The sequence below is a fragment of the Aegilops tauschii genome, chromosome 7, assembly GCF_002575655.3.
Source record: "Aegilops tauschii subsp. strangulata cultivar AL8/78 chromosome 7, Aet v6.0, whole genome shotgun sequence".
Lineage (NCBI taxonomy): Eukaryota > Viridiplantae > Streptophyta > Magnoliopsida > Poales > Poaceae > Aegilops > Aegilops tauschii.
Genome location: NC_053041.3, coordinates 146264151 through 146336239, shown reverse-complemented (window position 1 = coordinate 146336239; position 72089 = coordinate 146264151). Strand labels below are relative to the sequence as shown.

Sequence of the window (72089 nt, the reverse complement as noted above, 5' to 3'; positions counted from 1 at the left end):
GCAATCCCTCAAGGCGTCCAGGTCCATCTCCCATCTCAGGTCCCCCTCCAACCCCGACGCCGTCCGCGCCTTCCTCTCGGGCCTCGGCCTCTCCAGCTCCGACATCGCCGTCGTCGTCGCCGCCGACCCGAAGTTCCTCTGCTCCAGGGTGGACGAGACCCTCGCCCCCCGCGTCGCCAAGCTACGCAATCTCGGGCTATCCCCTTCCAAGATCGCGCGCCTCGTCTTGATCGGCGCCCCCGCGTTGCGCTCCTGCGACGTCGCCAGCAGGCTTCAGTTCTGGGGAAAATAATTCTATGAGACCAGGTCTCACGGGTTAGCAGGTGAGACCCATCCTGATGGATGACACGTGGCATTCACAAATCACAAAGCATCTACCCCACCCCCACTTGAAATCAGGGGGGGAGAGATTAGATGCTTTGTGATTTGTGAATGCCACGTGTCATCCATCAGGGAGGGTCTCTCCTGCTAATCGTGAGACATGGTCTCATATAATTTTTTTCCCAGTTCTGGATCCCATTGTTCGGCTCCTTCGACGAGTTGGTCAAGGCCGTGTCGAGGGGGGCTCTGGGAGGTGGTGCCCTCCTAAGGTGTGACATTGACACAGTGGTTAAGCCCAATGTCGAGCTACTTCTGCGCTGCGGCTTTAATATCCCTGATCTCGCCAAGACCGGCTTCAATGGGACGCGGGTGATCGTCTGCAGCCCAGAAAAACTCCAGGCATTGGTCGCACGCGCAGATGAGCTCGGGGTACCACGTGGCTCAGGCCTATTCATATATGCGCTCGCAACCGTCTTCTGGGTAACCCAAGAGAAGCTTGTTGCAAGAATGGAGTTACTGAAGAAGACCCTTGGCTGCTCTGACGACATGCTAAAAATTGCAGTCGTCAAGCACCCAAGCCTCCTAAGATCATCTGAGGACAACCTGCGCAGCACGGTAGAGTTCCTGATCAACAAGGTTGGTCTTGAGCCAGAGTACATCGTGCGCAGGCCCGCGCTGATCACTTACAGCCTGAAGGCGAGGCTTGAGCCTTGATATATTGTCATGAAGATACTGCAGGGCAAGGGACTTCTGAGTTCTGACTATTGCTCATTGGTTGTTGCGAGTGAGAGGTACTTCAGGTCAAGATTTATTGAGTATTACAAGGAGAGTGTTCCTGAGCTCCCTGATGTGTATGCCGCGGCTCGCGCAGGGAAAATACCCCCTCACCTCCAACCATGACACTCGCCTGCTTGCGCAAGAACGTTCTCGCCAGGAAAATGCAACTTTTACATAAACTGAGGTTTTGACAGGATGATTTGTTCATGATCACTAAGAAGGTGGCGCTTATCCTGGCTTTATCTGACAAAAAGATTAAGCGAGTTTTGGAGTTCTAGATGAGTGATATCACTTTGCAGGCATTGTACATTGCTCCAAGGCCAGTGTTAATCATGTATAGCCTTGAGAAGCGGTTCAAGCTTCTCAGTCAGAACGGGTTACTGGATGTGGAGTTGGACTACTATACCACAGCATTGCTGGCCAAGAAGAAGTTTCTACATAAGCTTGTGGATTCTTATAAGGATATTGTCCCAGGCCTCGCTGATGATTATGCCTCAGCATGTCTTGGGAAACCACCAAAAGGAGATGATCGCCCATGACACTGAAGCTGTGGTGTGCGAGAATCTGTTCTTTTGAAATTATCCGAGGAGTCTTGTCTCCGCAAGACTGATATTTTGATCTGTGATATCGGTTCAGAGCCAGAGTACACTGTGCATTGATAAAGGGCTTGTGTCTGGTTCCCCTGCGTCATCATGAAAGGTCCTGCGGACAAATGGATTGTTGAACAACTTTAGGTTTTACCTATTAATTGCTCATTCTGAGGAGACTATGAAATCAAAGTTCATTATTGTCAGAAGGACAGTGTCTCTGGGCTCACTGATATGTATGGCACAGCTTGTGCGGTTGTGCCAAGGAGGTGCCCTACCAAGTTCAGCCTTGGCATCTTAAGATATTGAAGATTTGTTGTATCCTTTGGTGTAGTACATGTGCAGATGGTAACACTGAAGCTTTTGCTCATTAGTTACTGTCCATTGTACAAACACTTTTAGTTAGTCTCTTTTTTTTTGCGGGTACTTTTAGTTAGTCTCAGCAATTGAACAACTAGGTTTCTGATTGCTAAAAGCAATTCATGTTTTTTTTTTTGAGAAATCGAGTACAGTCCATGTTCAAATTTTGGATATGTGGTACGATGGAACTAGATTGTCTTATTGCCTTATTGCCCATGCCTGCTAGCCAATACTTATCCCTGCCACACGTCTCAAGGTTATGCTTAAATTCAAATGTTCTTTTACAGATTTATCACTGGGGTATTGACAAATTAGCTGCTTCTTTTCTCTCACGTATCTGCTCATATTGTTTTTGTTTCGACTGATGTTTACATCGCTGACTAGTCACTGCTGCTTCTTTAAGCTTTGTCATTTGTTTTTAGCTTATGGACCACTCCCATTCCAACTGTTGTTGGCTGGTTGTATGCCTAACAGGATTTGGCAGGCCCTTTGAGTCTGCGGCCAGCCCTAGCTACAATTGCCCTTCCACTGCTCTCAAGTAATCCCATGTTGATCCTAATCTAATCCTCCCTTATAGATTATGCTCCCACAAATCAAGTTGTGATAGGATCACTAGCAATCTGAAGTACAAAGCATCAGTTTAATCCAAAGCTGATTGTACCTTGTTTCTAAATAGACCAAAATATTCTTACACGTTGGCTACCCAGCCGTAAAATGATTCCAACTGAGGGCAATCTTGCACTAAAACGTTTTCCGGTGCCTCTCAAGCCCACACAACTCATTTACATAAAATGTTGATCTCCACTCTGAATATATGGACGAGCTTTCTGCATCATCGCTAGAGTAACTGGAACTAAGAGGCTTGAAACGTACTGTACACATGTTTGTTTGTTGGGCGTTGTTGCTGTGAAGATGCTTCGTGCGTTGCATTTATTTACTTGTATGAACAGACCCTTCTTCAGTTTTAGCACATGTAGTACTCTGTTCTAGTCAGTTATGATCTTGGTCTTTATTGTAGAACCATTTCCCCCCATGTCATAGGTTCACTTGCCTTTGATACACTTGCGCGCTCATTGTCGTGTCCTAAACTTGTAGAGACCTGAGGTCGATTACGCACTGACTGTCATGTCCTACACTTGTAGAGATCCGAGGACGGGGATACTTCAGTCCTAATTTGCCAAAACGTGAAATTATGGTCTGTACCATCTCAGTAAATATGCAAAAGAAAAACCTTTTGAAGTTAACTACCGCATCTGCTTTTTTTCGAAAAGGGGGATTTCCCCGGCCTCTGCATCAGAGCGATGCATACGGCCATCTTATTAATGAAATAAAAGGTTCCAACAAGGTTCCAAAGTCTCCGACTGAAAAGAAATAAAAAGACAGCTCACACAGAGCTACAGAGGCTGGACACACAGACTAGCCAAGGTAAGACGCCACAACCGGCTGGCTAAAAATAGATAGGTAAACTAATTGCCTATCCTATTACATGACCGCCATCCAAACCGGTTGAAGATATCCCGAGCTACCATCTCCCAGCGGATAGATCCAGTAACCAAATGCTCCCTGGCCTCCATCGGAGTGAGTAGCGACCATGAACGGATCACAGCCGTGACTCGAAAATAACCTGCAAAAAGTGAATACGTGATGTTCTGTTAAAAACCAAATCATTTCTGCAAGTCCAGATAGTCCACAACAAAGCGCAAACTCCAACACGAATATGTCTCGCTAATTCAGGCTCAATCCCAGTGAGCCATGTCCCAAATAACGAAGTGACAGAATTCGGTGGAGTAATATTAAAAGCAATGTGAACCGTCCGCCAAAGAACTCGGGCAAACGGGCAATCAAAAAAGAGATGCCTGATCGTCTCGTCCCGATCACAGAAGCTACACCTCGTAGGTCCTGTCCAATTATGCTTAATCAAGTTATCCTTGGTTAAAATAACCTGTTTATGGACAAACCACATAAACACTTTTATCTTCAAGGGAACTTTGACAGCCCAAACATGTTTGGAGGTAGGAATGGAGCTCGAATTAATTACATCAATATACATTGATTTAACCGTGAATACTCCAGACCTAGTCAGTTTCCAGCGTAATTTATCGGGTTGTTGAGAAAGATGGACATCCATTAGTCTCCGAACTAGACGGAGCCAATCTTCCCAACGATTGCCCACTAACGACCGTCTGAACTGAATATTAAGGGGGATGGATTGAAACACCGTAGCAACGAAAACCTCACGTCGTTGAACAATGCGATATAAAGATGGATATTGAATGGCCAAGGGTGTCTCGCCGAGCCAAGTATCCTCCCAGAAGCGTGTACTAACGCCGTTGCCAATGACAACCTTTGTCCTATTAAACAAAGATTGTTTGACTTTCATCAAACCTTTCCAGAACGGCGAGTCAGTTGGCCTGACTGTAACCTGGGACAAGGACTTTGTCTGTAGGTACTTGCTGCGTAAGATTTGTGCCCACATGGCATCAGTCTCAAAAGAAAGCTTCCACAGCCACTTGCTGAGAAGACATCTGTTCTTAACTTCAAGATTCTCAATACCAAGACCCCCTTGGTCTTTCGGTCTACAGATGATATCCCATTTTGCAAGTCTGTATTTTCTTTTTAGATCATCACCCTGCCAGAAGAAACGCGATCGATAAAAGTCCAGTCGTTTCCTAACACCTACTGGGACTTGAAAGAACGATAAAAGAAACATAGGCATACTCGTGAGCACCGAATTAATCAGAATTAATCAGCCTCCATATGACATGAGCTTGCCCTTCCAGCAACTCAGTTTCTTCTCAAACCGGTCTTCGATGCACTTCCATTCTCTATTGGACAGCTTTCTATGGTGGATTGGAATACCTAGGTAAGAGAAAGGTAATTCCCCCAAGTCGCACCCAAACAATTGCCTATAAGCCTCCTGTTCGTCTTTGGCTCTACCAAAGCAGAACAGCTCGCTCTTATGAAAGTTAATTTTTAACCCGGTCAATTGTTCGAAGAGGCATAACACCAGCTTCATATTTCTCGCCTTGGCCAGGTCATGCTCCATAAAGATGATTGTATCATCAGCGTACTGAAGGATGGAGACACCTCCATCAACGAGATGAGGTACCAAGCCGCCCACTTGACCATTCTCCTTAGCCCTTCCTATCAAGATGGCTAACATATCAACCACAATGTTAAACAAGAAGGGGACATCGGATCTCCTTGTCTAAGGCCTTTATGTGTCTGAAAGTAATGACCAATATTGTCATTCACTTTAATTCCCACACTCCCTTTTTGCGTAAATGATTCAACCTGGCGTCGCCAAGCTTCATCAAAACCTTTCATACGCAATGCCTGCTGGAGAAATGGCCATTTAACCTTATCATACGCTTTCTCGAAATCCACCTTAAAAATGACACCATCTAACTTCTTGGAGTGGATTTCATGCAGCGTTTCATGAAGGACGACCACCCCTTCAAGGATGTTCCTGTCCGGCATGAAGGCAGTTTGGGAGTGCTGCACCACAGAATGTGCAATCTGTGTGAGCCTATTAGTCCCGACCTTGGTGAATATTTTAAAACTAACATTGAGTAGGCAGATCGGCCTAAACTGCTCAATTCTCACAGCATCCGTCTTCTTAGGAAGCAGTGTGATAGTTCCAAAATTCAAGTGAAATAATTGAAGCTGTCCCGAGAACAGATCCTGAAACATAGGTAGCAAATCCCCCTTAATAATATGCCAGCACTTCTTGTAGAACTCCACCGGAAATCCATCTGGTCCGGGAGCCTTATTATTTTTCAACTGTGCTATAGCATCAAACACCTCCTTCTCCGAAAACGGGGCAACCAGAATATCATTTTCAGCAGCCGAAAGTTGAGGCACATCCTCAGTTCTGGACTCATCGAGAGATACACAACTATCCTCCGGAGGTCCAAATAACTGCCTATAATATTCGGTTATATATGTTTTTAGGTTATCATGTCCTAAAATAGTGCCCTCATCTTGTTCAAGCTGAAATATTCTCTTCTTTATGTGCTTACCATTAGCAATCAGATGAAAGAATTGAGTATTTGCGTCCCCTTGGACAACTTTGCGAACCTTAGCCCGCAAAGCCCACTTCAATTCTTCTTCACGGAGAAGTTCTTTCAACCTCTTCTCTGCTTCAGTTTTAACCTGGAGCTCAGCAGGCATCAAAATCGTGGATTCGGCCTTGACGTCCAGATTCTGTATAAGAGAGAGAAGCCTGTCCTTCTCAATCTTATATACCCCACTAAGATGCTTAGCCCAACCCCGTAAGAAGCTTCTCAAACTCCTAATCTTATTTTGCCAACGCTCGACCGCGGTCCTACCGCCTACACCCTTCGCCCATTCCCGAGCGATCAGGTCTAGGAACCCTTCGCGTTCGAACCTGGCCATCTCAAAAGAGAAGGTGTTTTTATTTCCCACGTGGTTCGGCTCCCCTGAGTCAACGAACAGGGGTGTGTGATCGGAAAAACCCCAGGAAAGAGCTTGAACCGTCACAAGCGGGAACTTCTGTTCCCACTCCACACTCGCAGGAACACGATCAAGCCTTTCGTACGTCGGGTTGGGAAAAGAGTTAGCCCAGGTGAACTTTCGACCAGAAAGCTGTATCTCCCTCAGATCCAGGCTTTCAATAATAGTATTGAACATGAACGACCATCTGCCGTCAAAGTTATCATTATTCTTCTCCTCTCTCCTCCTAATGATGTTGAAATCTCCCCCAACTAAGATAGGAAGCTGCTCGGACCCACAAATCCGAACAAGATCCGCTAAAAACTCCGGTTTAAGCTCTGGCTGTGCGGCCCCATAAACGGCCACCAACGCCCAGTTGAAACCATCAACCTTAGACCAGACTCAAAACTTAACCGCGAAGTCGCCCATGACTACGCTCCGGACTTCAAGCGAATCGCATCTCACTCCTAGCAAGATTCCACCCGATCTTCCTCGTGGAGGGAGGCAATGCCAATCAAAATCGACACCACCCGCAAGAGAGGAAAGGAACTGGGGCGCAAAGTTATCTCTACTAGTCTCCGATAAAGCAATAAAATCTAAACGATGCTCCAGAGATGCCTCAGCAAGAAACCTTCTTTTAGCCAAGTCTTTCAGACCTCTGCTATTCCAAAAGATTCCTTTCATCACTCATCATGAAATTTTTTAGTAATCTGAGTCCTAGCACTCCTACGAACTGCAGAATCGGGGTAAATTTTCCGTTTCCACTTACGCCTGGGTTTGCTAGGTCCTGACTCCCGATCCTCATAACCGGGCTCAGCGGAACAAGCAACTGCATTCTCAATGGGCATATCATCGTCCTCTGACTCATGATTGGATGGTGCTAAATCCACACACATATTGTTGAGCACGCTAACCCCTAATGCATCAATTTCATTGTCATTCATGGGTTTAACTGATGCAAGATTACGAATAGTTTCTAAGGCACGCTCTGCCTCCAAATCTAACAAATCATTCACCGAACTGGAAATCTCACTATCTGTAGCCCCGAGAGAAACTCCCAATTGGTTTGCATTATTTATAATATCCTCATTCGAAAAATGCAATAAAGAGTTAGATATGTTGACAGACGTACCAGTAGAGATTGCAGCATCCTGAAGCTTAGCCACCCTCATGGCACATCGCTGCTGAATGTCGTCCACTGCCGGCTGTGTCTGGAGCCGGGCACTCACCCGTCGTCCCTCAGACATCGGATCCGGTATCCCACCGAACGCAATCACCTCCTCCCGAGAGATCATAGTCGAAGTAAGGCCTCCTGCCCCACCCCAACCGCCAGGCCGGTCCGTCTGGACGGACTAGCTCTCCCCATGGGACTGCACCGGTGGCAAAGAGGGGGACGGGAGTGCCAGGGCCGCCTGCCCTAACACCCCCCCCCCCCCAGGACCGCAGAAGCCACCAGCATGGGCGCCTTAGGAGAAGGAGGCCCCGAGGCCACCTGCCCCGAGCCCCCCCCCCCAAAGGCACCGATAAATCTATATTTGTGTATGCGTATATAAATTTCCAAGGCTTGTGGGCGAAGTCTCGCTAGTTCAATGATTTTTTTCCATGTCTTAGTTTTGTATATGAAGTTTTAGGATCCATGATGATAGCAGATTTTAGTGGAATCTCCGACATGGAAGCACAAGAATACATCCAAGGTTATATTGAGCATATGTATATGCCACTCCATAGAGTGCTCTCCTGGGGTTTACTTTTGTGCCCGTTCGACTTAAGATTATCTTAACATGGACTAGTTGTTGAAGATTCTCTTGTAATTGATGACAAAGGAGAGACATGCTAACAATGATACTCATGCACCTCCTGCTCATCTCCCGTATGCCAACGTTGGTTGATGACATTCAACACCTAGGTAATCATGCATTTACAGCAGGAACAAGGTGGATGGCATGGCACCGCTACCATTCTGGAGTCACAACCCTCAGTTTGGTACACGGTCACTCTGTCTGCCATGGCACGTTTGGATATGCCGCCCGTCTGGATCTAGTTAATAATGTTGAGTGGACAGAACTGGTTGCAGATGCTGGCTGCCTCGCTATAGAATGATTCCCGATGCCTCCCAAGCCCGCACAACACTGTAAGTATGTGGGAGGGTCTGTATTCACCATTGCCAGATTAGCATCACTGGAACCGAGAGACTTCGAATGGCATATGCTTATATGTTGGACATTTGTTGCCGTGAAATGAGTAAGTGCACTGCATTTATTAGCTTGATTGGCAGCACCCTTCTTCAATTTCAGAAAATACAACTACTACTAAAGTCGATTCTAATTTGTTATCTTCGCCTTTATGGAGGAATCATTTGTTTTCATCTATCATCCTTGTGGTTCACATGCCTTTGATACAATTGCACGATGAATGTAATGTGCTAGAATTCGTAAAGAGCTTGCCACCAGAGATCGACACTCATCCTCATCTAGCCGTTGTGAGGCCCTCCCCCTCCTGCGCACTTCCCGCTCGAAACGGTTAGCGCCGCTCCAGAGCGTCAGTACCGCATTCATGGCGGCCGCGACCGCTCACTGGTGCCGGCATTAAAGCGGCACGCAGGCCGAGAGAGCGCCGCCCTTGCCGCTTCCCGGTGCTGGCGACTGCTGGATGTTCAAACGACACGACGGTCGTCCGTCCGTCTGCCGCCCATATTGATGGCACACGGTTTTCGAGGCATCTCCTTCGGCGCCACCCATCCGTCCCTCTGCCATCCGCCATTGCTATATAAACCTCTGCCCCGGCCATAGCCGCAACCATCCGCCTCTGATCCCTCCCTGCACCACTCCCACCATGGATTCCTCCCCGCCAAAGCTCTCTAGGACGGGCTGACGCCAGACCAGAAGAAGGAGATGGCCGCCATTGCTGCCAGCTGGCTGGCCGGCAGGCAGCCGGAGGAGTGAGGACTATGACGTCCCAATGGAGGATGCGGCCGACGATGAGCCAGCGCCACCCTCCTCGTCCTTCGTGCCACCCTCCTCCTCCGCCGCCACGACCATGAAGCCGACACGTTCGCGGGCGCCACCGGCAGCAAGGTAGAGTAGTGCACGGTAGGTCGCCGCCGCCCGGGTCCCAAGAAGGCCACCGCTCCTCCCCTCACGTTGAAGCCAAGCTTGGTGGGCTGAACATCGTCGACCGATTAGCCGTGTGGCGGCGACGTGGAGGAAGACAGCTTCGCTTCCCAGGGCTTCAAAGGCGAAGGTTGTGGAGGCAAAGTTGGAGAGCGCCGAGACGGAGCTGTAGAAGGCGAAGTTTCAGTTCTCGGGGCTCATGACCGGACACGGGGAACGGGAGCCGGCGACTAGGGATGGCAATGGGGACAATCCCCTATGGGGATACCTACAACATCACCATCCCCTTCTATTCCCTATCATCCCATCCCCATCCTGGTTTACATGACTGGGGATGAAATTTCCCCATACCCATGCCCCACTGGGGAACGGGGCCCCATTAGGGTCCCCATCCCCATAAACAAATACTCATATACATAATGTGACACCCTATAATCAACATACATACATGGTATTGTCCTTATCCTGCTAATGCCTATCTAGGTCATATTGACTTCTTGGTCATGGTGGCAGCTGAGGTGAGGATATGAGATAGGTTTAAGGTTTTTTTTTCAGAGCTTTTTTTGTTTTCGCAAGTTTGTTTGTGAATATTTTAAGGTTGACCGCAGTATCACAGTTACTAACCGGGTCCCCGATGGATATTGGGTCTGGGAATAGGATATCGTCCCCATCCCCGTTGTACCCGATGGGGAATAAAATAGTTTGGTAAATATCCCCATGGGGATGTTTCTCCCCCATCCCCACCCCCTAATAGATGAAATCCCCACGGGTTTGGCGGGTATGGGGCCCCGCTGCCATCCCTACCGGCGACCATTTAGATTAGATATTAATTATACCTCCAAAGCCGAACTAGCACCACTTAGTTGATTTACATGTAATGAAATCCGACCGTATTTGAATGAATGTCATCAGATTAGTTCAAATTGTTGGACGGATGTATACATGCAGCGTTGGATGGTGGTGTCCGTCCGTTGATTGGTCCCCACCTGTCCGCGGACGGATGCGGAAGAAAATTTATGGGTCGCCATTGGAGATGCCCTAAATGATCATGAGCTATAAAATCCACAATAGCTTGACCTGTAGCAGAGAAAAAGGTACATCAAGGATCGGTTTGATCCAACGCACATCCGGCAGCCGCCATCCACATACATTCTCCGAACCAACTCCTCCGTGCTCGCTGATAAAATGCAGTGGTAAAATGCCCTCATGCCCTCTCGGTGCCTTCCTTTTATATGTTGTTGGGCTTCACCACAGCAGGTTGGAGGGCGTCAATGTAGTTCAACAAACTATATTTTTTTAGTTTACCTATAAGATGATGACATGTTCGGATTGAGTTCACAAAAATAGAAAATGTGCCAATTGCGTCGACGGAGAAGATTGAGGAAGATGTCAAATGGGCTACCAAAGTAGATGGTTGATTTCAGCTGACTGCGTTAGCAGCCTATATTCAAAAAACTATCTTCTCACTTTAGAGGAAACTTATTAGGAAAAAGTTATCAATGTACATCAAGCTATCCCTGAAATTTTTGTGCAACTTAAACAGTGAATCGTAAGATATTCAAATGTACCGATTTGTTTTCACGAGGATGTGTATGATCATAACTTTTTGCAATTACTTACAACATGAAGTTCATGGAAGCTAGTATTCGAGTACAAATTTTTAGAGAAAAAAATCTCCTTTTGAATTTAGGGTGTTAAGCGGAATTGATGATATCAGTGATTTGTTCCGATCCTGTAATAAAATTGGTGACTATTGTGCATTTTTTTCTTGGTCTAAATTGATAAAACCGACCTCAAACTTTGGAGTTGATTAATTGGTCAGGCTCGACCTTAATGACACCAAAGTGGCTCCCTAGCCATCATTAACCCTAGTCGAAACTCTAGGTGATAGTCGGGGTAAAGGAAAATGAGGTCAGCAGTATGGTATATACGTATATTGGGTGCCTGGTACAGAAATTTAATAAAGAAATTCAATAGGGATGTTCTATGTATTTTTATTTGCACATATCCCTTATGTGTGTACATTAGCATGCATTGAGTTATAGGCCAGGTGCATCATAAGTAGATTCCATGATGGATAATGCGTTCATGTGACATATATTTGATTAGCATCTTGTAGACATGGATAATAGCATCTACTAGTTGGAACTGGTTCTTAAACGCTTTCTATAGTTTTTGTTTTTTTACTACGAGTTGAACTCACACATTTTTAGTTATGTCCATTGAATCAAATGATTCAACTCCACCTCAAAGATTATGCGACATCAGAAAAACATGTCACTAGTGGTGAATGGATTAGTAGATGGCATGGACACCGTTGTCATTCCAGAGTTCAAAGCGTCAGTTTGATAATGCATGGGCATAAGATTTGCGATAAAATAATTTATTGTGGCATTATATTTTTTTATGTTATAAACAGTACACATGATTGCTCTCTTCTCTATGGTTGGCAATATTGCTTGTGGTGAATCGTGTGCTCAGCTACTTTGAAGGAAAATATATCCAAATATCATGCATAGTTCACAACTAAGAGTTTTATGTCTAGAATTACCACAAATAATAGTAAGCATGTTTCATTTTGGTCATTAACAAGGTTGTGTTTTTTTACTATATACATGGGATATGGGATGAAGGCCGACAAAGAGATGGTACTGCTTAAAGTGAAACTTGCGGCTATGGTGCGAGTAAATTTGGTCTCTTGTGGGTTGGGATTCATGTCTTCATCGTGTTTTATCTTTTTGTCCAACCAATTTGTTTATATTTCTTTTGAAGTTGAGCGCATGTATTTTAGATGCAATTATAACCGGGCGCAGTGGAGCACGCTATACCATCTAGTATCATGAATAGCGGTAGTTAAAGGTCCTCTCACAATTTTATAATCAAGAATACAACAACAAAAAAAGATACTCATAAATCAGTTAGGAAACTTTCATATATTAACATGTATTGCATCCACAGGTACATGAGTAATAGCAATTCAGGTCACGAACAACTTAGCTAAATAGTAATGATGATGGACTCTCTCAGAAATGGTTATATATGGAGAGTTGGAACTGGGCAAAAAATTAATATTTGGACAAATGCTTGGATCCCAAATTGTGCGAATAGGATAATTATTACTCCGAGACGAGGATACTTCTAACGGAAGTGTCTGATCTTATTGACCCAATCACGAATGGTTGGGATGAAGATTTGGTGAGACAAACACTATGGCCACCTCTCCCTATGCATAATCATGTTGGAAATATGCCCTAAAGGCAATAATAAAATAGTTATTATTATATTTCCTTGTTCATGATAATTGTCTATTGTTCATGCTATAATTGTATTAATCGGAAACCGTAATACATGTGTGAATACATAGACCACAGCATGTCCCTAGTAAGCCTCTAGTTGACTAGCTCGTTGATCAATAGATGGTTATGGTTTCCTGACCATGGACATTGGATGTCGTTGATAACGGGATCACATCATTAGGAGAATGATGTGATGGACAAGACCCAATCCTAAGCATAACACAAGACCGTGTAGTTCGTTTGCTAGAGCTTTTCTAATGTCAAGTATCATTTCCTTAGACCATGAGATTGTGCAACTCCCGGATACCGTAGGAATGCTTTGGGTGTATCAAACGTCACAACGTAACTGGGTGGCTATAAAGGTGCACTATAGGTATCTCCGAAAGTATCTGTTGGGTTGCCACAAATCGAGACTGGGATTTGTCACTCCGTATGACGAAGAGGTATCTCTGGGCCCACTCGGTAATGCATCATCATACTATGCTCAATATGACTAAGGAGTTAGCCACGGGATCATGTGTTACGGAACGAGTAAAGACACTTGCCGGTAACGAGATTGAACAAGGTATAGGGATACCGACGATCGAATCTCGGGCAAATAGCATACCGATGGACAAAGGGAATTGTATACGGGATTGATTGAATCCCCGACATCCTGGTTCATCTGATGGGATCATCGTGGAACATGTGGTAGCCAATATGGGTATCCAGATCCTGCTATTGGTTATTGGCCGGAGAGGTGTCTCGGTCATGTCTACATGGTTCCCAAACCCGTAGGGTCTACACACTTAAGGTTCGGTGACGCTAGAGTTGTTATGGGAAATTGTATGTGGTTACCAAAAGTTGTTCAGAGTCCGGTATGAGATCCCGGACGTCACGAGGAGTTCCGGAATGGTCCTGAGGTGAAAATTTATATATGGGAAGTCCAGTTTCAGTCGCCGGAATAGTTTCGGGGGTTATCGGTATTGTACCGGGACCACCGAAAGGTGTCGGGGGTCCACCGGGTGGGGCCACCTGCTCCGGACGACTTAGTGGGCTGAATACGGGTGGGGACCAGCCCCTTAGTGGGCTGGTTTCCCCCCCCCCCAAGGGCCCAAGGCACCTAGGGTTGGAAACCCTAGGGGGAGGGGGCGCCTCCCACCTGCTTGGGGGGCAAGTCTCCCACTCCTGGCCGCCCCCCCCCCCCTCTAGATGCATCTAGGGGGGCCGGCCCCCTCTCCCCTTCACCCTATATATAGTGGGGGTGGGAGGGCAGCCGCACCCCCTTCCCTGGCGCAGCCCTCCCCCCTCTCCAACACCTCCTCCTCCTTCGTAGTGCTTGGCGAAGCCCTGTCGGAGAACCATGAGCTCCACCACCACCACGTCGTCGTGCTGCCGGAGTTCTCCCTCAACTTCTCCTCTCCCCTTGCTGGATCAAGAAGGAGGAGACGTCCCCGGGCTATACGTGTGTTGAATGCGGAGGCGCCGTCCGTTCGGCGCTTGGATCGGATATTCCGCGATTTGAATCGCCGCGAGTACGACTCCATCAACCGCATTCTTGTAACGCTTCCGCTTAGCGATCTTCAAGGGTATGAAGATGCACTCCCTCTCTCTCGTTGCTAGTATCTCCTAGATTGATCTTGGTGACACGTTGGAAAATTTTGAATTATTACTACGTTCGACAACAGTGGTATCATGAGCTAGGTCTATGCGTAGATTCTATGCACGAGTAGAACACAAGTAGTTGTGGGCGATGATTCGTTCAATTTGCTTACCGTTACTAGTCTTATCTTGATTTGGCGGCATTGTGGGATGAAGCGGCCCGGACCGACCTTACACGTACGCTTACGTGAGACATGTTCCACCGATTGACATGCACTTGTTGCATAAGGTGGCTAGCGGGTGTCTGTCTCTCCCACTTTAGTCGGATCGGATCGATGAAGAGGGTCCTTATGAAGGGTAAATAGCAATTGGCATATCACCGTTGTGGCTTTTGCATAGGTAAGAAATGTTCTTGCTAGAAACCCATAGCAACCACGTAAAACATGGAACAACAATTAGAGGACGTCTAAATTGTTTTTGCAGGGTATGCTATGTGATGTGATATGGCCAAAAGGATGTGATGAATTATATATGTGATGTATGAGATTGATCATGTTCTTGTAACAGGAATCACGACTTCATGTTGATGAGTATGACAACCGGCAGGAGCCATAGGAGTTGTCTTAATTTATTGTATGACTTGCGTGTCAATGTAAACGCCATGTAATTACTTTACTTTATTGCTAACCGTTAGCCATAGTAGTAGAAGTAATAGTTGGCGAGACAACTTCATGAAGACACGATGATGGAGATCATGGTGTCATGCCGGTGACGAAGGTGATCATGCCACACCTCGAAGATGGAGATCAAAGGCGCAAGATGATATTGGCCATATCATGCCACTTTATGATTTGCATGTGATGTTTGTCATGTTTACATCTTATTTGCTTAGAACAACGGTAGCATAAATAAGATGATCCCTCACTAAAGTTTCAAGAAATGTGTTCCCCCTAACTGTGCACCGTTGCGAAGGTTCGTTGTTTCGAAGCACCACGTGATGATCGGATGTGATAGATTCTAACGTTCGCATACAACGGGTGTAAGCCAGATTTACACATGCGGAACACTTAGATTGACTTGACGAGCCTAGCATGTACAAACATGGCCTCGGAACACGAGAGACCGAAAAGGTCGAACATGAGTCGTATAGTAGATGCGACCAACATGGAGATGTTCACCGTTGATGACTAGTCCGTCTCACGTGATGATCGGACATGGCCTAGTCGATTCGGATCATGTATCACTTAGATGACTAGAGGGATGTCTATCTGAGTGGGAGTTCATTAAATAATTTGATTAGATGAAATTAATTATCATGAACTTAGTCTAAAATTATCTTTACAATCTATCTTGTAGATCTAATGGCCCACGCTAATGTAGCCCTCAACTTCAACGTGTTCCTAGAGAAAACCAAGCTGGAAGACGATGGTAGCAACTATACGGACTGGGTCCGTAACTTGAGGATCATCCTCATAGCTGCCAAGAAAGCATATGTCCTTGAAGCACCGATAGGTGACGCACCCATTTTCTCAGCAACTCAAGACATTATGAACGCCTGGCAGTCGCGTAGTGATGATTACTCCCTGGTTCAGTGCGGCATGCTTTACAGCTTAGAACCGGGGCTCCAAAAGCGTTTTGAGCAACACGGAGCATATGAGATGTTCCAAGAGCTGAAAATGGTTTTCCAAGCTCATACCCGGGTCAAGAGATATGAAGTCTCCGACAAGTTCTACAGTTGTAAGATGGATGAAAACAGTTCTGTCAGCAAGCATATACTCAAAATGTCTGGGTTGCACAACCGCTTGTCTCAGCTGGGAGTTAATCTTCCAGATGACTCAGTCATTGACAGGATCCTCCAGTCGCTTCCACCTAGCTACAAGAGCTTTGTGATGAACTACAATATGCAAGGGATGGAGAAGTCCATTCCTGAGTTATATTCAATGCTAAAATCAGCGGAGGTGGAGATCAAAAAGGAACATCAAGTATTGATGGTGAATAAGACCACTAGTTTCAAGAAAGGCAAGGGTAAGAAGAACTTCAAGAAGGACGGCAAGGGAGTTGATGCGCCCGATAAGTCAGTTGCCGGGAAGAAGCCAAAGAATGGACCAAGCCTGAGACTCAGTGCTTTTATTGCAAGGGAAATGGTCACTGGAAGCGGAACTGCCCCAAGTACTTAGCGGATAAGATGGCCGGCAACACCAAAGGTATATATGATATACATGTTATTGATGTGTACCTTACCAACGTTCGTAGTAGCTCCTGGGTATTTGATACCGGTGCGGTTGCTCACATTTGTAACTCAAAATAGGAGCTGTGGAATAAGCGAAGACTGGCGAAGGACGAGGTGATGATGCGCGTCGGGAATGGTTCCAAGGTCGATGTGATCGCCGTCGGCACGCTACCTCTACATCTACCTTCAGGATTAGTTTTAAACCTCAATAATTGTTATTTAGTGCCAGCTTTGAGCATGAAGATCGTATCTGGATCTCGTTTAATGCGAGATGGCTACTCATTTAAATCTAAGAATAATGGTTGTTCTATTTATATGAGAGATATGTTTTATGGTCATGCCCCGCTGGTCAATGGTTTATATTTATTGAATCTCAAACGTGATGTTACACATATTCATAATGTGAATGCCAAAACATGTAAGGTTGATAATGGTAGTCCCACATACCTGTGGCACTGCCGCCTTGGTCACATTGGTGTCGAACGCATGAAGAAACTCCATGCAGATGGACTTTTGGAGTCTCTTGATTATGAATCATTTGACACGTGCGAACCATGCCTCATGGGCAAAATGACCAAGACTCCATTCTCCGGAACAATGGAGCGAGCAACCAACTTGTTGGAAATAATACATACTAATGTATGCGGTCCAATGAGCGTTGAGGCTCGCGGTGGCTATCGTTATGTTCTCACCCTCACTGATGACTTGAGTAGATATGGGTATGTCTACTTAATGAAACACAAGTCTGAGACCTTTGAAAAGTTCAAGGAATTTCAGAGCGAGGTAGAGAATCAACGTGACAGAAAAATAAAGTTCTTACGATCAGATCGTGGAGGAGAATATTTGAGTCACGAGTTTGGCATGCACCACAACTTACGCCGCCTGGAACACCTCAGCTTAATGGTGTGTCCGAACGTCATAATCACACTCTATTGGATATGGTGCGATCTATGATGTCTCTTACCGATCTACCGCTATCATTTTGGGGTTATGCTTTAGAGACTGCCGCATTCACTTTAAATAGGGCTCCGTCGAAATCTGTTGAGACGACACCGTATGAATTATGGTCTGGGAAGAAACCTAAGTTGTCGTTTCTGAAAGTTTGGGGATGCGATGCTTATGTCAAGAAACTTTAACCTAAAAAGCTCGAACCCAAATTGGAAAAATGTGTCTTCATAGGATACCCTAAGGAAACTATTGGGTATACCTTGAACCTCATCCGAAGGCAAGATCTTTGTTGCCAAGAATGTATCCTTTCTGGAGAAAGAGTTTCTCTCGATAGAAGTAAGTGGGAGGAAAGTAGAACTTGATGAGGTACTCCCTCTTGAACCGGAGAGTAGCGCAGTTCAAGAAGATGTTTCTGTGGTGCCTGCACTGACTAGAGAGGAAGTTAATGATGATGATCATGAAACTTCGGATCAAGTTGCTACTGAACTTCATAGGTCCACAAGGCCGTGTTCCGCACAAGAGTGGTACGACAACCCTTACCTGGAAATCACGTTGTTAGACAACGGTGAACCTTCGAACTATGAAGAAGCGATGACGGGCCCAGATTCCAACAAATGGCTTGAAGCCATGAAATCCGAGATAGGATCCATGTATGAAAACAAAGTATGGACTTTGACGGACTTGCTCGATGATCGGCAAGCCATAGAGAATAAGTGGATCTTTAAGAAGAAGACTGACGCGGATGGTAATGTGACCGTCTATAAGGCTCGGCTTGTCGCTAAGGGTTACCGAAAAGTTCAAGGGGTTGACTACGATGAGACCTTCTCACCCATAGCAAAGTTGAAGTCCGTCCGAATCATGTTAGCAATTGCCGCATTCTATGATTATGAGATATGGCAAATGGATGTCAAAACGGCATTCCTTAACGGTTTCCTTAAGGAAGAATTGTATATGATGCAGCCGGAAGGTTTTGTCGATCCTAAGAATGCTGGCAAGGTATGCAAGCTCCAACGCTCCATCTATGGGTTGGTGCAAGCATCTCGGAATTGGAACATTCGCTTTGCTGAAATGATCAAAGCGTTTGGGTTTATACAGACTTATGGAGAAGCCTGTATTTACAAGAAAGTGAGTGGGAGCTCTGTAGCATTTCTCATATTATATGTGGATGACATACTACTTATTGGAAATGATATAGAACTTTTGGAAAGCATAAAGGCCTACTTGAATAAGTGTTTTTCAATGAAGGACCTTGGAGAAGCTGCTTACATATTAGGCATCAAGATCTATAGAGATAGATCGAGACGCCTCATTGGTCTTTCACAAAGCACGTACCTTGACAAGATATTGAAGAAGTTCAATATGGATCAGTCCAAGAAGGGGTTCTTGCCTATATTGCAAGGTGTGAGATTGAGCACAGCTCAATGCCCGACCTCAGCAGAAGATAGAGAAAAGATGAGTGTCATCCCCTATGCCTCAGCCACAGGCTCTATTATGTATGACGTGCTATGTACCAGACCTGATGTGAACCTTGTTGTAAGTTTGCTAGGGAGGTACCAAAGTGATCCCGGTATGGAACACTGGACAGCGGTCAAGAATATCCTGAAGTACCTAAAAAGGACTAAGGATATGTTTCTCGTTTATGGAGGTGACGAAGAGCTCGTCATAAAGGGTTACGTCGATGCTAGCTTCGACACAGATCTGGATGACTCCAAGTCACAAACCGGATACGTGTATATTTTGAATGGTGCGGCATTCAGTTGGTGCAGTTGCAAGAAAAGCGTCGTGGCGGGATCTACATGTGAAGCGGAGTACATAGCTGCTTTGGAAGCAGCTCAAGAAGGAGTCTGGATGAAGGAGTTTATCACCGACCTAGGAGTGATTCCCAATGCATCGGGCTCGATGACTCTCTTCTGTGACAACACTGGAGCTATTGCCCTTGCCAAGGAGCCTAGGTTTCACAAGAAGACCACGCACATCAAGCGTCGCTTCAACTCCATTCGTGAATATATTCAAGATGGAGACATAGATATTTGTAAAGTACATACGGATCTGAATGTCGCAGATCCGTTGACTAAACCTCTTCCACGGGCAAAACATGATCAACACCAGAACTCTATGGGTGTTTGATTCATCACAATGTAACTAGATTATTGACTCTAGTGCAAGTGGGAGACTGTTGGAAATATGCCCTAGAGGCAATAATAAAATAGTTATTATTATATTTCCTTGTTCATGATAATTGTCTATTGTTCATGCTATAATTGTATTAGTCGGAAACAGTAATACATGTGTGAATACATAGACCACAACATGTCCCTAGTAAGCCTCTAGTTGACTAGCTCGTTGATCAATAGATGATTATGGTTGCCAGACCATGGACATTGGATGTCGTTGATAACGGGATCACATCATTAGGAGAATGATGTGATGGACAAGACCCAATCCTAAGCATAGCACAAGATCGTGTAGTTCGTTTGCTAGAGCTTTTCTAATGTCAAGTATCATTTCCTTAGACCATGAGATTGTGCAACTCCCGGATACCGCAGGCATGCTTTGGGTTTATCAAATGTCACAACGTAACTGGGTGGCTATAAAGGTGCACTACAGGTATCTCCGAAAGTATATGTTGGGTTGGCACGAATCGAGACTGGGATTTGTCACTCCGTATGACGGATATCTCTAGGCCCACTCGGTAAGGCATCATCATAATGAGCTCAATATGACTAAGGAGTTAGCCACTGGATCATGTGTTACGGAACGAGTAAAGAGACTTGCCGGTAATGAGATTGAACAAGGTATAGGGATACCGACGATCGAATCTCGGGCAAGTAACATACCGATGGACAAAGGGAATTGTATACGGATTGATTGAATCCCCAACATCGTGGTTCATCCGATGAGATCATCGTGGAACATGTGGGAGCCAATATGGGTATCCAGATCCCGCTATTGGTTATTGGCCGGAGAGGTGTCTCGGTCATGTCTGCATGGTTCCCGAACCCGTAGGGTCTACACACTTAAGGTTCGGTGATGCTAGAGTTGTTATGAGAAATTGTATGTGCTTACCAAAAGTTGTTCGGAGTCCCGGATGAGATCCCAAACGTCACGAGGAGTTCCGAAATGGTCCGGAGGTGAAGATTTATATATGGGAAGTCCAGTTTCAGTCGCCGAATAGTTTGGGGGGTTATCAATATTGTACCGGGACCACCGAAAAGTGTCGGGGGTCCACCGGGTGGGGCCACCTGCTCCGGAGGACTTAGTGGGCTGAATACAGGTGGGGACCAGCCCCTTAGTGGGCTGGTGCGGCCCCCCAAGGGCCCAGGAGCCTAGGGTTGGAAACCCTAGGGGGAGGGGGCGCCTCCCACCTGCTTGGGGGGGGGGGGCAAGTCTCCCCCTCCTGGCCGCCGCCCCCCTCTAGGTGCATCTATGGGGGCCGCCCCCCTCTCCCCTTCACCATGTAAATAGTGGGGTGGGGGTGGGAGGGCAGCCACACCTCCTTCCCTGGCGCAGCCCTCCCCCCTCTCCAACACCTCCTCCTCCTTCGTAGTGCTTGGCAAAGCCCTGCCGGAGAACCACGAGCTCCACCACCACCACGCCGTCGCGCTGTTGGAAATATGCCCTAGAGGCAATAATAAATGGTTATTATTATATTTCTTTGTTCATGGTAATTGTCTATTGTTCATGCTATAATTGTATTGTTCGGAAATCGTAATACATGTGTGAATACATAGACCACAATGTGTCCCTAGTAAGCCTCTAGTAGACTAGCTCGTTGATCAACAGATAGTCATGGTTTCCTGACTATGGACATTGGATGTCATTGATAACGGGATCACATCATTAGGAGAATGATGTGATGGACAAGACCCAATCCTAAGCATAGCATAAAAGATCGTGTAGTTTCGTTTGCTAGAGCTTTTCCAATGTCAAGTATCTTTTCCTTAGACCATGAGATCGTGCAACTCCTGGATACAGTAGGAGTGCTTTGGGTGTGCCAAACATCACAACGTAACTGGGTGACTATAAAGGTGCACTACGGGTATCTCCGAAAGTGTCTGTTGGGTTGGCACGGATCGAGACTGGGATTTGTCACTCCGTGTGACGGAGAGGTATCTCTGGGCCCACTCGGTAATGCATCATCATAATGAGCTCTATGTGACTAAGGCGTTAGTCACGGGATCATGCATTGCGGTACGAGTAAAGAGACTTGCCGGTAACGAGATTGAACAAAGGTATTGGATACCGACGATCGAATCTCGGGCAAGTAACATACCGATTGACAAAGGGAATTGCATACGGGATTGATTGAATCCTCGACACCGTGGTTCATCCGATGAGATCATCGTGGAACATGTGGGAGCCAACATGGGTATCCAGATCCCGCTGTTGGTTATTGACCGGAGAGGTGTCTCGGTCATGTCTGCATGTCTCCTGAACCCGTAGGGTCTACACACTTAAGGTTCGGTGACGCTAGGGTTGTAGAGATATGTGTATGCGGAAGCCCGAAAGTTGTTCGGAGTCCCGGATGAGATCCCGGACATCACGAGGAGTTCCGGAATGGTCCGGAGGTGAAGAATTATATATAGGAAGTCAAGTTTTGGCCACCGGGAAAGTTTCGGGGGTTACCGGTATTGTACCGGGACCACCGGAAGGGTCCCGGGGGTCCACCGGGTGGGGCCACCTATCCCGGAGGGCCCCGTGGGCTGAAGTGGGAAGGGAACCAGCCCCTAGTGGGCTGGGCGCCCCCCCCATGGGCCTCCCCCCATGCGCCTAGGGTTGGAAACCCTAGGGTGGGGGGCTTCCCACTTGCCTTGGGGGGCAAGGCACCCCCTTGGCCGCCGCCCCCACCCTAGATGGGGTTTGGCCGGCGCCCCCCCTCCCAGGGGGCCTATATAAAGGGGGAGGGCAGCATATCTTAGCCTTGGGCGCCTCCCTCCTCCCCTGCTACACCTCTCTCTCTCGTAGAAGCTCGGCGAAGCCCTGCCGGCATCCCGCTACATCCACCACCACGCCGTCGTGCTGCTGGATCTCCATCAACCTCTCCTTCCCCCTTGCTGGATCAAGAAGGAGGAGACGTCGCTGCACCGTACGTGTGTTGAACGCGGAGGTGCCGTCCGTTCGGCACTCGGTCATCGGTGATTTGGATCACGGCGAGTACGACTCCGTCATCCACGTTCATTGGAACGCTTCCGCTCGCGATCTACAAGGGTATGTAGATGCACTCCTTTCCCCTCGTTGCTAGTATACTCCATAGATGCATCTTGGTGAGCGTAGGAAAATTTTAAAATTATGCAACGATTCCCAACAGTGGCATCATGAGCCAGGCCTATGCGTAGTTACTATGCACGAGTAGAACACAAAGCAGTTGTGGGCGTTGATGTTGCCAATTCTTCTTGCCGCTACTAGTCGTATCTTGTTTCGGCGGCATTGTAGGATGAAGCGGCCCGGACCGACCTTACACGTACGCTTACGTGAGACAGGTTCCACCGATTGACATGCACTAGTTGCATAAGGTGGCTAGCGGGTGTCCGTCTCTCCTACTTTAGTCGGAACGGATTCGATTAAAAGGGTCCTTATGAAGGGTAAATAGAAATTGGCAAATCACGTTGTGGTCATACGTAGGGAAGAACGTTCTTGCTAGAAACCTACAAACCACGTAAAAACTTGCAACAACAATTAGAGGACGTCTAACTTGTTTTTGCAGCATGTGCTATGTGATGTGATATGGCCAGAAGATGTGATGAATGATATATGTGATGTATGAGATTGATCATATTCTTGTAATAGGAATCACGACTTGCATGTCGATGAGTATGACAACCGGCAGGAGCCATAGGAGTTGTCTTTATTATTTTGTATGACCTGCGTGTCATTGAATAACGCCATGTAAATTACTTTACTTTGTTGCTAAACGCGTTAGCCATAGAAGTAGAAGTAATCGTTGGCGTGACGACTTCATGAAGACACAATGATGGAGATCATGATGATGGAGATCATGGTGTCATGCCGGTGACGAAGATGATCATGGTGCCCCGAAGATGGAGATCAAAGGAGCATAATGATATTGGCCATATCATGTCACTATTTGATTGCATGTGATGTTTATCATGTTTTTGCATCTTATTTGCTTAGAACGACGGTAGTAAGTAAGATGATCCCTTATAATAATTTCAAGAAAGTGTTCACCCTAATTGTGCACCGTTGCGAAGGTTCGTTGTTTCGAAGCACCACGTGATGATCGGGTGTGATAGATTCTAACGTTCGAACACAACGGGTGTTGACGAGCCTAGCATGTACAGACATGGCCTCGGAACACACGCAATACACTTTGGTTGACTTGACGAGCCTAGCATGTACAGACATGGCCTCGGAACACGGAGGACCGAAAGGTCGAGCATGAGTCGTATAGAAGATACGATCAACATGGAGATGTTCACCGATCTTGACTAGTCCGTCTCACGTGATGATCGGACACGGCCTAGTTAACTCGGATCATGTTTCACTTAGATGACTAGAGGGATGTCTATCTAAGTGGGAGTTCATTAAATAATTTGATTATATGAACTTAATTATCATGAACTTAGTCTAAAATCTTTACACTATGTCTTGTAGATCAAATGGCCAACGTTGTCCTCAATTTCAACGCGTTCCTAGAGAAAACCAAGCTGAAAGATGATGGCAGCAACTATACGGACTGGGTCCGGAACCTGAGGATCATCCTCATAGTAGCCAAGAAAGATTATGTCCTAGAAGCACCGCTAGGTGAAGCACCAATCCCAGAAAACCAAGACGTTATGAACGCTTGGCAGCAGCGTGCTGATGATTACTCCCTCGTTCAGTGCGGCATGCTTTACAGCTTAGAACAGGGTCTCCAAAAGCGTTTTGAGAAACATGGATCATATGAGATGTTCGAGGAGCTGAAATTGGTTTTCCAAGCTCATGCTCGGGTCGAGAGATATGAAGTCTCCGACAAGTTCTTCAGCTGTAAAATGGAGGAAAATAGTTCTGTAAGTGAGCACATACTCAGAATGTCTGGGTTGCACAACCGCTTGACTCAGCTGGGAGTTAATCTCCCGGATGACGCGGTCATTGACAGAATCCTTCAGTCGCTTCCACCAAGCTACAAGAGCTTTGTGATGAACTTCAATATGCAGGGGATGGAAAAGACCATTCCTGAGATATATTCAATGCTGAAATCAGCGGAGGTGGAAATCAGAAAAGAACATCAAGTGTTGATGGTGAATAAAACCACTAAGTTCAAGAAGGGCAAGGGTAAGAAGAACTTCAAGAAGGACGGCAAGGGAGTTGCCGCGCCCGGTAAGCCAGTTGCCGGGAAGAAGTCGAAGAATGGACCCAAGCCCGAGACTGAGTGCTTTTATTGCAAGGGAAGTGGTCACTGGAAGCGGAACTGCCCCAAATACTTAGCGGACAAGAAGGCCGGCAACACCAAAGGTATATGTGATATACATGTAATTGATGTGTACCTTACCAGTACTCGTAGTAGCTCCTGGGTATTGATACCGGTGCGGTTGCTCACAGGAACTACGGAATAAACGGAGACTGGCGAAGGACGAGGTGACGATGCGCGTCGGGAATGGTTCCAAGGTCGATGTGATCGCCGTCGGCACGCTACCTCTACATCTACCCACGGGATTAGTTTTAAACCTCAATAATTGTTATTTAGTGCCAGCTTTGAGCATGAACATTGTATCTGGATCTCGTTTAATTCGAGATGGCTACTCATTTAAATCCGAGAATAATGGTTGTTCTATTTATTTGAGAGATATGTTTTATGGTCATGCCCCGCTGGTCAATGGTTTATTCTTGATGAATCTCGAACGTGATGTTACACATATTCATAGTGTGAATACCAAAAGATGTAAAGTTGATAACGATAGTCCCACATACTTGTGGCACTGCCGCCTTGGTCACATTGGTGTCAAGCGCATGAAGAAGCTCCATGCAGATGGACTTTTGGAGTCTCTTGATTACGAATCATTTGACACGTGCGAACCATGCCTCATGGGTAAGATGACCAAGACTCCGTTCTCCGGAACAATGGAGCGAGCAACCAACTTATTGGAAATCATACATACCGATGTGTGCGGTCCAATGAGTGTTGAGGCTCGCGGAGGATATCGTTATGTTCTCACTCTCACTGATGACTTAAGTAGATATGGGTATGTCTACCTAATGAAACACAAGTCTGAAACCTTTGAAAAGTTCAAGGAATTTCAGAGTGAGGTTGAGAATCAACGTGACAGAAAAATAAAATTCTTACGATCAGATCGTGGTGGAGAATATTTAAGTCACGAGTTTGGTACACACTTAAGGAAATGTGGAATCGTTTCACAACTCACGCCGCCTGGAACACCTCAGAGAAACGGTGTGTCCGAACGTCGTAATCGCACTCTATTAGATATGGTGCGATCTATGATGTCTCTTACTGATTTACCGCTCTCATTTTGGGGCTATGCTTTAGAGACTGCCGCATTCACTTTAAATAGGGCTCCGTCAAAATCCGTTGAGATGACACCGTATGAATTATGGTTTGGGAAGAAACCTAAGCTGTCGTTTCTAAAAGTTTGGGGATGCGATGCTTATGTCAAGAAACTTCAACCTGAAAAGCTCGAACCCAAGTCGGAGAAATGCGTCTTCATAGGATACCCTAAGGAAACTATTGGGTATACCTTCTACCTCAGATCCGAAGGCAAGATCTTCGTTGCCAAGAACGGGTCCTTTCTGGAGAAGGAGTTTCTCTCGAAAGAATTGAGTGGGAGGAAAGTGGAACTTGATGAGGTGATAGTCACCCCTTCCGTACCGGAAAGTAGCGCAGCGCGGGAAGATGTTCCTGTGGTGCCTACACCGACTGGGGAAGAAGTTAATGATGATGATCATGAAGCTTCGGATCAAGTTACTACTGAACTTCGTAGGTCCAGAAGGACACGTTCCGCACCAGAGTGGTACGGCAACCCTGTCCTGGAAATCATGTTGTTAGACAACGGTGAACCTTCGAACTATGAAGAAGCGATGGCGGGCCCGGATTCTGACAAATGGCTAGAAGCCATGAAATCCGAGATAGAATCCATGTATGAAAACAAAGTATGGACTTTGACTGACTTGCCCGATGAGCGGCGAGCCATAGAAAACAAATGGATCTTTAAGAAGAAGACGGACGCGGATGGTAATGTGACCATCTACAAAGCTCGACTTGTCGCTAAGGGTTATCGACAAGTTCAAGGGGTTGACTACGATGAGACTTTCTCACCCGTAGCGAAGCTGAAGTCCGTCCGAATCATGTTAGCAATTGCCGCATACTATGATTATGAGATATGGCAGATGGACGTCAAAACGGCATTCCTTAACGGCTTCCTTAAGGAAGAGTTGTATATGATGCAGCCGGAAGGTTTTGTCGATCCTAAGAATGCTAACAAAGTATGCAAGCTCCAGCGCTCAATCTATGGGCTGGTGCAAGCATCTCGGAGTTGGAACATTCGCTTTGATGAGATGATCAAAGTGTTTGGGTTTACATAGACTTATGGAGAAGCCTGTGTTTACAAGAAAGTGAGTGGGAGCTCTGTAGCATTTCTCATATTATATGTGGATGACATACTATTGATGGGAAATGATATAGAATTCTTGGAAAGTATAAAGGCCTATTTGAATAAGTGTTTTTCAATGAAGGACCTTGGAGAAGCTGCTTATATATTAGGCATCAAGATCTATAGAGATAGATCAAGACGCCTCATTGGTCTTTCACAGAGTACATACCTTGACAAGATATTGAAGAAGTTCAATATGGATCAGTCCAAGAAGGGGTTCTTGCCTGTATTGCAAGGTGTGCAGTTGAGCACGGCTCAATGCCTGACCACGGCAGAAGATATAGAAAAGATGAGTGTCATCCCCTATGCCTCGGCCATAGGGTCTATTATGTATGACATGCTGTGTACCAGACCTGATGTAAACCTTGCCGTAAGTTTGGTAGGAAGGTACCAAAGTAATCCTGGCATGGAACACTGGACAGCGGTCAAGAATATCCTAAAGTACCTGAAAAGGACTAAGGATATGTTTCTCGTTTATGAAGGTGACGAAGAGCTCGTCGTAAAGGGTTACGTCGACGCTAGCTTCGACGCAGATCTGGATGACTCGAAGTCACAAACCGGATACGTGTATATTTTGAATGGAGGAGCAGTAAGCTGGTGCAGTTGCAAGCAAAGCGTCGTGGCGGGATCTACATGTGAAGCGGAGTACATGGCAGCCTCGGAGGCAGCACAGGAAGCAGTCTGGATGAAGGAGTTCATTACCGACCTAGGGGTGATTCCCAATGCGTCGGGCCCGATGACTCTCTCCTGTGACAACACTGGAGCTATTGCCCTTGCGAAGGAGCCCAGGTTTCACAGGAAGACCAGGAATATCAAGCGTCGCTTCAACTCTATTCGTGAAAGTGTTCAAAATGGAGACATAGATATTTGTAAAGTACATACGGACCTGAATGTAGCAGATCCGTTGACTAAACCTCTCCCTAGAGCAAAACATGATCAACACCAGGACGCAATGGGTGTTCGATTCATCACAATATAACTAGATTATTGACTCTAGTGCAAGTGGGAGACTGTTGGAAATATGCCCTAGAGGCAATAATAAATGGTTATTATTATATTTCTTTGTTCATGGTAATTGTCTATTGTTCATGCTATAATTGTATTGTCCGGAAATCGTAATACATGTGTGAATACATAGACCACAACGTGTCCCTAGTAAGCCTCTAGTAGACTAGCTCGTTGATCAACAGATAGTCATGGTTTTCTGACTATGGACATTGGATGTCATTGATAACGGGATCACATCATTAGGAGAATGATGTGATGGACAAGACCCAATCCTAAGCATAGCATAAAAGATCGTGTAGTTTCGTTTGCTAGAGCTTTTCCAATGTCAAGTATCTTTTCCTTAGACCATGAGATCGTGCAACTCCCGGATACCGTAGGAGTGCTTTGGGTGTGCCAAACGTCACAACGTAACTGGGTGACTATAAAGGTGCACTACGGGTATCTCCGAAAGTGTCTGTTGGGTTGGCACGGATCGAGACTGGGATTTGTCACTCCGTGTGACGGAGAGGTATCTCTGGGCCCACTCGGTAATGCATCATCATAATGAGCTCTATGTGACTAAGGCGTTAGTCACGGGATCATGCATTGTGGTACGAGTAAAGAGACTTGCCGGTAACGAGATTGAACAAAGGTATTGGATACCGACGATCGAATCTCGGGCAAGTAACATACCGATTGACAAAGGGAATTGCATACGGGATTGACTGAATCCTCGACACCGTGGTTCATCCGATGAGATCATCGTGGAACATGTGGGAGCTAACATGGGTATCCAGATCCCGCTGTTGGTTATTGACCGGAGAGGTGTCTCGGTCATGTCTGCATGTCTCCCGAACCCGTAGGGTCTACACACTTAAGGTTCGGTGACGCTAGGGTTGTAGAGATATGTCTATGCGGAAGCCCGAAAGTTGTTCGGAGTCCCGGATGAGATCCCGGACGTCACGAGGAGTTCCGGAATGGTCCGGAGGTGAAGAATTATATATAGGAAGTCAAGTTTCGGCCACCGGGAAAGTTTCAGGGGTTACCGGTATTGTACCGGGACCACCGGAAGGGTCCCGGGGGTCCACCGGGTGGGGCCACCTATCCCGGAGGGCCCCGTGGGCTGAAGTGGGAAGGGAACCAGCCCCTAGTGGGCTGGGCGCCCCCCCATGGGCCTCCCCCCATGCGCCTAGGGTTGGAAACCCTAGGGTGGGGGGGGTTCCCACTTGCCTTGGGGGGCAAGGCACCCCCTTGGCCGCCGCCCCCCACCCTAGATGGGGTTTGGCCGACGCCCCCCCCCCTCCCAGGGGGCCTATATAAAGGGGGGGAGGGAGGGCAACATATCTTAGCCTTGGGCGCCTCCCTCCTCCCCTGCTACACCTCTCTCTCTCGTAGAAGCTCGGCGAAGCCCTGCCAGCATCCCGCTACATCCACCACCACGCCGTCGTGCTGCTGGATCTCCATCAACCTCTCCTTCCCCCTTGCTGGATCAAGAAGGAGGAGACGTCGCTGCACCGTACGTGTGTTGAACGCGGAGGTGCCGTCCGTTCGGCACTCGGTCATCGGTGATTTGGATCACGGCGAGTATGACTCTGTCATCCACGTTCATTGGAACGCTTCCGCTCGCGATCTACAAGGGTATGTAGATGCACTCCTTTCCCCTCGTTGCTAGTATACTCCATACATGCATCTTGGTGAGCGTAGGAAAATTTTAAAATTATGCTACGATTCCCAACACGCGCTGCCGGAGTTCTCCCTCAACTTCTCCTCTTCCCTTGCTGGATCAAGAAGAAGGAGACGTCCCCGGGTTGTACGTCTGTTGAGCGCGGAGGCGTCGTCCGTTCGGCGCTTGGATCGGATCTTCTGCGATTTGAATCGCCGCGAGTACGACTCCATCAACCGCGTTCTTGTAACGCTTCCGCTTAGCGATCTTCAAGGGTATAAAGATGCACTCCCTCTCTCTCGTTGCTAGTATCTCCTAGATTGATCTTGGTGACACGTAGGAAAATTTTGAATTATTACTATGTTCCCCAACATTATTACTCCGAGACGAGGGATACTTCTAACGAAAGTGTCTGATCTTATTGACCCAATCACGAATGGTTGGGATGAAGATTTGGTGAGACAAACACTATGGCCACCTCTCCCTATGCATAATATGCAGGACTTCATTGCCCGGAGCTATACTAAAAACGGTTTGCTCACTGTACGATCTGCTTATTTGGAGGAGTGGAATAAACAACATGGAATGAAACTGGGATACACAAATGGTATGGGTAGAAGTAGGGTCAATCCTATTTGGGGTAAGATTTGCAAATTAGCTTGTCTGGCGAAGGTGAATTTTTTTATCTGGCGCACATTGCATGGGACACTACCGTCTCGTATTACCCTGGCCAATGGACACATAAAAATTTCACCCAATTGCCCATCATGTTCGAATGGGCCAGAGGATACCAAGCATGTGATGTTTCTGTGTCAGAAGGCAAAATAAGTGCGGGAAAAGTTGGGGATGTATGGAACGGTTAAAAAAGCTTGTGTTATTGATCGTGCAGGGGAGGCAATCCTCGAATCATTACTCCTCATGCCAGAACAAGAAATTTCTGTATCGGATTCACAGAACGCGGGGGAGTTGATTGCTGTAACCACGTGGTATTTATGGTGGAATAGACGTAAACTGGTTCATGAGGAAAAGTCTCAACAGGTATGTCAAACCTCGATGGGAATTCGTGCTATAACGGCAAATTTTGTAAATGCCCATTCCCCTAATGCAAATAGGAAGATTGGAGGGTGGAGTAGACCTCCTATGGGCTTTGTTAAATTGAATGTGGATGCTGCCTTCGATCATGATCTACTAAAGGGCACAGTGAGGGCTGTTCTCAGAGATGACAAAGGACACTTCATTGTAGATGGAAATTGGAAGATTGATTGTTGCGCTGATGTACTGACAGCGGAAGCATTAGCACTTAGGTTTGGCTTATCGCTAACACAGAAGACGGGTTGCAATCGTCTTGTTATCAACTCTGACAATATGGAAGTCATTGACACAATGAAGAACGGAGGACACTCTGCAGGAGCGGCAACGGCAATTTTTTATGACTGTTTTTTAGCTTGTGATTTTCCTCTTACTAGTTTTGAACATTGTAACAGGGAGGCGAACAAGGTAGCGCATGAGTTTGCTCGACTAGCAAAATATTCCGTGACGAGGGATTGGATTGAGGAGCCTATGGGAAATATTGTATCTCTACTTATAGACGATGTAACCATTATTTCTAATTAATAAAGTGGTTGATGTTTTTAATAAAAAAATAGTAATGATGATAGCAACTTCAACACACAACCCGTCGGGCTGGATTATATGAAAATCCTAAGCATGCCTAATCGAGCACTGTTTTGGAGTAAGGTCGATCGTATCGTAACAACAACTTTGAATATGACGCCGAGGATGAGGGACCAAATAACTCGTGTACCCAGGCCACTTCGTCATAAAACGATTCCCAATGCCCTTTCAAGCCTATACAACTAATTCACATACAAATGATCTCTACTTATTTATTATATAGTTGACATCCATATTGATGGTAAGAGGTTCAAAGGGGACCTATGTTTATATGCCAGGCATTATTTCCAGGATGATGTTTCATTGTGTGGTATTTATCCACTTGTGCTGGTGCGCGCTTGTTCAATTTGAGCACATGTAGCATGGTACTTTTTAAAATTTGTTACCCACACCGACTTTTTTAGATAGTATGCTTGTATTCGAATCAAGAAATAGTACAAAGTCCTTGACCTGTACAAGCACACCCTAACACACGCACAGAGAACCAGAAAAATGAAGAGCACCCTAACAACCAATAAAACATGAAGATCACTGGAGCTATGTGTCATCATCCCTGAACCTTGCGAGAAGACCCTGCCACACAAGAATATGCAACCAGGTCATCATATTCAACCATGGCATAATCACCGTCGTGCTGCCCCCCTTTTCTTCGCTTCGCAGCCAAAAATACAAGGACACACATGTGCATCCAACACGCTTGCACCAACCTTCGCCATCTGTGGCTTCGAGTATCGCTATATGTGCCCTTCCAGGTGGAAGAGAGCTAGGATCTGGTTCCGGTGTCGCGGCCGGGTCAACCGCCTGGGCAAAGCAGGACATTCTTCCAGTGGCATCACAAAGAAAGAGGAAGAACAACAACAGAAAAATGAGAACCCACCCGACGCACAACTTTGAGGTTCCCTCACTCTCTCGCTGCCGGAGGGGCCAATGGAGGGAGAGGGAACTAGCAGTGGCGCCGACGACACTCAAATGGAACGCGGTCGCCTCCTTCGCCTGTGTGCGATATTGATCTTTCCAGAAGTTACGAGACACGTCTTGAATAGACCAGATGAGTAAAATTTCCCTACTAGTACCTTTGAAGTGCTCATATGAAATGACGAAAGTGCCCCATACTATGTTATCAAATTAACTCCTCATACCCACATCGAACTCGCTCGGACTGTGCTTCGGTTTCTTAAGAGACTTGCCTTTGTGCCTATCACATATGGATCCAGCGGGTGGCTGGCCCACATGTAAGGGACCCAAAGACAGGTGCCTTTGCGGCACTGAAGCTGCTCCACTGGCTCCCTTAGCCATCGCCAAACCCTACCACAAACCCCGCCGAGCGAGCATTACGCCGCCGCCGCCATGCTCCGCCTCCAAAAGCGGCTGCTCTCTCTCCTCCGCGACGGCGGCGCCTCCCCTCTCCCCACCTTCCCCCTCACCTCCCTCCGCCGCCACCTCTGCGCCACCGCCACCGCTACCGCGACCACCTCCACCGAGTCCCCTTTCTCCGTCCAGGACTACCTCGTCAACACCTGCGGCCTCACCCGGGCGCAATCCCTCAAGGCGTCCAGGTTCATCTCCCATCTCAGGTCCCCCTCCAACCCCGACGCCGTCCTCGCCTTCCTCTCGGGCCTCGGCCTCTCCAGCTCCGACATCGCCGCCGTCGTCGCCGCCGACCCGAAGTTCCTTTGCTCCAGGGTGGACGAGACCCTCGCCCCCCGCGTCGCCAAGCTTCGCGATCTCGGGCTATCCCCTTCCAAGATCGCGCGCCTCGTCTTGATCGGCGCCCCCGCGTTGCGCTCCTGCGACGTCGCCAGCAGGCTTCAGTTCTGGATCCCATTGTTCGGCTCCTTCGACGAGTTGGTCAATGCCGTGTCGAGGGGAGCTCTGGGAGGTGGTGCCCTCCTAAGGCGTGACATTGACACAGTGGTTAAGCCCAACGTCGAGCTACTTCTGCGCTGCGGCTTAAAAATCCCTCATCTCGCCAAGACTGGCCTCAGTGGGACGTGGGTGCTCGTCTGCAGCCCAGAAAAGCTCCAGGTACTGGTCGCACGCGCAGATGAGCTCGGGGTACCACGCGGCTCAGGCCAATTCATGTATGCGCTCGCAACCGTCTCCTGCGTGACCCAAGAGAAGCTTGCTGCAAGAATGGAGTTACTGAAGAAGACCCTCGGCTGCTCTGATGACATGCTGAAAATTGCGGTCGTCAAGCACCCAAGCCTCCTAAGATCATCTGAGGACAACCTGCGCAGCACGGTAGAGTTCCTGATCAACAAGGTTGGTCTTGAGCCAGAGTACATCGTGCGCAGGCCCGCGCTGATCACTTACAGCCTGAAGGCGAGGCTTGAGCCTCGATACATTGTCATGAAGATACTGCAGGGCAAGGGACTTCTGAGTTCTGACTATTGCTCATTGGTTGTTGTGAGTGAGAGGTACTTCAGGTCAAGATTTATTGAGTTTTACAAGGAGAGTGTTCCTGAGCTTGCAGATGTGTATGCCGCAGCTCGTGCAGGGAAAATACCTCCTGACCTCAAACCTTGACACATTTTAGGGATATTGAAGGTTAATGTATTTTCTCATGGTCCTAGCTATTCACATAGCACTGCTCTTGTCTTTGTATCCTCTCTTCATTTTAGCATTCTGACTGAAACTGAACTGCCACCGAACTTATTGACCGCCGCGACAAGTTCCACTTGCTGAAACATATGAAATGGTTAAAAGTTCTGATCTTGTTGCCATCTCTTACAGTTTTGTTCTTGATATCTAGTATGAAGCAAGTAAAATAGACGAAATTGTGGTATAACATCATGAAATTAAGTGTTTCATTCGTTGTTGGGCGCTGAAAATCGATGGCTCTTGGCAAACGCCGTGAATCTGTATGTTGCTCACTAGATAGCATTGCGACTGTTTATTGGGTATAAAACTTTTTTGTGAAATTTGGGAGGTTGAGAGGGAGGAAAATGAGTGTAGTGCCTTTGACTTTTTCTTCGATTTTGCCGCACAAAACTTGGTTGATCTGATCAGGATTCGTGAGGAATTAGAACTTGGTTGATCTGATCAGGATTCGTGAGGAATTAGAACTTTGAGCAAGGTATAGGGCGTCACCGGAGTTTCTGGGTTGGGGTCCTCTGCCGTCCACTCCATCAGCATTGCCACCAAAGGTGTAGTTCTGAACCTCCTCCATTGGAAACTTTGTGAATCCCCGTTCTGTTCCGAAAATATTGTCGAGCATGTCTCTGCTCATGTGCAAACCTGAGAACATCATGGTGTAGCTGCTGCACATCAAGAACAGAGAGCTGCATCGCTGTCTTGTATGGTATATATCCTGTACTGAGGAGAAGATTGCTCTGTCTAGATGACTGAGTTCCTGTGGATTTCTGCTCGCCTGAAGCTCCTAAATGCCCCCCCTAAGAAACAGCAGCAGGCAATGGATTTTTGTGTCGCTCTAGTCATTCTCAAGCCGGAGTATATATTGCACACAGGTTCGTCGATTTCAGTCGATATCTGGGTATGTGGCATCTTAGTGTTGGATGTTTCTTCCAGCCAAACTGTAGCAACTATGACAGTATATATCCACACGTGTCAGCCAAAGCTCAAGCATGTTTCCTCTGATTGCTGATTACACGTCTAGCTCCTTTGGTTTGAGCTGAAGCCCTGTGGTTGCTCTGCTTGCCGTTTTGTTGGTTCTGTGTGGTTTCAGCAGCTCATTTGCCTGATGTTCTGAAGACTTGTGCATACCTGGGGTGCACCAGACGCCCAAACGGCAAGTGCCCCTGTATGCCCCAATGCTAGCCCTTAAATGAATTTTTTGTGCCATAATAATCCACGGTGTGGTTTCAATGCGGCATCGTCACCCAAAAGAAAATTTTCATCGTTGTCTTTCCAACAAAAAAAAAAGAACAACACATGTATTTCAATATTTGTTGTAGTATAGTGTCACATCGGATCCTTGGAGCAATGGTAGCGCGTCTGACTCCAGATCAGAAGGTTGCGTGTTCGATTCACGTAGGGTTCAAAATCCCGAACAAATATCCGATTCTTTTTCTTTTCTTGTAATTTAAATCCTAGACTATATGCCAAAAAGCATAATGATAGCAACAGACCATATCGGATCCTTGGCGCAATGGTAGCGCGTCTGACTCCAGATCAGAAGGTTGCGTGTTCGATTCACGTAGGGTTCAATCCCGAACAAAATATCCGATCCTTTTTATTTTTATTTTGGTCCAACAAATGAGTGCGATGTACGGCAATAGCCAAAGATCAGGTTTGGCTAAGCGTTTTTTCTGGTCCAAGAAATGAGTGCGACGTAGGTGCTGGGTCAATCCCGAACAAAATATCCGATCCTTTTTATTTTTATTTTGGTCCAACAAATGAGTGCGATGTACGGCAATAGCCAAAGATCAGGTTTGGCTAAGCGTTTTTTCTGGTCCAAGAAATGAGTGCGACGTAGGTGCTGGGTAATAGCCAAAGACCAGGTTTGGCTAAGCGGAATGCCACTCATGACTCTATTTATATTTGTACTTTGAAAAGGACTCATATTTATTATAAAGTCTCATGAGAACTACTCCCTCCGTTCCCAAATATAAGTTTTTCTAGAGATTCTACTAAATGACTACATACGGAGCAAAATGAGTGAATCTACACTAAAATATATCTACATACATCCGTACGTTGTATTCCATTTGAAATGTCTAAAAAGACTTATATTTAGGAACGGAGGAAGTACAATGTATCACAAACAGAAAATAATATTAAGGTTCATAAATCAACGAAAGATCATTGTTGTTGTCAGAACGAGTCGTCGACGCGTCGTTGTCATCGTTCTTATACTAAAGCCGGCATGACCTTATTGATTACAACCAAAAATCTTTGTGCACGCGTCCCAGAGGACCACCCACATAGCCATGAATAGTCATATTTAGTTAAAAACGTGCGCAACACTTTTTATTTTGTTTCAAGGCAGACATAGAAGAAGTGCATCACAAATCTCCATAAAATGCGTATCCATGGATGGTGTAATTCATATGGTCGTCCATCCACAGATTGGGCAAAGGTTTTCGTCTGCATAGCATCACTCTTTATAGCCTGAATGCTTGACGATGCTAGCTATTAGAAAAAAACTTCTACCAATGAGAAAGAAAAAAAAATGCTTTTATTACCTTTTTTGGGAAACTATAATCTTATTCTTCAATCATGACAGTAGTACAATGAATATCATAAAAAATGAAAATTACACCCATAGTCAAAGACCACCTAGCGACGACTGCAAACACTGAAGTGAGTCGAAGGCGCGCCGCCGTCATCGCCCCTCCCTTGTCAGAGCCGGGCACAACTTGTTGTAGCAGATAGTCGGAAAGTTGTCGTGCTAAGTCCTCATAGAACCAACGCACCAGAACAGCAACCGTCGCCGATGAGAAGAAGCTCAGATCGAAAAGATCCAACCTGAAGACACATGAACAAAGACTGGATCCGAGCCGATCCATCAAAGACAACCATCGACTAAATCCACGAAATCCGTCGGAGACACACATTCACAAGGCCTCCGACGATGCTAAACACCATAATATAAATGTGTTTTCTTTTACATATTTCGGCCGTCCCTAAAAAAGTTTGTGTTAGGTTTGTGTAGATACGAACGTGGTATCTAGAGCTTTTTGGATAAAGTTGACGCTTACGCTTAAAATCAAGTCACCGTCCCCTAATTTTCATCCAAAAAAAATAAAAATTCCTCAAAGGGTCAACCCCCCCCCCCCCCCCCCCCCCCCCCCCCCCCCCAAACCAAAATCAGACCCCGTTCTAGCACGACCGCAACACAGAGAGTATCCGGTGTGTGTCCGTGGGCCGCCACGCCACGTCCACGGTCAAAGCCCCCAGCAGTCTACAGACTGCTGCGTCGACCGAACCACGTGGTCAGAAGCGTCCGCCCGGGCAGCCTTTTTCCGCTTTTCTTTCCTTCCCCGCTCCGCCTCGGCTCGTCAGTTTCCGGTGTTCCCGCTTCCTACACACACGCGCACAGCCCCCCCTCCCCCGGGTCTCCTCTCCTCTCCACCGCCGCTGCCCCATTTCCATTTCCGTTCCCGTCTCCCCCTCATCTCGCCCCAGTCAAAATCCACCTCCTCTCGCTCGCCACGCCACCGCTAAACCCTCGCTCACGCCGCCCGCTTCCTCCATCCCCCCTCCCTCCTCGCCTCGCCCGGCCGCTCAATCTCCTCCGTCCTCGCTTGGTTTCGGCAGCAATTAATACCCGTCGCCGTCTCCGTCGGCCCGAGATCTCCAGGGTTCAGGTCCGAATCCGCTTCCCCCGGTTTTTTCGCTGCCGTGTCCTGATATTTTGTTCGCCGTGTGGTTCGAATCGGTGATGCATCTAGCGAGGGATGCTCCCCGGCCGGTTCCCTGCTCGCGCCCGCCGCGGTTCAGCGGGAGGTTTCTCTAGGGTTTATCGCACCGCGATGTCGGGGGCTGGGAGTGGGATCTCGCGGTGCTTCATCCGCGAGCTGGGGCCGGTTGGTTATTTTGGTTCAGTGCGTTCATCCGGTTTCTGGGCGGTGAGGTGAGGTGCGGGTTTATTGTCGGGAATGCAAACACCGCGGCCGTGCGTTTCTGCGTGCGATTAATCCGGGGGTTTGTCTCGCGTGAGATCTCAACCTGCAAATGCGTTTGAGCGCGCACATGCCTAGCACCGTGCATATGGCTAGCGGTTTGGTGATTGCGCGGATTAGTACTGGCTAATGACAGCTTTGCCATGCCAGATTGGTAACGTTGATGTACTGGTGTTTGGCCCCGTGGTTTATTGGATACAACGTGTCTGCATTTGGGGGGTTAATCAGTCAGGTACTATTTGCCCAGGCTTCATGGTTCGTCGTCCTGCGAGCAGAGCATTTGTGGTCGCTGCGTCTGATTGCCGATCGCGTGCATATCTTGCAGTTCATCACGCACAACAAAGGCTTTTCACCGTGCACTCTTCTATTCCGTATCCATTTCTTGAGATAGCGGGTGACAAATCTGTATCAATACATATTTACCCTATCTAGTTTGTATATACCATTAAAAGTCTAATATAAAAGCATTCATATGAGTTGCTGATTGGTACTAACCATTTTTTAGAAAAGGATTGGTACTAACCATACCATGCGATTTTTTTTGGAGCTAAATGAATAAAGAAATGCCCTCTATGCAAATTTAACCTGCATAACAGTTCATTCCATTCTGACACATGTGTTGTGTTTTGTCATATGGTAGAGATCACTGTGCCACATGTCCTTGATATTCTCCTTTATTTGACTTGTTAACTGAAGAATATCCAGCAGAATTTTATTTCCATCCACTCCATGCCATTTTTAGTTTACAAGTTTACAGTTTCTTGCATGCACAAGCTTCTTACTTAAGGCTATTTTTGCAGATTGGTAAGCTTTCCTCGCGACATGGAGGATGGGGACAAGGATGTGATAAAAACTTCTGTCAGTGAAGAGTCCCCTAATCCTGGAGAAAAGGATGTGATAAAAACTTCTGTCAGTGAAGACTCCCCTAATCCTGGAGAAATGGATGTGATAAAAACTTCTGTCAGTGAAGAGTCCCCTAATCCTGGAGAAAAGGGTGAAGATGAAGGGGATTTGTCGAGGAAAACAGAAATGTTGGGCGTAAAAGAAACAGTAAATTCAATGAGTGAGAATTCAAGCGATGAGGTAAAAGGGCAGATCCATGGGGGAGATAACCCAGAAAAGGATCTCAATGAGCAGATGGATAAAAGCAGAAGCCCTGATGCCATGAAACCTATAGATTCAGACCAGACTGTTAAAGAGATTCTTGAAGAAGAAAAATCTGAAGAGCCAGTTTTTGATGGAACTGAGATTCCTGAAATGGAACAAATGAGGCGTTCTTCTGATCAATCTGTGGAGCTTGCTTCAAAAGCTCAGCAAGGGTCTGTGATCAATGAAAGAGCTGCTGCAATCGGGAATTTTGTTAAGGAAAAGGGAGCCATTGCAGTGTCAACATTTATACGCCGCCTATCTGGCAGAAAGGATGAGAATGATCTTCCTGTTGAAGATGACAAGAATGATGGTTCAGCAAGTGGCAATGTTGAGAAGACCGTCTCAGATTCTGAAATTCAACCAAAAGAAGTACAAAAGAAATCCGAGGAAAGAAGCACATGGAATCCACTGAACTTGATTAAAGTTGGAGGAGATATTGTTACTTCTACAACTGGGGAAGCTGGGGATGCAAATGTGCCTGGTTTGACAGAGCAACCAATAGCAAAAGGAAGGATTATTGTATACACAAAACTGGGATGTGAAGATTGCAAAATGGTTCGGTTGTTCATGCATCAGCAAAGGCTCAAGTATGTTGAGATTAACATTGATATATTCCCTAGTAGGAAGTTGGAGTTGGAAAAGAATACTGGGTCATCCATAGTACCAAAAGTGTATTTCAATGACCTGCTGATTGGAGGCTTAACTGAATTGAAGAAAATGGAGGAGTCTGGCATACTCAATGAGAAAACTGGTGCTCTTTTCAATGATGAGCCCTCCTCTGCTGCTCCTTTGCCTCCTTTACCTGGAGAAGACGACGAATCTGGATGTGGGAAGATGGATGAGTTGGCAACCATCGTCAGAAAAATGAGAGAGTCGATTACTCCGAAGGATAGGTTTTACAAAATGAGAAGATTTAGTAACTGCTTTCCTGGCAGTGAGGCTGTGGATTTTATATCAGAAGATCAGTATTTGGAGAGAGATGAGGTAAAACGTTTACTATTGACTATTTTTTGAGCCATGCTATATATAGGACTTCCATGTGGATTTTAAACAACATGACTCTTGGTTTTGTCTCACTTTTGAGGCTATTTTAATTTAGGTATATATGGCAAGTTTGCATTATTTATAGCAAATCCTTGGAAAGGATTTCACATTTAGGAAAGCACACATCTGTTTTGTATGTTCCCTACTGTACTGTCACCTTCCTTAACATTTTCTGGATACATATTATCCATGCAGGCAGTGGAATTTGGAAGAAAGCTTGCAAGCAAACACTTCTTTCGTCATGTTCTAGAGTAAGCTCTTGAAATGATCTTACGATATTATTCTTATTTCTGTTATTTATGTCTCCGTTGGTTGGAATATTTGGAGGTTATTATTATTAATACACTGCTTGTATTGCAGTGAAAATGACTTTGAAGATGGAAATCAGCCTTACCGTTTCCTAGATCATGATCCCGTTATTATGACACAGTGTTACAACATCCCTAGGGGCATCATTGATGTGGCACCAAAACCCATGGCGGAGATCGCATCAAGGTTGAGAAAGTTGTCTTGTGCCATTTTCGAGGCTTATGTATCTGAAGATGGTAGGCATGTTGACTACAGAAGCATCCAGGGTTGTGAGGAATTTAAAAGGTTAGCACATGTACATACTTAAGTACTCCCTCAGTCCGGAAATACTTGTCGGAGAAATGAATGTATCTAGATGTATTCTAGTTTTAGATACATTCATTTTTATCCATTTCTCCGACAAGTATTTCTAGACGGAGGGAGTATATGCAGAAGACATGGAACTGCATAATCCATGTATTAGTATTTATGTGCAGATACTAAAATGAATGACAATCTATTGCTTGTTCTGACTACTTCTGATAATCTTTTAGTTGATACATATGTTCAAGTTCATAATTGATCAGTAAACTCCAATTTGCTACCTGAGTATATCTCTATATTTTATGTTGTGTGTTATAAATTTATAGTAGCACGTGCTGTAAGTAGACTGATAATTGATAACTTGGTTCTCATGTCTTGATTGCCCTAATGCCATAGGTGATCGGTACACTTATCTGAAGCTCATATTTCTTGCACAGGTATATTAGAACAACTGAGGAGCTTCAGAGGGTGGAAACTAGTGACCTGTCACGTGAAGAAAAGCTTGCTTTCTTCATAAATCTGTACAATATGATGGCTATCCACGCGTTAGTGACATGTGGTCATCCTGCTGGACCATTGGACAGGAAAAAGTTCTTTGGAGACTTTAAGTATGTCATTGGTGGATGTGCCTATTCACTGTCAGCTATTGAAAATGGCATTCTGCGTGGCAACCAAAGGCCACCATACAATCTTGTGAAACCTTTCGGACAGAAAGACCAAAGATCCAAGGTGAACAAAGCAGATCCACTCCAAAAAAGGGGAACATATATGTTTCTGTTTACTAAAAATCTGTCCTGTCATGAACTCTTGATGATACCTGGACTCATGTTCATTGTCTTGAAGCTTTCGTGTTATATACTTTTCTTACATCAAGTTATGCTTCTTTAAGTATATGCCTACAGCAAAGCACATATTCAGTAAGATGTGTTCCAACAATTAAACTCGTGAATGTGTTTTTCTTGTTTAGACTCTAGGGTATACAATCTATCCGCGGTTCCTCCTAGAAAGGGCAGCTTAAAGGAAACATGCTTGATCTGTGTTGGTGCCTGTAAAAGTTGCCAAACATTAGTGTGGTGGAGATTATTTCAAACTTGCCTATTGTGTGCAAGAAATAAAATCAACTTATCTTGACCTTCTATTTCAAACAAATAACATGGGTCTTTTTTCTCATAGATGCATGTTGATATGATTTAATATCCGGTGCAGCGTAATATCGGTTTGCATGTGTGCAAGGGTACATGTGAGTGGGTATTATCTAGCGCAGTGTGTACTAGTGGATGGTCGAAGTCCTTTTACATCAGATAGCATATACCAGTCATATAGAAGGCAGAACTAGTTCTATGGGTGTTACTTTTTTTCTGGAAGAAATGATTGAAACTTACCTAGTATGTAGGGCCTAGGGCGTAATCAGTTCCGGGAAATCCGAAGGAATATAGAAGGCAAGGCCTACCGTCTTTCCATTATATGCTTACCTGTTTATTTTCTATGGTTCTAGAAAGTCAGATTGAAGATATGTGAAAACCTTTTTGAAAAGGTCGTATATGCAATAAAGGGCTGCCAAGGGAAGGCAAAATGACTATATATAGAAACTGGCCACCAGCTGATCTGCATTGTACCACTTGTTTTAGCGCACTGGGATCCCATAACTGTACCTACTTGCCAAATCAGCCACATAATGCACACAACCGTTAGCATGCTATAGCAGCACCACAATATTAGTGCGACATTCTATTTAAAACACGGTCATTTTAAACTACTAAATTCCTTGGTTGGTTCTTAAACAAGCATTACGAGTCGAGCGACTAGTCGAAACTCGAAACTAGTCGATAGACTAGTCTATGAGTTGCATTCTGGATGTCGACTAGAAAATTTGGGTATACTAGTTTGCCGAGTCGAGCAGTCGAGGGAACTAGTCTGGACTAGTCGTGCACTTTGAGTCGTTCGACTCAAAAAATTTTTTAGGGATTGGGAGGGGACAAGTGAGCCAGCCGCCCAGCCCGCAACACGTGGGAGGGAAAATTTGTATTTATCCACTTCTCATGCATTAAGTTTGTATTTATACTGTACTGTGCTACTGCTATATAGTACGTATATATTACTGACTAATACTAGGTTTTAGTAATTGATTACTGCAAGGTGTGTGTTACAGTACCATGTCGACTAGTCCAGCAATAGTCTAGACTTGTCACGATTAGTCTATGAGTCTCAACCTTGGAACGACTTGTCGACTCGTAAACCTTGTTCTTAAGTGATGCTAATTTTTCAGTGATATAAATTCTCACCGCCTTTTTTTCCTTGTTTGTAATTGCAGGTGGCCCTGTCATACCCTGAACCTCTTGTTCACTTTGCTTTGGTATGTGGTACCAAATCTGGACCTGCACTTCGGTGTTACTCGCCGGGAAATATTGATAAAGAGTTAATGGAAGCTGCACGAGATTTCGTAAGGAATGGAGGACTGATTGTTGATCCTGAAGCAAAGGTTGCATCTGTAAGCAAGATCTTACGATGGTAAGACAATAAAATGATTGATATTCTTGCTTTACCAATATGTTCTTGAGTATTTACTGTTCTTGCTAAGTAGTGTGCGACTGTTCGGCACCAGAATTTGTAGTATAACAATGACAATGCATCTAATAGAGCTATTTACCGGAACATCTAGCACATTGACATGTTCAATAGTACTACTGACTTCAAAAAACAGTTTACTCTCTCTAGGTATAAGTTACAACCCTAGAGCTGCTTGAAACATAAGCTAGATAAGTTTATTGCTAGGTGATCTAGCTTTGTCAGTCTTGTAGTTGGAAACAAAGTAGAATACCAGTCTGATTTGGGGCTATTCTTAACGTTTGCTTGGTTTTGGTTACTTCAATTCGCCCTTGGTTAAGTTGGATATGAATGAATATATGATGAGCAATGCTTCAAAAAGCGGTCAACCAAGCTTGTAGCGCTGTGTGTGGTGCATTAACACTCATGTGGCCTTTTATGATTACTTTGCGTGTAATTTCAACTGGAATATAGCAGGATGCTGATAATTTTTATAGATATGGATTCGTGTGCTTTGCCCTATTAGGGTTATAACTAATGAAGAATAACTAAAATTTGCTTATTGAGATTGCTTTATCCAATAATTTGAAGGCCATAACGGTATGTGAGGTGGTTATGACCCGCATTTAGTCTGTGGTCACTAGAAATACAACTAGAACTGCACAATGCCCAACAAATTAAGGGAATGCGGTTTCAGTGAGTTCATTGATGATGTGACATCGGCCATTTATTAACGAATGCATTACCGTGTTACTACTTGACAGATTGGCGAATGATCATACATTTGTTACACAGTTATATTGCTAGAGTGCAAGTCCGAAATATTAACTTTGTTAATTTTACCTGATATGCACTGTGATGAAATTATAACAGTAGCAATTGAGAAGTTGAGCATCAGTTACCAAATTTGGACCTGCACTTTGGTATGTGGCAATGCTTTGATAACTTAAGCTTGGAAACTCATGGTCCAAATGATTTTAAGGTATAAGTACACAGATTTTGGTAAAATGAGATGCAGCTCAAAAACTCTTGTTCTGAATTGTTTGCAGGTATAACACAGACTTCGGTAAGAATGAGACAGAAGTACTGAAGCATGCAGCAAATTATCTGGAGCCTGCAGCGTCAGAGCAGTTCTTGGAGTTGCTTGCAAACACTCAACTGAAGGTCTCGTATCAGCCTTATGACTGGAGCTTGAACATCTAGCTGCAGCCAGGATTATACAAACGTTTTTTTTTCCCTTATAGCTAGAATACATGTTGCCCAAAGATTTGTGGAAGGATGCTACCCGTGTACCCAGTTTCTTTTTTGCGAAGTCAGGTGCACTAAGGAATTTTCATGTATTATGGATCTGTGGCGAACTGGATGGCTGCCAATCAACCATGTTCCGTTCATTTGACTAAATGGGCGCCCTCCATGTTGATTATCGTATCTCTGTTCCTGGGACTGCTCAATTATTGTTGCCTGCAGATGTTATGTTGCCTTCGGTATTTGCTTGTTTTGTTTGCTGATGCCTCGCATCGGCATCTGCGGTGTTTATTATTTTCCTTCTTTTTGTTTGAGAAAAAATGGATTTGCTCTTTTTTTTAATGTTTACCCAAGTTTTCATATATGAACATTTTTATGCATTGTTCAATCTTGCAATGCATTCACTGCTGAGCAATTTAGCTGTCATATATGAACATTTCTGCATTTTGTATAGGTCCTTTGGAGGTTGCGGAAAAGCGACGAGGTATCAATTCCAGTTCCTTGTTTACTAATCTTTGGATGTTGCATTTTGTCTTAACCAAATGAGTTGAGGTCCACCGAACTTCCATGGACTGAATATTGGGTATATTGGGCAGCTAGGAAATTCCTTCGATCCAGACGGGCCTCCAGTAGTGCGGAGTGGTTGAAGACTAAAAAAGGTACCCCTACCCACTTTCAACCTTTTCCTAGTTCATGACCATTAAAAATGGATAGCCGAAGTAACAAGAAAACTGGCCATGTTATCATCCCTGGCGCTGTCAGCCACCCTGTCACAATTCTTTGCTCAGTCAGATGGTAGCTGGCCGACGTGACAGCCAAACCGACGCCATGGTCGACAACCCGACCAGCGGCTGCCGCCGGCGCGGTCCAGCACATACTGACAAGGCAACTGCTCCGAGCACACCCACAGCTGCAACTGCAAAGCAAAGCTACGAACAGAAGAACCAAAACACATACAAACTGCCTTCCGTCAGTCCAACATACTCCCTTTACACTTCTGGACAGAAATCACTTCCCTATTACATATTTATATATATAATATGTAGTGGCAACTTGGGGGAAAAAATCTCGACAAATACTATACGACGAGTATATATGTAGAAGCAAAAAATAAGAAGTGGAACCTCATTTCCGACGTCACTACACAATGTCTACATCTTAAAACAACAGCAAGCATCCCAGCTCTTGACTTCCTGCATACCCATTACAGCTTACATGGATGTATGGAAGGGCCCCCCCGCTGTAACCAAACCTTACTGTCGAGCAGAGATGAAATATATATGGGTGTTAAGTTACCGTCTCTAGGCTTTTCATTCAAGAATGGCTTGCAAGAATCAAGTGTTAGGGTGAACTTGCAATCGTTGTGAGCATGGATGGCACCAATATACAGAAATACACAACGCGGGCTGAATCGAAAGCGTCACAATATCGTGCACCCACATCTGTTCTGCTTGGGGGAATTCGAGAGGTGCTTATCTGGAAAGAAAAAGGATGGTGGCACATTAAGATAAAAATCAAATCAAAAGGAAAGACGATGCTAAAGCAAATTAAACAAATGTACAAATGCTGGAGTGTAATATGCGCATCCACATAGTTAATATCAACATACTCTGGATTATCACAATAAAATGGATCCATCTATAAGACATCAGATAGCGGCGGCAATGCGAATAGCATGCAACAACAAGTCATCTAATCGCATTCTGACAATGAGAAAAAAGAGTCGGAAGCATAAACTGCTAGTTTAATTCAATGGCAAAGTTGCTGATAGAACTGAGCATTGGGTAATGGATCAACTAAACGAGGCGAAAACAATGTTACAACCAGCATAGAAAAAATGTACACCTAGAGATATACAATGTGTGCACTCTCAAGTCTTAATTCTTTAGGAGTAGGACTGTTAGAATGGCAAAAAGGTGGATGACAACTTCTTCGGACAGACAATAGTCAGAATTCTCATTCAGGTCACACATAATAGAAGTTCAACCCTTTGGATCTTAAACCAAGTGAGATCATCAAACATATAAAAAGATGTGACTTTGAATAAATAAGAGGGAAATCTAAGCAATACCACTTTTGTCACTTTGGGGAGGGCGTACAACAACATGCATTGTGATCACACCTCCTGGAACTTCTCCTACTGGGACTCGAGACTCAGCAAGGGTTTTGTTATTCTCAAGTATCCTTCCAGCATTGATGAGCTTCACGTCATTGAGAGTTTTTGGAATAATGTCTTTGTCTGTCAAAAACATTGTTAAAAAGACACTCTTAACACAGATAATGATAATATTCCATAAAGCTTCTACAAGACTGAAATAATCAACAGCAGTATTCAGAGAATTTGAAGCACTCGCAAAAGCTGTATAACATTCCCCTGAAAAGAAAAGGGCAAAACCCTGGAAGTGCAAACTCAAAACATCTCATCACAAGGTAAACTCTCCTTCTGAAGCATGGTCATTTACATGTTATGGACCATTTTGCGGCCTTATCCTCAAAGGACACACTTGCATATGTTGCAAAAGGGAAACATCTATTTCCTTCTCTATTGTGAACATGTCACAGTGATCAATTAATCCATGTTTTCTTAGACACTAAACGAACATGTCGGAGGAAGAACAGACAAAACAGGAACAAAAATCACGTTCATGAGGACTTAAACCTGAGTAGTGGGATTGTACATCCACTTCACCCATGCGAGCTACTCCCTCCGTTCCAAATTACTCGTCGTAGTTTTAGTTCAAGCAGGCAAATAAGAACTGGAGCTTCCTGCTGCCACTAATTCCTCCTTTCCTTGCCGGCGGGTTTTGAGGAAACTTAACCAAAGGACAATTTCTGCAGAAACAGCTACTCCCCCTGAGTAGTGATCAATTAACCAAAGGACAACTTCTTGATCAATTAACCAAAGGACAACTTCTTGATCAATTAACCAAAGGACAACTTCTTAACCTGAGTAGTGTTTCTTGTTCGATTACCAAACAAACAATTAAAAAAGTGCACATCATAACTAATCTGCCGCTTCTGCCGTTAGTATTTTGGTACTTCCCATGTGCCTACATTTCGGTGAGACTCATGCTTAAAAACGCTCTCCAAATTTACTGTTACGAGCATAACCCAGCCAGATTTGCCCCTATAAAAGCACTGACTGGACTTCACACCCAGTAGTTCAGAACTGAGACTGGACCACTAAATATCAGGATAGTATCCAAGGACACCAACAGGATAAGAAGGCAGACAAACAGCCTCCTCAAATGGTCCTGTCATCCGTCATCACATGTTTCAGCATGCATCGTAAGATACAGAGATCCAAAATTCTTTGGGAGCACGAGTAGCAACAAATGTCATCACCGCAAAAATATGTCTTCTGTCTGCCTCTTTAAGAAAATGCAAGAACTTGTATAGATGTACTGACATATCTATTCTCTGCCTGTCAACAAAGTGTTTGCTACTACGGGTAAGGAGACTTCCAAAAGCCTCAGTTAGTTGGAAACCTGGACGCGTGTTACCTAACTGCCAAAGAACAGAAGAATCACGCAACCCACGGAACAACCTGATCAAATCACTGTGTTTTATTGCGAAAGGGAAAGGTGGGGATGGCTCCCAGATCCAGACCGAACCATCTGCACAGGGATTCTCATACCGGATCAAGAAACCGACGGAGAGGACACGAGGGGCGAGACGACCGCGCAAGCAACCGCCCCGAAATACATGGCATCAAAAGCGGAGGCGTGTATATATATATGTACGCGGAGGAAGGGGAGGGGAGGTCGATCGGCCTCACCCTGCGGCCACCGAGCGAGGACGAACTCCTTGAGCGCGGTGACGGTGGTGGCGGGGTCGTACTTGTTGGGCCCGATGTCCGTGCCGTCGAACAGGCGGAACTTCACCTCGATCGGCTCCTTCCCGCCGGCCATCTCCCCCCAGGCCGGATCGCCCCCCGACGCAAGATCCCAACAACCGCCGGCTCAGTCGACGGCGGCTGGCCAGGCGGAGGGATTCAGGGGAGGAAAGAAAAAGCTGGCGAATCCGGCGCGGCGAGGGCAAGAACCGATGCGGATCCCACGAAGGATAGGATCCGCTTTCTCGTTTTGTTAAGCAAGAATTTAGAATTCTTTCGTGGGGAGCAAAGCGACGAGACGGGCGTCTCGAGGGTAGGGAGGAAGAGAGGGAGAGAGAGAAGGGGGGAGTGGGATTCCTCGGTGTTTTCGCAGATACGTCCCCAGAGGAAAACTATATTTATCCTCCAGCTGTAGTGGGAAAATAGCTGTCTTGCGCCTACCTGCTGCTGCTTAGTGGCGATTATTGTGTGTGTCGACAAGATTTTTAAATAGATTAATAACGCTGCACATACAACAGCTTTATTTTTCTCGAAAAGGGCTGAGACCATATCACAAGCGCTTATAATTTATAAACACACCCTTAAAAAAAGTACATCCAAAATCTTTGAGGTGTCCAAGTCTACTTTCTCAGTCTCCGCCTCAGCGGACTGTATTTTTGAAACCAAAGAGCTTGTAGAAGTAGCGGTTGCGAAGTCTCTAATGCAAACTTGGAGATGCTGGTCACCGCGATACGCCGCACCAGAGAGAAAAAAAGGTGTCGTTAAGGGCATGTAGAAGGCCACGTGAGCCGGCCGAATCTAGATGGATCCCCAGAAACTTAAACCGACCGGATACCGGAAGACCCACTAGAGGCACGGTCGACACACCCTTCGCCAGCAGAAAGCAGACCCACGGAACGGTGATAGGATGGGAAGAACATTATTCCTACCCTGGGCAACGCTGTCCTAAACCAAAACTGAATACTCCGTAAAGAAAACCTGAAAAATAATACCCATCCTGTTGTATAACAGATTCAGGTCTGATGTCGTGCTCATCGCCGTGCAAAGCCATGCATCCACGCCCTCTTCTCCGATGATCTAGCCAGGCCGAACTAGCGATGAAGAGCGTCATGTTGGGTCCATCCAACAGCTGCCGGCTTCACCAACATCGCCATCGCGCAACGCCTGGCGAAGACCGCCGCTCGAGCACCATCTCCTTCGCAGTCGTAGCGACACTCCAGCACCTTCACGGCAAGCCGCCCCGATAAGGACCTCGTAGCTGGCGTCGACGCGGCGCGAGGGGTAGGCGATGGGTGGCATCTGGGTTTTGTGATCGGCGACCTTGCCCGTAGCCTTGAGAAAATAATTCACGTACACACATCAATTTATTATAGATATGCATTTTAGAACATCTTTTATTTTTCCGCGAAATGTGCATTTTGGAACACTAATTGATAAAAAAACATAGCACTTCTTTTGAGGTAGAAAAAACTGGCCATTGTGTTCTTTTAGACAAAGACAAAAAATAGCACTTAGTTTAGTTCATGAACTTGTTTAGCAGGTGCAAATTGGCATAAAAATTGGCTGAGATGAGCTAATTCCAATGACGTGGTATGGCACGCAAGCAATTTGCACCAGTGTCACACATATGAGCGGGCGACGGGAACCTGAGTTAGAGTATCACCAACAATTTCTTTTCCCCGTAAATAATTTTTGTTTACAGAAAGTTGGGCCAAAAAAGTAGCTACAACAGCCCCTGTAAAAAGCAAAATAAATTTAAGGGACCCATATAATCAACCTGTTGGTACAATTACATGTCCTTTGTTCTTTGGATATTGTTGTCAGAAACAGTTGGGGCTGGTGTGTTTGCTAGTGCATACACGGAGAAATTGTCCCTTGAGTATCGAGACGATTACTATAATCTTCCAAAAGATTTGCTAGAAGATTGCTATAATCTTCCGAAAGATCTACTAGAAGAGTCCTATAATCTTCCGAAAAATCTACTGAGAAGATTGCTATAACCTTCCAAAAGATTTGCTACCAAGAAGTTGGCTATCGAAAGGTTTGCTACCGAAAGGTTTGCTATACAAAGGTTTGCTACCGAAAGGTTGCTATACAAAGGTTTGCTACCGAAAAGTTTGTTGTCGAGAAGATTGCTACTTCCGAGAAGTTTGCTATAAACTTCTAAGAAAGTTATCTGCACAACAGAGAAGATTGGTATGCTTCGAGAGGCTTACTATCAAGAAGATTGTGACTTCCGAGAAGTTTGCTATAAACTTCCTCGAAGGTTATCTGTGCTGCAGAAAAAATTGTCATGTCTCGAAGAGTTTGTTATCGAGAATATTGCATGCCGGAGATGGCCCTGAAAAAATATTGTTGAAGCGAAGCAAGAAGAATGACTGCAGTCAAGAAGATTCAAGATGAAGCGAAGATGTAGCATTTGTTTCGTTGTTCTGCTTTCTCTTATTTGAGTCGTAGGACCTCCATACTATTAAGAGGGGTATAAGTATTCGAGACTTTTGTCTATTATGATGCTTAGCCGAAACCTATGAGAGTTTGAGATAAATCTCTTTGTGTTTCGAATAAATACTCGTCAGCCAGAGATGTTGTTCTTCGGAGATGCAAGAGATTTGATTCGGACCGAGGAGTTAACACAAGTAATGTTACTGTTGTGCTCAAAATCCGACTGTTGGAAACGTGTCAGTTGGACATTGGCTGGACCGCGTGTCCAAAATGGTCATTTTCATCTGCTTGAGATTCTTAGAAGATTGATTGAGCACCCCTCTCTGAGAGATTTGAGTTTGAAATCCACTGAGAGAAAATCAAGAGCCAAAACTTAGAGAGTGGTTGAGTATCACAATAGATCTGAGTTAAGAGTTCTTGTACCTATTACTCTTGAGAGTTGCATACTCTCTAGACGGATATGTGTCGGCTTGAGTGACGAAGAGTAATTCTCGTTTCCGAGTCAAAGTCTTAAACAACTAAGAGTCGTTGTGGTTTGCGAAGAGTGACCAAGAGGCTCTAGATGTATTGCATGAAGGTGCGGCTCGTGAACTGTGTGCCGTTGTCGGTGATGATTCTGTTTGGAAAAGCGGCAAACTAGTCCTTTAAAGAACTTGACAGCTGATTGTGCAATCACCTTTCTCACTGGCTCTACCTCAGGCCACTTTGTGAACTTGTCGATGAAAACGTACAAGAACTCAAAGCCCCCGGTAGCATGGGGAAGGGGCCCAAGATATCGAGCCCCCAGACCGAAAAAGGCCAGGAGAGAGGGATTGTATGAAGAGCTTATGCTGGTTGATGTATGTTCTTTGAATGGAACTAGCATGCTTCACATCTCGTTACTAGCTCAGTTGCATCCTAGAGGGCAGTGGGCCAATAAAAACCTTGCCGGAAAGCTTTACTGACAAGGGCTCTTGATCCTATGTGAGAGCCACATATGCCTCCGTGTATCTCTGTCAACAACTTGAGTCCATCTTCCCGGCAAATGCACTTTAATTTCACTCCGTTTGGTCTCTTTTCGCACAGAATGTTATCCACAAACTGATACATACTCAATTGACGGGCTACTTTCTCAGCTTCTTCTTGCTCATCGGGAAGTTCTCATGTCTGAAGAAATTGGACTATGTGTTGCGCCCATGCCAGAGCTTGTGGCTCGACGACAAGGACTAAAGGCATCTCTACGGCTGCGGGAGCGCTGATCTCAACAGGAAGAACTTGATGTTCAGTGTGAAGCCGCTGCTCACCGGTAGGCGCGTTGTTGTTCCCGGGAACATTCTTGCCGGTGGCTTCAGGGAACTCTGCCGAAAAATACTTGCCGCTGTTTATCTTTCTTCTCTTATTGGCTTGCGTTGATGGAGTTACTAATGGTTGGTTCAAATGGAGTACAAAAGTTCCTGGTTCGATAGGTAGCTTTTGGGCAACACACTTTGACAGGTGGTCAGCAATGTTGTTCTCCGCACGGGGGATATGCTCTGTTCACAAACCGTCAAAGTGTTCCTCCAATTTCCTCACTTCTTCCACATATGCTTCCATCAATGGTCTCTGATAATCCTTGTTCACTTGCTTCACAACAAGCTGCAAATCTCCACGAATGATCAACTTTCGGATGCCCAACTCCGCTGCGGTTCTGAGGCCGGCAAGAAGCCCCTCATATTCCGCCGTGTTATTGGTTGCTTTCTCCCTGGGAAAGTGCATTTGAACCACATACTTGAGGTGTTCTCCGATGAGTGCGACAAGCAGCACTCCAGCACCGGCGCCTTGCAGCGAGAATGCTCCATCAAAGTACATGATCCATGCCTTTTCAGTAACTTTGCCTGGGAGAGTTGATTCCTGAACCTCATCATCTTGCTTGGTGTCCATTCTGCTATAAATTCTACCAAGGCTCTGCTCTGAATAGTGGAAGTGCTCTCAAATCTGAGTGCAAAACTTGACAGCTCCAATGCCCACTCCACTATCCTACCAGTTGCTTCTGGATTTCTCAAAATACGCTGCAATGGGAAGCGTGTGACAACGGTAATCTCATGTGCTTGGAAGTAGTGGCGCAACTTTCTTGAGGCCATGAGGAGGCCGAAAAGCCATTTTTTCACCCCAGAGTACCTTGACCTAGCCCCCCTACAGAAGGGAACTAACAAAGTACACTGGTCGCTGCACTACCTTCTTCTTTGGCACCAACTGTTGATTGACTTCATTTGCTTGTACCACTCCTGACTTGCCGACATCGGATCCTGTCGGGGAGGACCCTGCCTTGTCATGGAATGGGCTTGCCATCACTATTTCTTCATCATCAGTTTCTCTCTGCGCAATTGTGGCACCCCGGCTCAGAGCAACCAGTTTACCTTGCATTGCCAGCCTGGAGATCAAGTCTTCTGGCAATACACAACAACTTGGTATAGAAAACAACCACTTTATTGATATCTAGCGGGTACATAAGTTTGAGGGGTACATGATGAAGCGAGGCCAAGCGGCACACACAGTGCGGCTGAACTTATGTACATTATTTAGTAGACAGGACAAAGGCCTCGATGAAACTTCTACACGACAGCGGGAACGACGACGTAGCGGAACTCCATCTCACAGGGACACTGCTGGGACATGTCCTAGATCATGACGAATGGTACAGCTCCAACTCCTGGTACAACTTCTCCTGAAACTGGCATGACAAGCTAGGTGAGTACTTTGAATGTACTTGCAAGCTAATAGCAAGCAAAGAAAACATGACAAACAATAACAAGACATTTATTCCGTTTTAATGCATGAACATGAAACAACATCCATGAAGTACGTGTGGTGCAAAGACATCGGTTCCTCGGACCAACTTACCATCTCGGGTTACCTCGGAACCCATATGATTAGCTTACCATCGTGATCCTCACTAGATCACCTTCAGAACCAACATCATGGTCATTACGAGACCACCAACTTCTGGATGTGCCATCCCAGAATATTTAGTGTGCATATTAGTTATTACTGTTGACCCACGGTGTGACCTAGTACGAACTGTCTATCGATACTGTTGGGGAACGTAGCAGAAATTCAAAATTTTCTACGCATCACCAAGATCAATCTATGGAGTAATCTAGCAACGAGGGGAAGGGGAGTGCGTCTACATACCATTGTAGATCGCGATGCGGAAGCGTTGCAAGAACGCGGATGAAGGAGGCGTACTCGTAGCGATTCAGATCGCGGTTGATTCCGATCTAAGCACCGACGAACGGTGCCTCCGCGTTCAACACACGTACAGCCCGGTGACGTCTCCCACGCCTTGATCCAGCAAGGAGAGAGGGAGAGGTTGGGAAAGACTCCGTCCAGCAGCAGCACGACGGCGTGGTGGTGATGGAGGAGCGTGGCAATCCCGCAGGGCTTCGCCAAGCACCGCGGGAGAGGAGGAGGGAGAGAGGTAGGGCTGCGCCGAGAGAGACGGGAAAACTCATGTGTTGGGCAGCACTAGACCTCAACTATATATAGGGGGGAAGGGGGCTGCGCCCCCTCTAGGGTTCCCACCCCAAGGGGTGGCAGCCAGCCCTAGATCCCATCTAAGGGGGCGGCCAAGGGGGGAAGAGAGGGGGGCGCCACTAGGGTGGGCCTTAAGGCCCATCTGGACCTAGGGTTTGCCCCCTCCCACTCTCCCTGCGCCTTGGGCTTTGGTGGGGGGGCGCACCAGCCCACCTGGGGCTGGTCCCCTCCCACACTTAGCCCACGCAGCCTTCTGGGGCTGGTGGCCCCACTTGGTGGACCCCCGGGACCCTCCCGGTGGTCCCGGTACATTACCGATATCACCCGAAACTTTTCCGGTAACCAAAACAGGACTTCCCATGCATAAATCTTTACCTCCGGACCATTCCGGAACTCCTCGTGACGTCCGGGATCTCATACGGGACTCCGAACAACATTCGGTAACCACGTACATACTTTCCCTATAACCCTAGCGTCATCGAACCTTAAGTGTGTAGACCCTACGGGTTCGGGAACCATGCAGACATGACCGAGACGTTCTGCGGTCAATAACCAACAGCGGGATCTGGATACCCATGTTGGTTCCCACATGTTCCACGATGATCTCATCGGATGAACCACGATGTCGGGGATTCAATCAATCCCGTATTCAATTCCCTTTGTCTATCGATATGTTACTTGCCCGAGATTCGATCGTCGGTATCCCTATACCTTGTTCAATCTCGTTACCGGCAAGTCTCTTTACTCGTTCCGTAACTCACATCATCCCGTGATCAACTCCTTGGTCACATTGTGCACATTATGATGATGTCCTACCGAGTGGGCCCAGAGATACCTCTCCGTTTACACGGAGTGACAAATCCCAGTCTCGATTCGTGCCAACCCAACAGACACTTTCGGAGATACCTGTAGTGCACCTTTATAGCCACCCAGTTACGTTGTGACGTTTGGTACACCCAAAGCATTCCTACGGTATCCGGGAGTTGCACAATCTCATGGTCTAAGGAACTGATACTTGACATTAGAAAAGCTCTGAGCAAACGAACTACACGATCTTGTGCTATGCTTAGGATTGGGTCTTGTCCATCACATCATTCTCCTAATGATGTGATCCCGTTATCAATGACATCCAATGTCCATGGTCAGGAAACCATAACCATCTATTGATCAACGAGCTAGTCAACTAGAGGCTTACTAGGGACATGTTGTGGTCTATGTATTCACACATGTATTACAGTTTCCAGTTAATACAATTATAGCATGAACAATAGACAATTATCATGAACAAGGAAATATAATAATAACCATTTTATTATTGCCTCTAGGGCATATTTCCAACAGTCTCCCACTTGCACTAGAGTCAAAAATTTAGTTCACATCACCATGTGATTAACACTCAAAGTTCACATCGCCATGTGACTGTAATGAATCCAACACCCATGGGGTTTGTTCATATCTCGCTTGTGAGAGAGGTTACTAGTCAATGGGTCTGAACCATTCAGATCCATGTGTGCTTTACAAATCTCTATGTCATCTTGTAGATGCAGCTACCACGCGCTACTTGGAGCCATTTCAAGTATCTGTTCTACTATACGAATCCGGTTTACTACTCAGAGTCATCTGGATTAGTGTCAAAGTTCGCATCGACGTAACCCTTTACGACGAACTCCTTTTCACCTCCATAATCGAGAAAATCCTTAGTCCACTAGATACTAAGGATAAGTTCGACCGCTGTCATGTGATCCATTCCCGGATCACTATTGTACCCCTTGACCAACTCATGGCAAGGCACACTTCATGTGCGGTACACAGCATAGCATACTGTAGAGCCTACGTTTGTAGCATAGGGGACGACCTTCGTCCTTTCTCTCTCTTCTGCTGTGGTCAGGTCTTGAGTCTTACTCAATACTCACACCTTGTAACACAGCCAAGAACTCCTTCTTTGCTGATCTATTTTGAACTCTTTCAAAATCATGTCAAGGTGTGCGTTCTTTGAAAGTATCATCGGGCGTCTTGATCTATCTCTATAGATCTTGATGCCCAATATGTAAGCAGCTTTATCCAGGTCTTCCTTTGAAAAACTCCTTTCAAACAACCCTTTATGCTTTCCAGAAATTTTACATCATTTCGGATCAACAATATGTCATTCACATATACTTATCAGAAATGTTGTAGCGCTCCCACTCACTTTATTGTAAATACAAGTTTCTAACAAACTTTGTATAAACCCAAAAACTTTGATCACTCCATCAAAGCGTATATTCTGACTCCGAGATGCTTGCTCTAATCCATGGAAGGATCGCTGGAGCTAGCATACCTTTTAGCATCCTTAGGATCGACAAAACCTTTCTGATTGTATCACATACAACCTTTCCTTACAAAAACTGGTAAGGAAACTTGTTTTGACATCCATCTGCCAGATTTCATAAATGCAGCTAATGCTAACATGATTCCGACGGACTTAAGCATCGCTACGGATGAGAAAATCTCATCGTAGTCAACTCCTTGAACTTGTGGAAATACTCTTTGCCACAAGTCGAGCTTCATAGACGGTAACATTACCGTCCACGTCCGTCTTCCTCTTAAAGATCCATTTATCTCGGATTTCATGGCTTCTAACCATTTGTCAGAATATGGGCCCACCATCGCTTCTCCATAGCTCGTAGGTTCAGTATTGTCCAACAATATGATATCTCAGACAGGATCACGTACCACTCTGAAGTAGCACGCATCCTCGTCGTCCTATGAGGTTTGGTGGTGACTTGATCCGAAGTTTCATGATCACTATCAGAAGCTTCCACTTCAATTGGTATAGGTGCCACAGGAACAACTTCCTGTGCCCTGCTACACACTAGTTCAAGTGACGGTTCAATAACCTTATCAAGTCTCCACCATCCTCCCACTCAATTCTTTCGAGAGAAACTTTTCCTCGAGAAAGGACTCGTTTCTAGAAGCAATTACTTTTGCTTCCAAATCTGAAACAGGAGGTATACCCAACTGTTTTGGGTATTCTTATGAAGATGTATTTATCCGCTTTGGGTTCGAGCTTATCAGCCTGAAACCTTTTCACATAAGCTTCGCAGCCCCAAACTTTTAAGAAATGACAACTTAGGTTTCTCTAAACGGTGTCGTCTCAACGGAATTGCGTGGTGCCCCTTTTAAAGTGAATGCGGTTGTCTCTAATGCCTAACCCATAAACGATAGTGTAATTCGAAAAGAGACATCATGGTATGCACCATATCCAATAGGGTGCAGTTATGATGTTCGGACACACCATCACACTATGGTGTTCCAGGCGGTATTAGTTGTGAAACAATTTCCACAATGTCTTAATTGTGTGCCAAACTCGTAACTCAGATATTCATCTCTATGATCATATCATAGACATTTTATCCTCTTGTCACGACGATCTTCAACTTCACTCTGAAATTACTTGAACCTTTCAATAATTCAGACTTGTGTTTCATCAAGTAAACATACTTAGCATCTACTCAAATCATCTGTGAAGTAAGAGCATAATGATATTCACTGCGTGCCTCAGCACTCATTGGATTGCACACATCAAAATGTATTACTTCCAACAAGTTGCTCTCTTGTTCCATATCACTGAAAACGAGGCCTTTCAGTCATCTTGCCCATGTGGTATTATTTGCATGTCTCAAGTGATTCAAAATCAAGTGAGTCCAAATGATCCATCTGTATGGAGTTTCTTCATGCATATATACCAATAGACATGGTTCGCATGTCTCAACCTTTTCAAAAACGAGCGAGTCCAAAGATCCATCAACATGGAGCTTCTTCATGCGTTTTATGCCAATATGACTCAAATAGCAGTGCCACAAGTATGTGGTACTATCATTACTATCTTATATCTTTTGGCATGAACATGTGTATCACTATGATCGAGATTCAATAAACCATTTATTTTAGGTGCAAGACCATTGAAGGTATTATTCAAATAAAAAGAGTAACCATTATTCTTCTTAAATGAACAACATAATCCAATCATGTCTATGCTCAACGTAAACACCAAATAACAATTATTTAGGTTTAACACCAATCTCGATGGTAGAGGGAGCATGCGATGCTTGATCACATCAACCTTGGAAACACTTCCAACACATATCGTCATCTCACTTTTAGCTAATCTCCGTTTATTCCGCAGCTTTTATTTTGAGTTACTAACACTTAGCAACCGAACCGGTATCTAATACCCTGGTGCTACTAGGAGTACTAGTAAAGTACACATTAATATAATGTATATCCAATATACTTCTGTCGACCTTACCAGCCTTCTCATCTACGAAGTATCTAGGGTAGTTCTGCTTCAGTGACCGTTCCCCTCATCTCAGAAGCACTTAGTCTCGGGTTTGGGTTCAACCTTGGGTTTCTTCACTAGAGCTGCAACTGATTTGCCGTTTCATGAAGTATCCCTTGTTGCCCTTGCCCTTCTAGAAACTAGTGGTTTTACTAACCATCAACAATTGATGCTCCTTCTTGATTTCTACTTTCGCGGTGTCAAACATCGCGAGTTGCTCAAGGATCATCATATCTATCCCTGATATGTTATAGTTCATCACGAAGCTCTAATAGCTTGGTGGCAGTGACTATGGAGAACCATCACTATCTCATCTGGAAGATTAACTCCCACTCGATTCAAGCGATTGTGGTACCCAGACAATCTGAGCACATGCTCACCGATTGAGCTTTTCTCCTTCAGTTTGCAGGCTTAAGAAACTTGTCAGAGGTCTCATACCTCTTGACGTGGGCACTAGTCTGAAATCCCAATTTCAGTCTTCGGAACATCTCATATGTTCTGCGACGTTTCAAAAACCGTCTTTGGTGCCACAATTCTAAACCGTTAGCATTACGCACTGAACTATCACGTAGTTATCCAAACGTGTATGTCAGATGTTCTGCAACATCTACAGACGACGCTGAGGTTCAACACACCGAGCGGTGCATTAAGGACATAAGCCTTCTGTGCAGCAATGAGGACAATCCTCAGTTTACGGACCCAGTCCGCATAATTGCTACTATCAACTTTCAACTAAATTTTCTCTAGGAACATATCTTAAACAGTAGAACTAAAGCGCAAGCTATGACATAATTTGCAAAGACCTTTTGACTATGTTCATGATAATGAAGTTCATCTGATTATTGAACTCCCACTCAGATAGACATCCCTCTAGTCATCTAAGTGATACATGATCCGAGTCAAACTAGGCCGTGTCCGATCATCACGTGAGACGGACTAGTCATCATCGCAGAACATCTCCATGTTGATCGCATCTACTATACGACTCATGTTCGACCTTTCGGTCTCTTGTGTTCCGAGGCCATGTCTGTACATGCTAGGATCATCAAGTCAACCTAAGTGTTTCGCATGTGTTCCGTGGCCATGTCTGTACATGCTAGGCTCGTCAACACCCGTTGTATTCGAACGTTAGAATCTATCACACCCGATCATCACGTGGTGCTTCGAAACAACGAACCTTCGCAACGGTGCACAGTTAGGGGAACACGTCTCTTGAAATTTTAGTGAGGGATCATCTTATTTATGCTACCGTCGTTCTAAGCAAATAAGACGTAAACATGATAAACATCACATGCAAATCATAAAGTGACGTGATATGGCCAATATCATCCTGCGCCTTTGATCTCCATCTTCGAGGCGCGGCATGATCACCTTCGTCACCGGCATGACACCATGATCTCCATCATCATGATCTCCATCATTGTGTCTTCATGAAGTTGTCTCGCCAACTATTACTTCTACTACTATGGCTAACGGTTAGCAATAAAGTAAAGTAATTACATGGCGTTTTCATTGACACGCAGGTCATACAATAAATTAAGACAACTCCTATGGCTCCTGCCGGTTGTCATACTCATCGACATGCAAGTCGTGATTCCTATTACAAGAACATGATCAATCTCATACATCACATATATCATTCATCACATCCTTTTGGCCATATCACATCACATAGCATACCCTGCAAAAACAAGTTAGACGTCCTCTAATTGTTGTTGCATGTTTTACGTGGCTGCTATGGGATTCTAGCAAGAACGTTTCTTACCTACGCAAAAGCCACAACGTGATATGCCAATTTCTATTTACCCTTCATAAGGACCCTTTTCATCGAATCCGATCCGACTAAAGTGGGAGAGACAGACACCCGCTAGCCACCTTATGCAACTAGTGCATGTCAATCGGTGGAACCTGTCTCACGTAAGCGTACGTGTAAGGTCGGTCCGGGCCGCTTCATCCTACAATGCCGCCGAAACAAGATACGACTAGTAGCGGCAAGAAGAATTGGCAACATCAACGCCCACAACTGCTTTGTGTTCTACTCGTGCATAGTAACTACGCATAGGCCTGGCTCATGATGCCACTGTTGGGAATCGTTGCATAATTTTAAAATTTTCCTACGCTCACCAAGATCAATCCATGGAGTAATCTAGCAACGAGGGGAAGGGGAGTGCATCTACATACCATTGTAGATCGCGATGCGGAAGCGTTGCAAGAACGCGGATGAAGGAGTCGTACTCATAGCGATTCAGATCGCGGTTGATTCCGATCTAAGCACCGAAGAACGGTGCCTCCGCGTTCAACACACGTGCAGCCCGGTGACGTCTCCCATGCCTTGATCCAGCAAGGAGAGAGGGAGAGGTTGGGGAAGACTCCGTCCAGCAGCAGCACAATGGCGTGGTGGTGATGGAGGAGCGTGGCAATCCCGCAGGGCTTCGCCAAGCACCGCGGGAGAGGAGGAGGGAGAGAGGTAGGGCTGCGCCGAGAGAGACGGGAAAACTCATGTGTTGGGCAGCCCTAGACCTCAACTATATATAGGGGGAAGGGGGCTGCGCCCCCTCTAGGGTTCCCACCCCAAGGGGTGGCGGCCAGCCCTAGATCCCATCTAGGGGGGCGGCCAAGGGGGGAAGAGAGGGGGGCGCCACTAGGGTGGGCCTTAAGGCCCATCTGGACCTAGGGTTTGCCTCCTCCCACTCTCCCTGCGCCTTGGGCTTTGGTGGGGGGAGCACCAGCCCACCTGGGGCTGGTCCCCTCCCACACTTAGCCCACGCAGCCTTCTGGGGCTGGTGGCCCCACTTGGTGGACCCCCGGGACCCTCCCGGTGGTCCCGGTACATTACCGATATCACCCGAAACTTTTCCGGTGACCAAAACAGGACTTCCCATATATAAATCTTTACCTCCGGACCATTCCGGAACTCCTCGTGACGTCCGGGATCTCATACGGGACTCCGAACAACATTCGGTAACCACGTACATACTTTCCCTATAACCCTAGCGTCATCGAACCTTAAGTGTGTAGACCCTACGGGTTCGGGAACCATGCAGACATGACCGAGACGTTCTGCGGTCAATAACCAACAGCGGGATCTGGATACCCATGTTGGTTCCCACATGTTCCACGATGATCTCATCGGATGAACCACGATGTCGGGGATTCAATCAATCCCGTATTCAATTCCCTTTGTCTATCGATATGTTACTTGCCCGAGATTCGATCGTCGGTATCCCTATACCTTGTTCAATCTCGTTACCGGCAAATCTCTTTACTCGTTCCGTAACTCACATCATCCCGTGATCAACTCCTTGGTCACATTGTGCACATTATGATGATGTCCTACCGAGTGGGCCCAGAGATACCTCTCCGTTTACACGGAGTGACAAATCCCAGTCTCGATTCGTGCCAACCCAACAGACACTTTCGGAGATACCTGTAGTGCACCTTTATAGCCACCCAGTTACGTTGTGACGTTTGGTACACCCAAAGCATTCCTACGGTATCCGGGAGTTGCACAATCTCATGGTCTAAGGAACTGATACTTGACATTAGAAGAGCTCTGAGCAAACGAACTACACGATCTTGTGCTATGCTTAGGATTGGGTCTTGTCCATCACATCATTCTCCTAATGATGTGATCCCGTTATCAATGACATCCAATGTCCATGGTCAGGAAACCATAACCATCTATTGATCAACGAGCTAGTCAACTAGAGGCTTACTAGGGACATGTTGTGGTCTATGTATTCACACATGTATTACAGTTTCCAGTTAATACAATTATAGCATGAACAGTAGACAATTATCATGAACAAGGAAATATAATAATAACCATTTTATTATTGCCTCTAGGGAATATTTCCAACAGATACATTATATACTCTGCAAAGTTTAGTACACTGTACCCACACCACGGAATTCATGGCCTCGTGCTCCCATTCGGGTGGACCAATGACATTCTGACAAAACCAATCTATTGCATGACACTCTGCCGGCCACTCCGACAAACTCCCCTTTGGGCTAAGTCATAGGTGGCCCCGGATGCCCACTCTGTACATCTGTCACCTTTATGCCCGGCCACTGTCGTGGCAAAACAAAAACGATCCCAAATGGGGACAATGGTACCCTACAACTTTGGGCACACAAGGTTATGGATGCCTACCGGGCCAGAGCAGCACGAGCACACAACCTTCCCTAGTTGGAGGCACCGGCGAGAGGCATGACAGTAAGCCGAATTAGGGCCTCCCCATCCAGGCAAGTGTGGTTGCACGGGTGAGCTCGATTCGATGGCACCATGGCTTGATCAACAACTTGTTCAAGTTGAATTAACAACAAGTTTAACTTGAATTTAAAATGATTCGAGTCATAGTATGAAATGAAATGCATGGGTCATGAATAATCATAATGAATGCATCAACATAGGCATAATCATATAACATAGACTCTACTGCACATAATATCAAGATGACATAAATCCTACTGCAAAGATATAACATGAATGAAATAGTACGCACAAGATTCATATAGCAATTTAATTCAATTAAATGCAATAAAATGAATTTTAATTCAAGTAAAAGTATTGCTATTGCAAAGCCATCCTTGCAAATGATTGTTGTTGCTTGCCTTAGTTCAGAGGAGTGTCACAATACTCCTGGTCTTCTCCAAGACAATCAGAACCTTCTGAAAAAATTTGAAAATGCGAAAAGAAAATGTCACATAAAGCCTTTAATTGCACCAAAAAATATCTACAGCAAGAAAAATTCTCAACTTTTGCATGCAGAAAGGTTAGCTCATAAAAAACTAGTGCAAAAAGAATCTACTCATTTGGACTTATAGATTAGGAGATATTGCTGGTCAAAGTTGAGTCAAAATATATGAATTTAACTAAAAAATCAGAAATTCCAGAAGAGGCGACGTCGAACGCGTATTTTTAGAATACGTCTCCACTTATACCCCTTAGGGTGAGAGAGAGAGAGGCTGACGGGTGGGGCCCTTTATCAGGTTTGAGAGAGAGAGGGAAACAGAGAGGGCGGCGCTGATACGTCTCCAACGTATCTATAATTTTTGATTGTTCCATGCTATATTATATTCTGTTTTGGATGTTTAATGGGCTTTATATACACTTTTATATTATTTTTGGGACTAACCTATTAACCGGAGGCCTCGCCCAAATTGCTGTTTTTTTTGCCTATTTCAGTGTTTCGAAGAAAAAGGATATCAAACGGAGTCCAAACGAAATGAAACCTTCGGGAACGTGATTTTCGGAACAAACGTGATCCAGAGGACTTGGAGTGGACGTCAAGCAATCAACGAGGAGGCCATGAGGCAGGGGGGCGCGCCCTCCACCCTCGTGGGCCCCTTGTAGCTCTCCTGACCGACCTCCTTCGCTTATATATACTCATATACCCTGGAAACATCATATACGGAGCCAAAACCCTATTTCCACCGCCGCAACCTTCTGTACCCGTGAGATCCCATCTTGGGGCCTTTTCCGGCGCTCCGCCGGAGGGGGCATTGATCACGGAGGGCTTCTACATCAACACCATAGCCTCTCCGATGATGTGTGAGTAGTTTACCTCAGACCTTCGGGTCCATAGTTATTAGCTAGATGGCTTCTTCTCTCTCTTTGGATCTCAATACAAAGTTCTCCACGATTCTCTTGGAGATCTATTTGATGTAACTCTTCTTTTGCGGTGTGTTTGTCGAGATCCGATGAATTGTGGGTTTATGATCAAGATTATCTATGAACAATATTGAATCTCCTCTGAATTCTTTTATGTATGATTGGTTATCTTTGCAAGTCTCTTCGAATTATCAGTTTGGTTTGGCCTACTAGGTTGATCTTTCTTGCAATGGGAGAAGTGCTTAGCTTTGGGTTCAATCTTGCGGTGCTCGATTCCAGTGACAGTAGGGGAAACGGCACATATTGTATTGTTGCCATCGAGGATAAAAAGATGGGGTTTATATCATATTGCATGAGTTTATCCCTCTACATCATGTCATCTTGCTTAAAGCGTTACTCCGTTCTTATGAACTTAATACTCTAGATGCATGCTGGATAGCGGTCAATGTGTGGAGTAATAGTAGTAGATGCAGGCAGGAGTCGGTCGATCTACTTGTCACGGACGTGATGCCTATATACATGATCATACCTAGATATTCTCATAACTATGCTCAATTGCTCGACAGTAATTCGTTTAACCACCGTAATACTTATGCTATCTTGAGAGAAGCCACTAGTGAAACCTATGGCCCCCGGGTCTATTTTCCATCATATTAATCTCCCGTCAACAAGCTATTTCTTTTGCCGTTTATTTTGCTTTCTTTACTTTTAGTATTTATCATAAAAATACCAAAAATATTATCTTATCATCTCTATCAGATCTCACTTTTGTAAGTGGCCGTGAAGGGATTGACAACCCCTTTATTGCGTTGGTTGCAAGGTTCTTATTTGTTTGTGTAGGTGCGTGGGACTTGAGCGTGGCCTCCTACTGGATTGATACCTTGGTTCTCAAAAACTGAGGGAAATACTTACGCTACTTTACTGCATCACCCTTTCCTCTTCAAGGGAAAACCAACGCAGTGCTCAAGAGGTAGCAGGCGCTATTGCCGGCGTTTGTCCGGCGAGGAGGCCACATCTGTTGGGGAACGTAGTAATTTCAAAAAATTTCCTACGCACACGCAAGATCATGGTGATGCATAGCAACGAGAGGGGAGAGTGTTGTCCATGTACCCTCGTAGACCGACAGCGGAAGCGTTATCACAACGCGGTTGATGTAGTCGTACGTCTTCACGATCCGACCGATCAAGTACCGAACGCACGGCACCTCCGAGTTCTACACACGTTCAGCTCGATGACGTCCCTCGAACTCCGATCCAGCCGAGTGTTGAGGAAGAGTTTCGTCAGCACGACGGCGTGGTGACGATGATGATGTTCTACCGACGCAGGGCTTCGCCTAAGCTCCGCAATGATATTATCGAGGTGTAATTTGGTGGAGGGGGGCACCGCACACGGCTAAAACATCTCAAGGATCAATTGTTGTGTCTCCGGGGTGCCCCCCTGCCCCGTATATAAAGGAGCAAGGGAGGAGGAGGCCGGCCCTAGGAGGGGCGCACCAAGTGTGGAGTCCTACTAGGACTCCCTAGTCCTAGTAGGATTCCACCTCCCATATGGAATAGGAAAAGAGGAAGGGAAAAAGAGAAGGAAGGAAGGGGGCGCCCCCCTTCCCTAGTCCAATTCGGACCAGACCAAGGGGAGGGGTGCGGCCACCCTTGAGGCCCTTTTTCTTCTTTCCCGTATGGCCCAATAAGGCCCAATACGTATTTCCGTAACTCTCCGGTACTCCGAAAAATACCCGAATCACTCGGAACCTTTCCGAAGTCCGAATATAGTCGTCCAATATATCGATCTTTACGTCTCGACCATTTCGAGACTCCTCGTCATGTCCCCGATCTCATCCGGGACTCCGAACTCCTTCGGTACATCAACATACATAAACTCATAATAAAACTGTCATCGTAACTTTAAGCGTGCGGACCCTACGGGTTCGAGAACTATGTAGACATGACCGAGACACGTCTCCGGTCAATAACCAATAGCGGGACCTGGATGCCCATATTGGCTCCCACATATTCTACGAAGATCTTTATCGGTCAGACCGCATAACAACATACGTTGTTCCCTTTGTCATCAGTATGTTACTTGCCCGAGATTCGATCGTCGGTATCTCGATACCTAGTTCAATCTCGTTACCGGCAAGTCTCTTTACTCGTTCCGTAACACATCATCCCGCAACTAACTTATTAGTCACAATGCTTGCAAGGCTTATAGTGATGTGCATTACCGAGTGGGCCCAGAGATACCTCTCCGACAATCGGAGTGACAAATCCTAATCTCGAAATACGCCAACCCAACAAGTACCTTTGGAGACACCTGTAGAGCACCTTTATAATCACCCATTTACGTTGTGACGTTTGGTAGCACACAAAGTGTTCCTCCGGTAAACGGGAGTTGCATAATCTCATAGTCATAGGAACATGTATAAGTCATGAAGAAAGCAATAGCAACATACTAAACGATCGGGTGCTAAGCTAACGGAATGGGTCAAGTCAATCACGTCATTCTCCTAATGAGGTGATCTCGTTAATCAAATGACAACTTATGTCTATGGCTAAGAAACATAACCATCTTTGATTAACGAGCTAGTCAAGTAGAGGCATACTAGTGACACTCTGTTTGTCTATGTATTCACACATGTATTATGTTTCCGGTTAATACAATTCTAGCATGAATAATAAACATTTATCATGATATAAGGAAATAAATAATAACTTTATTATTGCCTCTAGGGCATATTCCTTCAGTCTCCCACTTGCACTAGAGTCAATAATCTAGTTCACATCGCCATGTGATTTAACATGAATAGTTCACATCACCATGTGATTAACACCCATGGTTCACATCGTCATGTGACCATCACCCAAAGGGTTTACTAGAGTCAGTAATCTAGTTCACATCGCTATGTGATTAACACCCAAAGAGTACTAAGGTGTGATCATGTTTTGCTTGTGAGATAATTTTAGTCAATGGGTCTGTCACATTCAGATCCGTAAGTATTTTGCAAATTTCTATGTCTACAATGCTCTGCATGGAGCTACTCTAGCTAATTGCTCCCACTTTCAATATGTATCTAGACCGAGACTTAGAGTCATCTAGATTAGTGTCAAAACTTGCATCGACGTAACCTTTTACGACGAGCCTTTGGTCACTTCCATAATCGAGAAACATATCCTTATTCCAGTATGGATAATTTTGACCGCTGTCCAGTGATCTACTCCTAGATCACTATTGTACTCCCTTGCCAAAATCAGTGTAGGGTATACAATAGATCTGGTACACAGCATGGCATACTTTATAGAACCTATGGCCAAGGCATAGGGAATGACTTTCATTCTCTTTCTATCTTTTGCCGTGGTCGGGCTTTGAGTCTTTACTCAATTTCACACCTTGTAACACAGGCAAGAACTCTTTTCTTTGACTGTTCTATTTTGAACTACTTCAAAATCTTGTTAAGGTATGTACTCCTTGAAAAACTTATCAAGCGTCTTCATCTATCTCTATAGATCTTGATGCTCAATATGTAAGCAGCTTCACCGAGGTCTATCTTTGAAAAACTCCTTTCAAACACTCCTTTATGCTTTGCAGAATAATTCTACATTATTTCCGATCAACAATATGTCATTCACATATACTTATCAGAAATGCTGTAGTGCTCCCACTCACTTTCTTGTAAATACAGGCTTCACCGCAAGTCTGTATACAACTATATGCTTTGATCAACTTATCAAAGCGTATATTCCAACTCCGAGATGCTTGCACCAGTCCATTGATGGATCGCTGGAGCTTGCATATTTTGTTAGCACCTTTAGGATTGACAAAACCTTCTGGTTGTATCATATACAACTCTTCTTTAATAAATCCATCAAGGAATGCAGTTTTGTTTATCCCTTTGCCAGATTTCATAAAATGCGGCAATTGCTAACATGATTCGGACAGACTTAAGCATAGATACGAGTGAGAAACTCTCATCGTAGTCAACATCTTGAACTTGTCGAAAACCTTTTTGCGACAATTCTAGCTTTGTAGATAGTGATACTACTATCAGCGTCCGTCTTCCTCTTGACAATCCATTTATTCTCAATTGCTTGCCGATCATCGGGCAAGTCAACCAAAGTCCACACTTTGTTCTCATACATGGATCTCATCTCAGATTTCATGGCCTCAAGCCATTTTGCGGAATCTGGGCTCACCATCGCTTCTTCATAGTTCGTAGGTTCGTCATGGTCTAGTAACATAACCTCCAGAACAGGATTACCGTACCACTCTGGTGCGGATCTTACTCTGGTTTACCTACGAGGTTTGGTAGTAACTTGATCTGAAGTTACATGATCATCATCATTAACTTCCTCACTAATTGGTGTAGAAGTCACAGGAACAGATTTTTGTGATCCAATAAGGGAGCAGGTACAGTTACCTCATCAAGTTCTACTTTCCTCCCACTCACATCTTTCGAGAGAAACTCCTTCTCTAGAAAGGATCCATACTTAGCAACGAATGTCTTGCCTTTGGATCTGTGATAGAAGGTGTACCCAACTGTCTCCTTTGGGTATCCTATGAAGACACATTTCTCCGATTTGGGTTTGAGCTTATCAGGATGAAATTTTTTCACATAAGCATCGCAACCCCAAAATTTTAAGAAACGACAACTTTGGTTTCTTGCCCAACCACAGTTCATAAGGCGTCGTCTCAACGGATTTTGATGGTGCCCTATTTAACGTGAATGTAGCTGTCTCTAATGCATAACCCAAAACGATAGTGGTAAATTGGTAAGAGACATCATAGATTGCACTATATCCAATAAAGTACGGTTATGACGTTCGGACACACCATTACACTGTGGTGTTCCAGGTGGCGTGAGTAGTGAAACTATTTCACATTGTTTTAACTGAAGGCCAAACTCGTAACTCAAATATTTTACCTCTGCGATCATATCGTAGAAACTTTTATTTTCTTGTTACGATGATTCTCCACTTCACTCTGAAATTCTTTGAACTTTTCAAATGTTTCAGACTTTGTGTTTCATCAAGTAGATATACCCATATCTGCTCAAATCATCTGTGAAGGTCAGAAAATAATGATACCTGCTACGAGCCTCAATATTCATCGGACCACATACATCTGTATGTATGATTTCCAACAAATCTGTTGCTCTCTCCATAGTTCCGGAGAACGGCGTTTTAGTCATCTTGCCCATGAGGCACGGTTCGCAAGCATCAAGTGATTCATAATCAAGTGATTCCAAAATCCCATCAGTATGGAGTTTCTTCATGCGCTTTACACCAATATGACATAAACGGCCGTACCACAAATAAGTTGCACTATCATTATTAACTTTGCATCTTTTGGCTTCAATATTATGAATATGTGTATCACTACGACCGAGATCCAACAAACCATTTTCGTTGGTGTGTATGACCATAAAGGTTTTATTCATGTAAACAGAACAACAATTGTTCTCTAACTTAAATGAATAACCGTATTGCAATAAACATGATCAGATCATATTCATGCTCAACGCAAACACCAAATAACACTTATTTAGTTTCAACACTAATCCCGAAAGTACAGGGAGTGTGCGATGATGATCATATCAATCTTGGAACTACTTCCAACACACATCGTCACCTCGCCTTTTACTAGTCTCTGTTTATTCTGCAACTCCCGTTTTCGAGTTACTACTCTTTAGCAACTGAACCAGTATCAATTACCGAGGGGTTGCTATAAACACTAGTAAAGTACACATCAATAATCTGTATATCAAATATACCTTTGTTCACTTTTACTAGTCTCTGTTTATTCTGCAACTCCCGTTTCGAGTTACTACTCTTAGCAACTGAACCAGTATCAATTACCGAGGGATTGCTATAAACACTAGTAAAGTACACATCAATAATCTGTATATCAAATATACCTTTGTTCACTTTGCCATCCTTCTTATCCACCAAATAGTTGGGGTAGTTCCACTTCCAGTGACCAGTCCCTTTGCAGTAGAAGCACTTAGTCTCAGGCTTAGGACCAGACTTAGGCTTCTTCACTTGAGCAGCAACTTGCTTGCCGTTCTTTTTGAAGTTCCCCTTTTTCCTTTTGCCCTTTTCTTGAAACTAGCGGTCTCGTCAATCATCAACACTTGAAGTGGTCTCGTCAACCATCAACACTTGATGTTTTTCTTGATTTCTACCTTCGTCGATTTCAGCATCACGAAGAGCTCGGGAATTACTTTCGTCATCCCTTGCATACCATAGTTCATCACGAAGTTCTACTAACTTGGTGATGGTGACTAGAGAATTCTGTCAATCACTATTTTATCTGGAAGATAAACTCCCACTTGATTCAAGCGATTGTAGTACCCAGACAATCTGAGCACATGCTCACTAGTTGAGCGATTCTCCTCCATCTTTTTGCTATAGAACTTGTTGGAGATTTCATATCTCTCAACTCGGGTATTTGCTTGAAATATTAACTTCAACTCCTGGAACATCTCATATGGTCCATGACGTTCAAAACGTCTTTGAAGTCCCGATTCTAAGCCGTTAAGCATGGTGCACTAAACTATCAAGTAGTCATCATATTGAGCTAGCCAAACGTTCATAACGTCTGCATCTGCTCCTGCAATAGGTCTGTCACCTAGCGGTGCATCAAGGACATAATTTTTCTGTGCAGCAATAAGGATAATCCTCAGATCACGGATCCACTCCGCATCTTTGCTACTAACATCTTTCAACATAATTTTTCTCTAGGAACAAAAAATAAACACAGGGAAGCAACAACGCGAGCTATTGATCTACAACATAATTTGCAAAATACTATCAGGACTAAGTTCATGATAAATTTAAGTTCAATTAATCATATTACTTAAGAACTCCCACTTAGATAGACATCTCTCTAATCATCTAAGTGATTACGTGATCCAAAGCAACTAAACCATGTCCGATTAACACGTGAGATGGAGTAGTTTCAATGGTGAACATCACTATGTTGATCATATCTACTATATGATTCACGCTCGACCTTTCGGTCTCTGTGTTCCGAGGCCATATCTGTATATGCTAGGCTCGTCAAGTTTAACCTGAGTATTCCGCGTGTGCAACTGTTTTGCACCCGTTGTATTTGAACGTAGAGCCTATCACACCCGATTAACACGTGGTGTCTCAGCACGAAGAACTTTTGCAACGGTGCATACTCAGGGAGAACACTTTTATCTTGAAATTTTAGTGAGAGATCATCTTATAATGCTACCGTCAATCAAAGCAAGATAAGATGCATAAAGGATTAACATCACATGCAATCAATATAAGTGATATGATATGGCCATCATCATCTTGTGCTTGTGATCTCCATCTCCGAAGCACCGTGCTTGTGATCTCCATCTCCGAAGCACCGTCATGATCACCATCGTCACCGGCGCGACACCTTGATCTCCATCGTAGCATCGTTGTCGTCTCGCCAACTTATTGCTTTTACGACTATCGCTACCGCTTAGTGATAAAGTAAAACTATTACATGGCGATTGCATCTCATACAATAAAGCGACAACCATATGGCTCCTGCCAGTTGCCGATAACTCGGTTACAAAACATGATCATCTCATACAACACATTATATCACATCATGTCTTGACC

The 72089-nt window shown here is 45.2% G+C and overlaps 3 protein-coding genes, 2 non-coding genes and 1 pseudogene across 5 annotated transcripts; 5 read left to right on the top strand and 1 right to left on the bottom strand.

Annotated features, from left to right (window-relative positions):
• The window catches only part of LOC109764383 (transcription termination factor MTERF8, chloroplastic-like), a 1415-nt pseudogene extending 194 nt beyond the window's left edge, over nucleotides 1-1221 (top strand).
• A 31640-nt stretch (nucleotides 1222-32861) lies between these two features.
• On the top strand, nucleotides 32862-34306 carry LOC109764371 (transcription termination factor MTERF8, chloroplastic). The gene has a single exon (XM_020323208.4). The coding sequence runs from the start codon at nucleotides 32939-32941 to the stop codon at nucleotides 34115-34117; it is 1179 nt and encodes a 392-aa protein (XP_020178797.1). The 5' UTR covers nucleotides 32862-32938; the 3' UTR covers nucleotides 34118-34306.
• A 1213-nt stretch (nucleotides 34307-35519) lies between these two features.
• On the top strand, nucleotides 35520-35591 carry TRNAW-CCA (transfer RNA tryptophan (anticodon CCA)). The gene has a single exon. It is a non-coding gene; the product is annotated as a tRNA-Trp (tRNA).
• A 94-nt stretch (nucleotides 35592-35685) lies between these two features.
• TRNAW-CCA (transfer RNA tryptophan (anticodon CCA)) lies at nucleotides 35686-35757 on the top strand. The gene has a single exon. It is a non-coding gene; the product is annotated as a tRNA-Trp (tRNA).
• Nucleotides 35758-37545: 1788 nt separating this feature from the next.
• On the top strand, nucleotides 37546-44952 carry LOC109764370 (uncharacterized). Its single transcript, XM_020323207.4, has 7 exons — nucleotides 37546-37860; nucleotides 38976-40308; nucleotides 40564-40619; nucleotides 40729-40962; nucleotides 41418-41709; nucleotides 43292-43488; nucleotides 44574-44952. The coding sequence occupies exons 2-7, from the start codon at nucleotides 38998-39000 to the stop codon at nucleotides 44725-44727; spliced, it is 2244 nt and encodes a 747-aa protein (XP_020178796.1). The 5' UTR covers nucleotides 37546-37860; nucleotides 38976-38997; the 3' UTR covers nucleotides 44728-44952.
• A 755-nt stretch (nucleotides 44953-45707) lies between these two features.
• LOC109764368 (membrane-anchored ubiquitin-fold protein 3) lies at nucleotides 45708-48976 on the bottom strand. Its single transcript, XM_020323206.4, has 3 exons — nucleotides 48548-48976; nucleotides 46841-47008; nucleotides 45708-46245 (listed from the first exon to the last, which is right to left on the bottom strand). Exons 1-3 carry the CDS (start codon nucleotides 48678-48680, stop codon nucleotides 46190-46192), a joined length of 357 nt encoding a protein of 118 aa, XP_020178795.1. The 5' UTR covers nucleotides 48681-48976; the 3' UTR covers nucleotides 45708-46189.
• Between the last annotated feature and the right edge of the window lie 23113 nt (nucleotides 48977-72089).

What these genes read in the sequence shown, in the direction of transcription:
- LOC109764371 (XM_020323208.4), top strand. Translation starts at nt 32,939, where the DNA reads ATGCTCCGCCTCCAAAAGCGGCTGCTCTCTCTCCTCCGCGACGGCGGC.
- LOC109764370 (XM_020323207.4), top strand. Translation starts at nt 38,998, where the DNA reads ATGGAGGATGGGGACAAGGATGTGATAAAAACTTCTGTCAGTGAAGAG. An exon ending in AGTATTTGGAGAGAGATGAG is followed by an intron (nt 40,309 to 40,563) that starts GTAAAACGTTTA and finishes TTATCCATGCAG; the next exon opens with GCAGTGGAATTTGGAAGAAA. An exon ending in TTCTTTCGTCATGTTCTAGA is followed by an intron (nt 40,620 to 40,728) that starts GTAAGCTCTTGA and finishes CTTGTATTGCAG; the next exon opens with TGAAAATGACTTTGAAGATG.
- LOC109764368 (XM_020323206.4), bottom strand. Translation starts at nt 48,680, where the DNA reads ATGGCCGGCGGGAAGGAGCCGATCGAGGTGAAGTTCCGCCTGTTCGAC. An exon ending in CCTCGCTCGGTGGCCGCAGG is followed by an intron (nt 47,009 to 48,547) that starts GTGAGGCCGATC and finishes TGTTTTTGACAG; the next exon opens with ACAAAGACATTATTCCAAAA. An exon ending in TCCCCAAAGTGACAAAAGTG is followed by an intron (nt 46,246 to 46,840) that starts GTATTGCTTAGA and finishes TTTTCTTTCCAG; the next exon opens with ATAAGCACCTCTCGAATTCC.